This window comes from Triticum aestivum, chromosome 5A (assembly GCF_018294505.1).
Source record: "Triticum aestivum cultivar Chinese Spring chromosome 5A, IWGSC CS RefSeq v2.1, whole genome shotgun sequence".
Taxonomy (NCBI): domain Eukaryota; kingdom Viridiplantae; phylum Streptophyta; class Magnoliopsida; order Poales; family Poaceae; genus Triticum; species Triticum aestivum.
The window spans coordinates 595,125,891-595,197,034 of NC_057806.1; the positions used below are offsets into that span (position 1 = coordinate 595,125,891).

General features: G+C 45.9%; 3 protein-coding genes and 2 long non-coding RNA genes across 12 annotated transcripts; 3 read left to right on the top strand and 2 right to left on the bottom strand.

Moving 5' to 3' along the window:
• Positions 1-28,673: 28,673 nt before the first annotated feature.
• LOC123105119 (alpha-N-acetylglucosaminidase) lies at positions 28,674-38,775 on the top strand. 4 transcript variants are annotated; one of them, XR_006450707.1, is made up of 20 exons: positions 28,674-29,069; positions 29,171-29,247; positions 29,626-29,837; positions 30,317-30,438; positions 31,174-31,259; positions 31,755-31,849; positions 32,109-32,190; positions 33,033-33,139; positions 33,330-33,360; positions 33,717-33,834; positions 34,519-34,569; positions 35,331-35,440; positions 35,567-35,693; positions 35,793-35,891; positions 36,449-36,559; positions 36,646-36,878; positions 37,288-37,323; positions 37,397-37,736; positions 37,825-38,062; positions 38,152-38,229. XR_006450707.1 is itself a non-coding variant. In XM_044527114.1 (19 exons), the coding sequence occupies exons 1-19, from the start codon at positions 28,755-28,757 to the stop codon at positions 38,562-38,564; spliced, it is 2,529 nt and encodes an 842-aa protein (XP_044383049.1). In that variant the 5' UTR covers positions 28,680-28,754; the 3' UTR covers positions 38,565-38,775. The 4 variants fall into 4 exon arrangements, 2 of the variants coding, with proteins under 2 accessions (XP_044383049.1, XP_044383050.1); XM_044527114.1 differs by lacking the exons at positions 37,288-37,323; positions 37,397-37,736 and adding an exon at positions 38,329-38,775 and having other exon boundaries at positions 28,680-29,069; positions 38,152-38,230; XM_044527115.1 differs by lacking the exons at positions 37,288-37,323; positions 37,397-37,736 and adding an exon at positions 38,329-38,775 and having other exon boundaries at positions 28,682-29,069; positions 35,567-35,669; positions 38,152-38,230.
• A 5,522-nt stretch (positions 38,776-44,297) lies between these two features.
• Positions 44,298-45,766, top strand: LOC123107872 (peroxidase 50). Its single transcript, XM_044529773.1, has 4 exons — positions 44,298-44,527; positions 44,613-44,807; positions 44,885-45,050; positions 45,137-45,766. The coding sequence occupies exons 1-4, from the start codon at positions 44,321-44,323 to the stop codon at positions 45,529-45,531; spliced, it is 963 nt and encodes a 320-aa protein (XP_044385708.1). The 5' UTR covers positions 44,298-44,320; the 3' UTR covers positions 45,532-45,766.
• Positions 45,767-46,787: 1,021 nt separating this feature from the next.
• LOC123105120 (uncharacterized) lies at positions 46,788-52,825 on the bottom strand. 5 transcript variants are annotated; one of them, XR_006450710.1, is made up of 7 exons: positions 52,227-52,825; positions 51,311-51,556; positions 50,145-51,113; positions 49,209-49,519; positions 47,951-48,241; positions 47,579-47,861; positions 46,788-47,279 (listed from the first exon to the last, which is right to left on the bottom strand). It is a non-coding gene; the product is annotated as an uncharacterized lncRNA (long non-coding RNA). The 5 variants fall into 5 exon arrangements; XR_006450711.1 differs by having other exon boundaries at positions 46,788-47,861; positions 50,145-50,568; positions 52,227-52,824; XR_006450709.1 differs by having other exon boundaries at positions 46,788-47,861; positions 52,227-52,824.
• A 2,726-nt stretch (positions 52,826-55,551) lies between these two features.
• On the top strand, positions 55,552-58,053 carry LOC123105121 (peroxidase 35). Its single transcript, XM_044527117.1, has 4 exons — positions 55,552-56,040; positions 56,165-56,365; positions 56,504-56,669; positions 57,334-58,053. The coding sequence occupies exons 1-4, from the start codon at positions 55,831-55,833 to the stop codon at positions 57,732-57,734; spliced, it is 978 nt and encodes a 325-aa protein (XP_044383052.1). The 5' UTR covers positions 55,552-55,830; the 3' UTR covers positions 57,735-58,053.
• A 323-nt stretch (positions 58,054-58,376) lies between these two features.
• On the bottom strand, positions 58,377-60,325 carry LOC123107873 (uncharacterized). Its single transcript, XR_006451780.1, has 3 exons — positions 60,000-60,325; positions 59,568-59,744; positions 58,377-59,477 (listed from the first exon to the last, which is right to left on the bottom strand). It is a non-coding gene; the product is annotated as an uncharacterized lncRNA (long non-coding RNA).
• Positions 60,326-71,144: the final 10,819 nt, after the last annotated feature.

Consider the following 71,144-nt stretch of genomic DNA (forward strand, 5'->3'; position numbering starts at 1 on the left):
GTCTGAAGTAAACTACTCACACATCATCGGAGGGTCCATGGAGTTGATGTAGAGGCCCTCCGTGATCGATGCCTCCTCCGGCGGAGCTCCGGAAAAGGCCCCAAGATGGGATCTCTTGGGTACAGAAGGTTGTGGCGGTGGAAATAGGGTTTCTTGGTGCTCGTGGATGTTTTCGGGGTATGTGAACATATATAGGAGGAAGAAGTAGGTCGGTTGAGCCACGAGGGGCCCATGAGGGGGGAGGGCGTGCCCAGGGGGTAGGCACGCCCCTGCCTCGTGGACACCTCGTTCATTTCTTGACGTCCACTCCAAGTCCTCTGGATCACGTTTGTTCCAAAAATCACGCTCCCGAAGGTTTCATTCCATTTGGACTCCGTTTGATATTCCTTTTCTGCGAAACACTGAAATAGGCAAAAAACAACAATTTGCACTGGGCCTTGGGTTAATAGGTTACTCCCAAAAACAATATAAAAGTGTAAAATAAAGCCCATTAACATCCAAAACAGATAATATAATAGCATTGAACAATCAAAAATTATAGATATGTTGGAGATATATCAGGCCCCGAGGCCGGCTCAATTGAGTACGGGTACCGGGTCCCCTTCGGCAGAATCCACATCTTCATCAGCAAGATCAGCGAACCGGGCCTTGAGCCGGACATCTGCACCGACATCGTCGAGATGGCTTAGCATGCGAGACCCGCCCAGGTTTGGCCTGCCATGAATCGTGCCTTCATGGGATTTATCCATGGAGTGGAATCTGAGGACAAACCAACATCTGGTGATGAGACCGTAGTTTACTCTGATGGCGAGTCATCCATCGATGAGACAAAATCATTGTATCAACTGCCAGACGCCCGGCTTGGGGGCTGTTCCGATGGCGACCGTATTCTGGACCCCTGTGAGCCGCCAAATCGGGTTGCAATCTCCATGGCCGGTACATAGCCCGTGCAGCATTCATCAACGACATCAGAATTGATTTCTGGGTCAGCAACAGCAGCGGCTGCCGGGGCAGGAGGCCCTGAGCGCCCGCCGGCTCAAGCTTTAACTGATTTGCTGGAGAAACTGACAGCATTGTTAACAGCAGTGGTTAACCGGCGGATCAAGATCAGCATAATGCGGCAATCACAAAGTTGCGTGATGAGATAGCGCAGGCCAAGGAGGAGCTAAACGCAGAAAACACCGGGATGGTTGAGGAGCGGACCGCTTTGGATGCTCATGCTCAGCGGATCTAGTCACAACCTTTCCGGCTCATGTTAGATCAGAACGCTTCCAATGAAGTCATGAGGAGGAGGCATCAGACTCGTCTGCCTTCGGTTTATGAGGCAAGAAATCTTTTTAACACGCCAGGTGCAGGAACTAGTAACCCGGCAGTCATAAACCAGTTCGAAACGCATGGGGCGGGTATGCCGGTTAAGCCGCGCGCAATGGAGCCGCCTCATCAGAACACCAACCCGCCGCAGCACGTACCGACACCACCGGGTCATTATTCTAACCCTTTGGATAACATTATCATTGTGGCGTCATGACTGGCGGCTCTTCCGGTTGATGGTGAGTCGCCAACAGTGGTCGAGATACGGAGAGCTAGAGAGCTTCTTCAAACAGCACTGACCCAACAGCAGGCTTATTCTTACAGTCATGATAGGATTCACTGCACCTCTCGCCCAAGCCAAAGTTACAGTAGACATCTTGATGAGTCGGCGATGTCAAGCAGTGGACGTAGCCATAACCCGCCGCGCGGGCATAACCCGGCGGGCGGTGGTGCTGATGCTCAGAATGTGGTGGATCAAGGAAGAGCTTGTCGAGAGGCCGAGTTAGCGGCGCAATATGCGGCCCGTCAACCCACTCCGGTTCGTCCAACCACCTCTGTGGAGCCAGGTGTAACCTTTAGAAATTTGGGCGTGCCATGCTTAGTGCCGGATCTGCGTAATGAGCGCCTGCCCAAGGATTTCAAAGGTCCTGGCAAGGTGCCTAACTATACAGCCGATTTAAGTCCTGAGGCATGGATTGAGAGTTATGAGATGGCCATGGAGTTGCTGGATGTTAGCGAGGCTGCATGTGCAAAATACTTCCCCTTGATGTTAGAAGGGACGACCCGCACTTGGTTGAAGGGGCTCCCTGCTAATTCTATCCGGTCATGGGCCGAGTTAAAGGCCCGGTTCATCCAGAACTTCAAGGATACATGTAAACAGCCCATGTCAATTGTGGATCTGGCCTCCTGTGTTCAAGAAGAAGGTGAGTCAACAACCCATTGGGTGCGCCAGGTCTCAACAATCTTGCACTCGTCGGATCACATCATTGCCAATTCAGCGGTGTTGATGTTGGAGAACAACTGTCGTTTCATGCCCTTAAAGCAAAAGCTAGGGCGGCGCAAACGTCATTGCAATGACATGGGGACGCTCATGGCGGCTCTCGTTAAGTATGCTGACTCTGATAGTACAAAGGACCCCGAGTCTGATGATGAAAAGCCGGGGAAGGGAAGGAAGAGCAGCAACACCAAGGGGCAGCAGTATAACCCGGGAGGCAATGGTAAGCGCAAGGCTAATAATAGTTTTGACTTTGTGGCTAACACCAATGCACAGAATAATGGTCAGCATCATAAGGGTAAACCGCCCCCGCGGGCCGGAGGATCCGGGATAAATCTTGAGCATATGTTGAATCAGCCCTGCCCAAAACATGGTACGAAAGAAAGACCGTCTGGGCACCTATGGAAGGATTGTCACATTATGAAGGAGTACAAGAATTCGAATCTTTTTCATGACGGCCATGGGCCAGGTGGCGGTTCTGGGCCTGGCTCTCATGGTCCGGGTTATGGCGGTGTGATACGTCTCCGTCGTATCTATAATTTTTGATTGTTCCATGCCAATATTCTACAACTTTCATATACTTTTCGCAACTTTTTATATTATTTTTGGGACTAACATATTGATCCAGTGCCAAGTGCCAGTTCCTGTTTGTTGCATGTTTTATGTTTCGCAGAATATCCATATCAAATGGAATCCAAACGGGATAAAAACGGACGGAGCTTATTTTTGGAATATTTGGAAAATCTGGGAGAAAGATCAACGTGAAACGGTGTTTGGGTGGGCACGAGGTAGGGGGCGCGCCCCACCCCCCTGGGCGCGCCCCTGACCCTCGTGGTCCACCCATAAGGCGGTTGGTGCCCTTCTTCGGCCGCAAGAAAGCTATTTTTTGGTAAAAAAAAATCACGACGAAGGTTTCGGTCCAATTGGAGTTATGGATCTCCGGGAATATAAGAAACGGTGAAAGGGCAGAATCTGAGAACGCAGAAATAGAGAGAGACAGAGAGACAGGTCCAATCTCGGAGGGGCTCTCGCCCCTCCCATGCCATGGAGGCCAAGGACCCGAGGGGAAACCCTTCTCCCATCTAGGGAGGAGGTCAAGGAAGAAGAAGACGAAGGGCCCCCCTCTCCCCTTCTCTTCCGGTGGCGCCGGAACGCTGCCGTGTCCATCATCATCATCACCGCGATCTACACCAACACCTCCGCCATCTTCACCAACATCTCCATCACCTTCCCCCTTCTATCTACAGCGGTCCACTCTCCCGCAACCCACTGTACCCTCTACTTGAACATGGTGCTTTATGCTTCATATTATTATCCAATGATGTGTTGCCATCCTATGATGCCTGAGTAGATTTTTGTTGTCCTATCGGTGGTTGATGAATTGCTATGATTGATTTAATTTTCTTGTGGTTATGTTGCTGTCCTTTGGTGCCCATCATATGAGCGCGCGCGTGGATCACACCATAGGGTTAGTTGTATGTTCATAGGACTATGTATTGGAGGGCAAGGGTGACAGAAGTTTCAACCTAGCATAGAAATTGATGCATACGAGATTGAAGGGGGGCCAATATATCTTAATGCTATGGTTGGGTTTTACCTTAATGAACGTTAGTAGTTGCGGATGCTTGCTAATAGTTCCAATCATAAGTGCATAGAATTCCAAGTCAGGGATGACATGCTAGCAGTGGCCTCTCCCACATAATACTTGCTATCGGTCTAGTAAAGTAGTCAATTGCTTAGGGGCAATTTCACAACTCCTACCACCACTTTTCCACACTCGCTATATTTAATTTATTGCTTCTTTACTTACAACAGCCCCTACCTTTTATTTACTTGCTCTTTATTATCTTGCAAACCTATCCAACAACACCTACAAAGTACTTCTAGTTTCATACTTGTTCTAGGTAAAGTGAACATCAAGCATGCGTAGAGTTGTATCGGTGGTTGATAGAACTTAAGGGAATATTTGTTCTGCCTTTAGCTCCTCGTTGGGTTCGACACTCTTACTTATCGAAAACTGTTGTGATCCCCTATACTCGTGGGTTATCACGGTGGCGGTTCTAACTCTGGATTCCAAGGAAACCAAGGTAATTACAACAACCAGGGTGGTTACAACCAGCAGAGTAATCAGGGGGGTCAGCAGCAGCAACAGTCTAATTATCAGAGCAACCCGAAGCAGTTGAATAGTGGGCAATACCATGTGTTCACCACTAGCTTGCGTAAGCGTGACCAGAAGCTTCATAAGAGATCAGTCAATGCCGTTGAGCCGACAGTTCCTCGTTATCTACGTTGGTCTGAGCAGCCCATCATGTGGAGTCGGGAAGACCACCCGCCTCGGGTTTATAATCCGGGTCATTTGGCTTTGGTGGTCGCACCTCAGGTCGGAGGATATAAGTTTACCAAAGTGCTCATGGACGGAGGGAGCAGCATCAATATCCTTTATATGAAACTTTCCATCGCATGGGGTTAACTGATAAAAATCTTAAGCCGTCAAACACTATTTTCCATGGCGTGGTGCCTGGCAAGTCAGCATATCCAGTTGGTAAGATAGCTTTGGAAGTTGTTTTTGGAGATGATCATGACTCTAGGTCAGAGACGTTGACCTTTGAAGTAGTCAAGATCCACAACCCCTATCATGCCCTATTTGGACGGCCGGTGAGGGAGTCCTGGACTAAGGGGTCCTCGGGCGTCCAGCCTGTTATCCTTTGGGCCGGACTGATGGGCTGTGAAGACATGAAGGCCGAAGACTGCACCATGTCCGGATTGGACTCTACTTGGCATGGAGGCAAGCTTGGCGACCGAAGATTCCTTCTTATGTAAGCGACTCCATGTAAACCCTAGATTCCATGTAAACCGACTCCATATAAACCGGAGGGTTTAGTCCGTAGGACAACAGACAATCATACCATAGGCTAGCTTCTAGGGTTTAGCCTCTACGATCTCGTGGTAGATCAACTCTTGTAATACTCATATTCATCAAGATCAATCAAGCAGGAAGTAGGGTATTACCTCCATAGAGAGGGCCCGAACCTGGGTAAACATCGTGTCCCCCATCTCCTGTTACCATCGATCCTAGACGCACAGTTCGGGACCCCCTACCCGAGATCCGCCAGTTTTGACACCAACATTGGTGCTTTCATTGAGAGTTCCATTGTGCCATCAACAAAAGGTTCGATGGCCCCTTCAATTGTTAATAATGATGCTGTCCAAAGAGGAACCTTCCTCCCCGGACAGATCTTCATATTCGGCGGCTTCGTACTGCGGGCCAACTCGCTTGGCCATCTGGAGCAGATCGACAGCTACGCCCCTGGCCGTCAGGTCAGATTCGGAAGCTTGAATTACGTCGCAGACATCCGTGGAGATTTGATCTTCGACAGATTCGAGACCGCGACAACCGCTTCCCATTGCCTCGATGAACATGGCTTAAACCTGTCATCGGGCCGCATCCAGGAGATAGCTCTTGTAGCAGGCCTGGCCTTAAACCCAGAGCAGATCAAGTCGCCCGAAGATGGGAAGCTCGACCCCATCACAGGGGCTACCGATTCCGCGGCGCTGGAGCCACACGCAGATTCCACTTCATACGGTATCTGCATCAACGGTACCTCAAACTCGCCTCCGATGTCGAACTCCGAACCCTGCGAGCCCACGTATACCAAACTCGATCGGTTATCGATCTTCAAGTTCGGCGTGGCGGATGTCTTCCAACACTCGCCCATGGGTGACATACTAAACTCGCTAAAAAACCTATCCCTGCCAGACGACCCGTCGCTGAACTATGTTCGGTTCGAACTTTCGATGGACGATGGAGAATTTTGTTTCCCCCCTGCCACCCACTTTGTAGCCACTGTTGAAGACCTAACCAACACGCCCGAACCCCACTCCGAAGACATCGACGGTGTGGACGATGATGAGGAGCAAGGCCAGAGCTTACTACCCGCTCAACACGGGATGACCATTTCCTGGTATGACATGTGTATGATAGACACACCTTTCGGCGCTCGCAACAATGACAAGGAGGATCTGGTCGAGAATAAACCGCCTGGTACATAGCCTGGACACCGGCACCCTAGGTCACATCGCCCAAGAGAAAACACTGCCAGCACCAGAGAAGACGATACTCCAGACAACAAAAACCCTGTTAAGGTAGAATCCAAGCAGGAGGAACAGGAAGGCGTGCAAGACAACTCTGATGAGCAGACCACATATGGGGACTCGGAGGACAGCAATTATCTCCCACTCTCCAAGGAAGAGGAGATCCTCGGCAACGAGGATTTTATCATGCCCAAGGAACCTCTCGAGCAAGAGCGCTTTAAATGCCGGCTTATAGCCACTGCAAGGAGCCTAAGAAAGAAGCAGCTGCAGCTTCAAGCAAGCCAAGATTTGCTCAATGATAGATGGACCGAGGTCTTGGACGTCGAGGAATACGGCCTCAGCAGCCCAGTAAAAAGCCACCCCAAGAATAGGTGGCTCCCTCAATACGATGGCAGGGCGATGGAACCCATACCACCATCAAACAATGCGGCGGGCTGACCACAGTTCAGTCCAGGCAAAGCAGCAACCCAAGCAGAGCACCATAGCAACCCATCCGGCCGTCAAGACAAAATAGCTCGGGGGAATACCCGCGATATCAACCAAGACACGGAGGGTAGAACAGGACACACAAGATCGATGTACAGATCACGAAGATATACCCCGATCAACGATGATGGTCGCCTATTCGGACGCTATAAAGCCAACCATGCCCGGTCCAAACACCGTAAACGGAGCCCGCCGGAGGTGCTTCATAGTGTGGCCCAACATAGAGGAGCCGCACACCCTCTCTGCTTCACTAACGAAGTAATGGAGCACAAATTTCCAAATGGGTTTAAACCCATTAACATCGAAACATACGATGGAACAACAGATCCCACGGTATGGATCGAGGATTACCTCCTCCATATTCACATGGCCTGCGGAGACGACCTCCATGCCATTAAATACCTACCTCTCAAACTTAAAGGGCCAGCTCGGTACTGGCTAAACAGTTTGTCAGAAAATTCCATTGGCAACTGGGAAGATTTGGAAGATGCCTTTCGAGACAACTTCCCAGGAACATATGTCCGACCATGATACGCTGATGACTTAAGTCACATTGTCCTGGAGCCCGGCGAGTCAGCCAGGGAGCTCTAGACCAGGTTCTTAGTAAAAAAGAACCAAATTGTCGATTGTCCGGACACGGAAGCCCTTGTGGCCTTCAAACATAGTGTCCGGGATGAATGTCTAGCGCGTCACCTCGGCCAGGAAGGACCCAAATCCATGTCAGCCCTTACCGCTCTAATGACCTGCTTCTGCGCGGGAGAAGACAACTGGCTTGCTCGTAAAAGCAACAACGCCAACGGCCCGGGCACTTTCAAAATCCAAGATGGCAACGGCAAACCACAACGAACCGAACACAACAGTAACAGTAATATACGCGACACAACGGTGAACGCCGGAATTCAAAATCCGAAGCCCGGTCAACGGAAGAAGCCACTAAAGGCAAACCAGGACGGACCATCCACCCTTGAAAGGATATTGGACCGACCTTGTTAGATTCACGGTCACCCTGATATGCCAGCTAATCATATCAACCGAAACTGTTGGGTCTTCAAGCAGGCAGGCAAGCTCAACGCTGATCACAAGGGGAGGAGGCCACCAGGCGATAAAGACAACGGATCGGCTCGCCAGCAGAACGCCAGGGGCCAGAAACAGTTTCCCTTTGACGTTCGATCACTCCCGGAACATGAATAGCAGTTTGTCTTCCGCCACCCACATACTGTACTGGCAAAATTTGCACCACGCGCGCATCACTACGCACTCAAGATACCATGGGCATCGGCGGAAGCACAATACGGACAACCCTGCAAGCATTCCCGTAACGTTTTTTATCTGTTCACCTTATTTTTCTATATCATCCCTAAAGAACAGGTGACCAGCTGGACAACATCTACAACGGACTCTATCGGAGTTCGGATCCGTATGCTCAGCTAAGGGGCTACTGCCGTTAAGGATTCCCCTCCCCCAGGACGGGCGACGCAGACGTCCGACAGGAGGTCCAAAATAACTTTTTGTGGACCACACTCTCTATTCCGAGCCTGTACTATACCCTCTTTCCTCTGATCCCGACCCCAAGCATGTCAAATAGCCGGGTTCGCGGTTTCTTTATATATATATATACATAAATTTATCAATGGCACATCGCTTTGTTCTCAGTAAGTCTCATCCGAACCGATCTTTCATACTCTTTCAAACAATAAGTACGGCCTTAACGGCTGCTCTGCAGATACACCTCGGCATACCCTGCCAGGGGCTCGGCATGGGAACGAATGAGCTGCGAGTAAAAGTATGAACAGCTCTACAGCGTACTTCGGCGTCGCAGGTTTGGCCTTATATACATCAGCTCTGAATCATTATCTTGGGTTAATAGTTGGGTTGCCCGGCTCCTGTGTTTGCTACCCTACGTTCTGTTCTATCGGCTAGGGTAGTAAAGGGAGAACTACTGCGATTGTGCCCTGGCCTAGACCAGATGAGCACCTCAGTAGAGAAAGCCAAAAACTGATTGTCATGATGCAGCGAGAGCTGGTCAACCACTTGACGACTTATTGGAATCTTTAGCGATTCTCCATGTAACACGAGGGATCTTTTTCAGATCAGATATGTAAGGCCCCACACGCTGCATACACACCAGGGGCTATGTCGTAGCCCCACCATAAAACTCCTATGGTTAAGTGAAAGTGTTAACGCCTTATAGTCTGATTGCCTGGTTCGCCACATTATCACCTCCTTCATGGACCAAGATGTTGGATAAAGAGTGATTAAATGCTTTTCCAAACACCCCCGTACTTCCCACAAGGGGGCTGAAGCCGACGACTGGAAAACTTTCAGATTATATCAAAACGACCGCATAGGAGGAATTCAAGCTTTTCGAGCAAAACATAAATAGATTAACTATAAAGTTTCTTTTACAATCATCATACACCTCACTCGAACATTATGTTTTTTGAGCATTGACCCTCTATCAAGCGGGCGGTGCTACCTCTTTTAGCACTGCGTTGGTTTTCCCCGAAGAGGAAGGGAGGATGCAGCAAAGTAGCGTAAGTATTTCCCTCGGTTTTTGAGAACCAAGGTATCAATCCAGTAGGAGGCTACGCGCGAGTCCCTCGCACCTGCAAAAAACAAATAAATCCTCGCAAACAACGCAAATAGGGGTTGTCAATCCCTATAAGGCCACTTACGAGAGCGAGATCTGATAGATATGATAAGATAATATTTTTGGTATTTTTATGATAAAGATGCAAAGTAAATAGCAAAGTAAATAACTAAGTAGTAGGAGATCAATATGATAAAGATAGACCCGGGGGCCATAGGTTTCACTAGTGGCTTCTCTCGAGAGCATAAGTATTCTACGGTGGGTGAACAAATCACTGTTGAGCAATTGACAGAATTGAGCATAGTTATGAGAATATCTAGGTATGATCATGTATATAGGCATCACGTCCGAGACAAGTAGACCGACTCCTGCCCGCATCTACTACTATTACTCCACTCATCGACCGCTATCCAGCATGCATCTAGAGTATTAAGTAAAAACAGAGTAACGCCTTAAGCAAGATGACATGATGTAGAGGGATAGACTCATGCAATATGAAGAAAACCCCATCTTGTTATCCTCGATGGCAACAATACAATACGTGCCTTGCTGCCCTTACTGTCACCGAGAAAGGACACCGCAAGATTGAACCCAAAGCTAAGCACTTCTCCCATTGCAAGAAAGATCAATCTAGTAGGCCAAACCAAACTGATAATTCGAAGAGACTTGCAAAGATAACCAATCATACATAAAAGAATACAGAAGATTACATCGAATAGATCAACACGAGAGAGGGGGAGAACATTGTATTGAGATCCAAAAAGAGAGAAGAAGCCATCTAGCTACTAACTATGGACTCGTAGGTCTGAGGTAAACTACTCACACTTCATCGGAGAGGCTATGGTGTTGATGTAGAAGCCCTTCGTGATCGATGCCTCCTCCGACGGAGCTCCGGAACAGGCCCCAAGATGGGATCTCGTGGATATAGAAAGTTGCGGCGGTGGAATTAGGGTTTTGGCTCTGTATCTGATCGTTTGGGGGTACGTGGGTATATATAGGAGGAAGAAGCACGTCGGTGGAGCAACAGGGGGCCCAAGAGGGTGGGGGGCGCCCCCCTACCTTGTGGCCTCCTGTTACGTGCCTTGGCGTAGGGTCCAAGTCTCCTGAGTTGTATTCGATGAGAAAATCACGTTCCCGAAGGTTTCATTCTGTTTGGACTCCGTTTGATATTCCCTTTCTTCGAAACCCCAAAAAACAACAATTCTGGGTTGGGCCTCCGATTAATAGGTTAGTCCCAAAAAATATATAAAAGTGGATAATAAAGCCCAATAATGTCCAAAACAGTAGATAATATAGCATGGAGCAATAAAAAATTATAGATATGTTGGAGACGTATCAAGCATCCCCAAGCTTAATTCCTGCTCGTCCTCGAGTAGGTAAATGATAAAAACAGAATTTTTGATGCAGAGTACTACTTGGCATAATTTTAATGTAATTCTTCTTAATTGTGGTATGAATATTCAGATCCGAAAAATTCAAGACAAAAGTTCATATTTACATAAAAATGATAATACTTCAAGCATACTAACAAAGCAATTATGTCTTCTCAAAATAACATGGCTAAAGAAAGTTATCCCTACAAAATCATATAGTCTGGCTATGCTCTATCTTCACCACACAAAATATTTAAATCATGCACAACCCCGATGACAATCCAAGCAATTGTTTCATACTTTTGACATTCTCAAAACTTTTTCAATTTTCACGCAATACATGAGCGTGAGCCATGGATATAGCACTATAGGTGGAATAGAGTGGTGGTTGTGGAGAAGACAAAAAGGGAGAAGATAGTCTCACATCAACTAGGCGTATCAACGGGCTATGGAGATGCCCATTAATAGATATCAATGTGAGTGAGTAGGGATTGCCATGCAATGGATGCATTAGAGCTATAAGTATATGAAAGCTCAAAAAAAGAAACTAAGTGGGTGTGCATCCAACTTGCTTGCTCATGAAGACCTAGGGCATTTTGAGGAAGCCCATCATTGGAATATACAAGCCAAGTTCTATAATGAAAAATTCCCACTGGTATATGAAAGTGATAACATGAGAGACTCTCTACTATGAAGATCATGGTGCTACTTTGAAGCACAAGTGTGGTAAAAGGATAGTAACATTGTCCCTTCTCTCTTTTTCTCTCATTTTTTATTTGGGCCTTTTCTCTTCTTTTTTATGGCCTCTTTTCTTTCTCCTTTTTTTATTTGGGCTTCTTTGGCCTCTTTTATTTATTTTTTGTCTGGAGTCTCATCCCGACTTGTGGGGGAATCATAGTCTCCATCATCCTTTCCTCACTGGGACAATGCTCTAATAATGATGATCATCACACTTTTATTTTTCTTACAACTAAACAGTTACAACTCGATACTTAGAACAAAATATGACTCTATGTGAATGCCTCCGGCGGTGTACCGGGATATGCAATATGACAATGATGGAGTGTGTCATAATAAACAGAACGGTGGAAAGTTGCATGGCAATATATCTCGGAATGGCTATGGAAATGATATAATAGGTAGGTATGGTGGCTGTTTTGAGGAAGGTATATGGTGGGTGTATGATACCGGCGAAAGGTGCGCGGTATTAGAGAGGCTAGCAAAGGTGGAAGGGTGAGAGTGCGTATAATCCATGGACTCAACATTAGTCATAAAGAACTCATATACTTATTGCAAAAATTTACAAGTTATCAAAGCAAAGTATTACGCGCATGCTCCTAGGGGGATAGATTGGTAGGAAAAGACCATCGCTCGTCCCCGGCCGACACTCATAAGGAAGGCAATCAAAAAAATAAATCATGCTCCGACTTCATCACATAACGGTTCACCATACATGCATGCTACGGGAATCACAAGCTTCAACACAAGTATTTCTCAAATTCACAACTACTCAACTAGCACAACTTTAATATCACCATCTTTATATCTCAAAACAATTATCAAGTATCAAACTTCTCATAGTATTCAACACACTCATAAGAGAGTTTTATTATTAATCTTGCATACCAAGCATATTAGGATTTTAAGCAAATTACCTTGCTATTAAGACTCTCAAAATAATCTAAGTGAAGCATGAGAGATCACTAGTTTCTATAAAACAAATCGACCACCGTGCTCTAAAAGATATAAGTGAAGCACTAGAGCAAAATTATATAACTCAAAAGATATAAGCGAAGCACGTAGAGTATTCTAACAAATTCCAAATCATGTATGGCTCTCACAAAAGGTGTGTACAGCTAGGATGATTTTGGTAAACTAACAACCAAAGACTCAAATCATACAAGACGCTCCAAGCAAAATACATATCATGTGGTAAATAAATATATAGCTCCAAGTAAAGTTACCGATAGAAGTAGACGAAAGAGGGGATGCCTTCCGGGGCATCCCCAAGCTTAGGCTTTTGGTTGTCCTTGGATTTTACCTTTGGGTGCCTTGGGCATCCCCAAGGTTAGGATTTTGCCACTCCTTGTTCCATAATCCATCAAATCTTTACCCAAAACTTGAAAACGTCACAACACAAAACTTAAAGTAGAAAATCTCGTGAGCTCCGTTAGCGAAAGAAAACAAAAGACCACTTCAAGGTACTGTAATGAACTCATTATTTATTTATATGGGTGTTATACCTACTTTATTCCAACTTATCTATGGTTTATAAACTATTTTACTAGCCATAGATTCATCAAAATAAGCAAACAACACACGAAAAACAGAATCTGTTAAAAACAGAACAGTCTGTAGTAATATGTATATAGAGAAAGATCTGGAACCCCAAAAATTCTAAAATAAATTGCTGGACGTGAGGAATTTATCTATTAATCATATGCAAAAAGAATTAACTAAGTATCACTTTCCAAATAAAAACGATAGCATTTCTCGTGAGTGCTAAAGATTCTGTTTTTACAGCAAGTTCAACAAGACTTTCCCCAAGTCTTCCCAACGGTTCTACTTGGCACAAACATGAATTAAACACAAAAAACACAACCAAAACAGAGGCTAGATAATTTATTTATTACTAAACAGGAGCAAAAAGCAAGGAATAAAAATAAAATTGGGTTGCCTCCCATCAAGTGCTATCGTTTAACGCCCCTAGCTAGGCATAACAAGCAAGAATAGATCTAGGTGTTGCCATAATAGTAAGATAGATTATTAAAACTCATTTCATATTCTCTACATTCAGCAGCAATTTTTCTTTGAGGCAAGCAAAAGTAATCAAAAGGGCTAAATTTATTGGGACAAAAGTCTCCAAGATCAACCTTGGGAGGTATAGGTTCCTCCTTCGGTCCTTCATATTGCACAACCAATTCATCATTATAAGCATTCTTTTGACAGAACTTTGTGAGCCTATATTCAAGAGAATATCCCAATTCATTAATTCGAATAGTCAAATCATCATTAAGTTCAGAAATTCTATCAACTAAAACATTGGTAGGCACCCTTTTTCTAAGATTTTCATTGAAAGCAACATAGTCTAGAGATTGAAAACACATTATTTCTTCTTGATCAAAGAGGATGGCCTCTATGGGAGGACAGCAAGCGTCCACCCTATAATGCGCAAAGATTTCTTTGGCCTCTTTTATTATGAATCGAAACTCATGAGCCAAAAAGATAGTAACAGCACGCTTAACAGAAGAATGCTCAATATTAGAAAATTCTAGGGAAATCCTTTGTATGGAAGGATGCATGTGCATGAATTGCCTTTCAAGTTCAACTATAAGCATGGCAATAGCGTCCGCAAGACTACTAGTTCTATGAAGGATAGAATTATCCATAGAGGGTAAAGCACCAGCACAAGTAAAGAAATCTTGAATAACTCCTTTTCCAATAATATTACCACTACTAACACGGAATCTTTTTATATGTGAGATAGTGGGTTCTTTAGTAGGAGCATCAAAATTATTATCGATAATAGTATCCCCAATTTCATACATAGAGGCGGAAGGTAAAGAACTAGCCATAATGACAAGCAAACAAACTAACACACAAGCAAACAAAAAGAAAGCGGGCAAAAAGAGGCAAATAGAGAGGGAGGATAGAGAGAGAGAGAGAGAGGGCGAATAAAACGGCAAGGGTGAAGTGGGGGGAGAGTAAAACGAGAGGCAAATGGCAAATAATGTAATGCAGGAGAAAAGGGTATGTGATGGGTACTTGGTATGTTGACTTTTGCATAGACCTCCCCGGCAATGGCGCCAGAAATCCTTCTTGCTACCTCTTTTAGCACTACGTTGGTTTTCCTTGAAGAGGAAGGGATGATGCAGCAAAGTAGTGTAAAGTATTTCCCTCAGTTTTTGAGAACCAAGATATCAATCCAGTAGGAGGCTACACGCGAGTCCCTCGCACCTGTACAAAACAAATAAATCCTCGCAACCAACGCAAATAGGGGTTGTCAATCCCTATAGGGCCACTTACGAGAGTGAGATCTGATAGATATGATAAGATAATATTTTTGGTATTTTTATGATAAAGATGCAAAGTAAAATAAAGACAAAGTAAATAGCAAAGTAAATAACTAAGTAGTAGGAGATCAATATGATAAAGATAGACCCGGGGGCCATAGGTTTCACTAGTGGCTTCTCTCGAGAGCATAAGTATTCTACGGTGGGTGAACAAATTACTGTGGAGCAATTGACAGAATTGAGCATAGTTATGAGAATATCTAGGTATGATCATGTATATAGGCATCACGTCCGAGACAAGTAGACCGACTCCTGCCCGCATCTACTACTATTACTCCACTCATCGACCACTATCCAGCATGCATCTAGAGTATTAAGTAAAAACAGAGTAACGCCTTTAAGCAAGATGACATGATGTAGAGGGATAGACTCATGCAATATGATGAAAACCCCATCTTGTTATCCTCGATGGCAACAATACTATATGTGCCTTGCTGCCCTTACTATCACCGGGAAAGGTCACCACAAGATTGAACCCAAAGCTAAGAACTTCTCCCATTGCAAGAAAGATCAATCTAGTAGGCCAAACCAAACTGATAATTCGAAGAGACTTGCAAAGATAACCAATCATACATAAAAGAATTCAGAGAAGATTCAAATATTATTCATAGATAGACTTGATCATAAACCCACAATTCATCGATCTCAACAAACACACCGCAAAAGGAAGATTACATCGAATAGATCTCCACAAGAGAGGGGGAGAACATTGTATTGATATCCAAAAAGAGAGAAGAAGCCATCTAGCTACTAACTATGGACCCGTAGGTCTGAGGTAAACTACTCACACTTCATCAGAGAGGCTATGGTGTTGATGTAGAAGCCCTCCGTGATCGATGCCTCCTCCGGCGGAGCACCGGAACAGGCCCCAAGATGGGATCTCGTGGATATAGAAAGTAGCGGCGGTGGAATTAGGGTTTTGGCTCCATATCTGATCGTTTGGGGTACATGGGTATATATAGGAGGAAGAAGTACATCGGTGGAGCAACAGGGGGCCCACGAGGGTGGGGGGCGCGCCCCCTACCTCGTGGCCTCCTTTTACGTGCCTTGGCGTAGGGTCCAAGTCTCATGAGTTGTATTCGATGAGAAAATCACGTCCCCGAAGGTTTCATTCCGTTTGGACTCCATTTCATATTCCTTTTCTTCAAAACCCTAAAACAAGCAAAAAACAGCAAGTCTGGACTGGGCCTCCGGTTAATAGGTTAGTCCCAAAAATAATATAAAAGTGGATAATAAAGCCCAATAATGTCCAAAACACTAGATAATATAGCATGGAGCAATCAAAAATTATAGATACGTTGGAGACGTATCAGGCGGCCTCCAGGACGTCTTCAAAATAACTCTCTGGTTCTGGATGGCCCCTGCCTTCAGGCGGACCCTTCGTGGCGACGTCGATGGCCTTCATCTTTCCCCAGAATGTCTTGACTCGGGCAAGGGCCATCCGTGCACCTTCAATGCACACCGATCACTTCGCAGCATCGATTCGCGGCACCACGTCGACAAGCTTCTGCACCAAACCGAAATAGCTACTCGGTGCAGGCTCGGTTGGCCACAGTCGGATTATAACATCCTTCATGGCAGCGCCATATACCCTATGAAGTTTGGCCCATTGGGACATCTATTCATTGAGCAACAGCGGGCGCTCTGACGCACCGAACTGTGACCAAAAAAGCTTCTCCGTTGCATATCCAGCTCGCGCTTGGTAATACCGCGCTGCATCGGAAGAACTCTTCAGCAAGTCCAAATACTCGTCTAGAGAACTCCACACTTGGTTCAGCTGAGCATAGTCCGGGTCGCCGAACTTAGTCTGCAGCAGAAAAGGCTTTCCAACCACTATCTCTTTCGCCTGCCGAACCTCCTCACGGAGTGCTCTGAACTCTATTCGTGCTTCTCTTGCCTCATGTCGGGCCTTGTCCAGTTCAGCCACTAAGGATTTATTCTCCTTCTCAAGAAATTCGCAGCGGCCAGTAGCATTCTCCAAAGCGAGTGTCATCATAGATACCTTCTCCTCGCCCTGGCATCGCGCAGCTTGTTCGGACTTCAGTTCAACCGATGCCCCTTCAGCAGCAGCATCACTAAGCCGGGCCCGCTCCTTGGCCCAGACTAGCTCCGCCCAGAGAGCCTCCACGGCGGCAGCACCATCTGCATTTCATGCGCATTTCATATAAAGCACTTTCTCGTGTCAAGCACACTGGTGTAAAGAATGCTCGAAATACATACCATGCGAGTCGTCAAGATGCCTGTTGATCAATGCCATGTCATCCTCCGCAAATCCAGCTTTCGCTGCAGTTCGGCCACTTTCGTATTCCGGGCAGCCATAGGAGGGGAAGCAACCTGTATTTCAAATCAAACCAAGGTTAATACCTGAGCATATCTCTTTGATCCTCCGTCCGCTTCCTTCGGAAGAGAATCTGAGTCTCAGGGGTTACTGCATATATAACAGGTGCATTCTATCAATAAAATTCAATTGATAAAAACTACATCACAAACCTCAAAACCTCTTAGAAGGCTCGTGAAGGCCTCGTTCAATCCAATCTTCGTGGATAGAACCCTTTTGACCACCGTAGCCATCAAGGTACGGTGCTCTTTTGAAATGGATGCTCGTCGTAGCAAGCCCGTCAGCATGTCCGGCGCTTCGGGGTCTTCGGAAACCGCCGCCGGAGTATGGAATTCCTGTGAAGGAACCCGCTTGCTTGCCTCCAGAATCATCTCCGGCTGTAAACCGGACGGTTCGGGGACGCCAATCTTGATCCCGGAACCCCGAGTGACAAAGGCACCGCCTTCGGGTAACACCTTCTTCACTTCATGTACTACTTGGTGTTCAGGAGGAGCCCTTCGGGACGATACCTCATTATCATCTCCCCTATTGGGCGATGTGACCGGAGAAGGTGTGTCACTCTCCATCATCTCCGGAAGAAGATCTCCCGAGGAGGAGGACGATTAAGAAGCACCAGGCGTTAACCTGTGTGGACGAACATATATCGGATGATTACTTCACTAATAAGAAAAGAATGAGGTGCGTCTAAAGTACCCCACCTTTGCTTACGGTCTGCCTCGAGGTTCGTCCTCGTCATCAAACTCTACGGCAGCCTCGCTCGCCCGGTCCAAGCCGCTCGACAACGGTGTTTTTCCTCTCTTCGAAGGTTTCCCCTCCTGATCTTCGGAGGCGACCCTCTTCTTCCCCTGGAGGGCTCCCTCTACACTCTTGCCCTTGGGCAAAAGGATTTCGGTTTCCCCAAATGCAGCCACCTGGTACGGTGTCAAAATCAGCATTCTCGTCAGCAGGTCGGTTGCAGGGCCTTCGGGAAGAGGCACCGGACACCAGATTAACACCGCTTTCTTTATCCAGTCCTATACAGGGACAGATTGTTCAGTATCTTGTTAAGAGATGCCTAAATGGAAGGTGCTTGGATATCGAGTACTTACCGAAGTGTCCGGTTGATTGCAGTCAAGGCCAACGTCTTCGGTGGTGTCCGGCCATTGCTCTCGTTCCCCGAAACATAATTTCCACATTCCTTCATGCGTAGTGCCGAAGAAGTGATGTAGAGTCCCCCGACCTTCCGGTTTAAACTCCCACATACGAAGAAGCCACCACTGACATGGCAAGATCCGACGAACTAGCATTACCTGACCGACATTCACAAGATCGATGCCCTTCTCGGTAAGGCTTCAGATGCGACTTTGCAGAGTCTGCACTTCATTGACGGATCCCCAGTCCAATCCCTTATTGACCCATGAAGCGAGCTGAATTGGAGGGCCGAGTCGGAACGCAGGTGTGGCCCCCACTTGGGGCCTCGCGGCTCATTGATATAAAACCACCCCTGCTGCCATAGGTCGGAAGATTTGGCGAAAGATCCTTCGGGCCAAACCGTGCCGACCAGCTTCCCTATTATGACGTTGTCGCTCTCTGCCTGCTCCTCCTCTGCCACCTGCGACCTCACATCAAAGGTCTTGAGCCAGAAACCATAGTGCAGATGAGTCCGGAGTAAGGCCTCACATGTGATGATAAATGTCGAGATGAGGAGAATAGAGTCCGGGGCCAGATCATGAAATCTAGTCCATAGTAGAACATGAGCCCCCGGACGAAGGGGTTAAGCGCGAACCCTAGCCCGTGAAGAAAGTGGGATACAAATACTACCCTCTCGCCAGATCTTGGGGTCGGTATGACTTGCCCTTGTGCCGGAAGCCGATGAAATATTTCCGAGGTCAGATACCTCGCTATGCGGAGCTTCGCAATATCCTCCTCTGTGATAGAAGAAGCCACCCACCGGCCCTGATGGTTGGATCCGGACATGACTAGGGCTGGTGGCGATTGGAACCTGAGGGTTGGAACTTGGGGTGGCTGGGGTTGAGGAAGAAGCAAGCGCAAGGGAAGAAAATGAGACCGGGTCTCTATATAAAGGCCCCGAATATTAGGCGTCTCCCCCGGGTCTCTAAACTTACCTATCACCATGGAGTTGTACCCAGGGGACGGTTGGGTTACCCACACCTGCATTAATGAAAATCCCGTAAATAAAGGGACATGAGCTCTGCCTTGACGAGACGTGCCCGTAAAACTGCACCCCGAGACGTGGGGCGGCTCGCTAGCCGACGGTTGGAAATAGTAACCGGGCAGGCATGATATGATATCATGAACAATTATCAACAAGTTGGGCTCGTGGGGTATTATATTCTCTGCTATTATATACACAGGTCCGGATATACTTACTTCGTCCGAAGACTATTCAAGAGTTCGGAAGGAGGGCACCCGCCTTGCAATGCCGAAGACAAATCTGCGCGCCAGACTCCTCGTCATTGAATCCAGCTTCAGGGGCTACTGAGGGAGTCCTGGACTAAGGGGTCCTCGGGCGTCTGGCCTGTTATCCTTTGGTCCAGACTGATGGGCTGTGAAGACATGAAGGCCAAAGACTGCACCGTGTCCGGATTGGACTCTACTTGGCGTGGAAGGTAAGCTTGGCGACCAAAGATTCCTTCTTATGTAACCGACTCCATGTAAACCCTAGATCCCCTTGGTGTCTATATAAACAGAAGGGGATAGTCCGGAAAGGACACGACATATACTCATTACCATATTCATAGGCTAGACTTCTAGGGTTTAGCCATTACGATCTCGTGGTAGATCAACTCTTGTAATACTCATATTCATCAAGATCAATCAAGTAGGAAGTAGGGTATTACCTCCATAGAGAGGGCCCGAACCTGGGTAAACATCATGTCCCCCGTCTCCTGTCACCATCGATCCTAGAAGCATAGTTTGGGACACCCTACCCGAGATCCGCCGGTTTTGACACCGATAGCCGGCTTATGCCAAATTCATGGCACGACCTTGTTATGTGTATCTGCAGCTCAAGATTCCGGGTCACAAGGGAACCATCATGATGCATGGGATCCATAGGATAGCCCTGGAATGTGAAGAAGGGGATGCGGCTTATGCTGAGTCGGTTTGTGCAACAGAGGAGTTAAAATTTTACAAAGACAATGTTGACCCGACAGATATGACGTCTTTGAAAAAGCCAACCACAGAGCATGATTTGGTTCTCAAGTTTAAGTCAGCAAACGATACCAAGATGGTTGATTTTGTTCCTGGCAACTCATCCAAGCAGTTCAGCATCAGTGCTAATCTGGACCCGAAATAGGAAAGTGCGCTCATCGAGTTCATCCGTGAGAACCGGGACATCTTCTCATGGAAGCCTTCAGACATGCCGGGTGTACCGAGAGAACTCGTTGATCACACTCTTAATATTGATCCAAAGTTTAAGCCGGTCAAGCAGTTTCTTCGCTGTTTTAATGAGGAAAGACGGAAGGCCATCGGAGAAGAAGTAGCCCGGCTCTTGGCAGCTGGGTTTATCATTGAAGTTTTCCATCCTGAGTGGTTGGCTAACCCGGTGCTGGTACTTAAGAAGAACGACACTTGGCATATGTGTGTGGACTACACGGATTTAAACAAGGCTTGTCCAGCTGATCCTTTTGCTCTCCCTCGTATTGAACAGATTATTGATGCTACGGTGGGTTGTGAGCGTTTGAGTTTTTTGGATGCTTATTCTGGTTATCATCAGATCAAGATGGCAGTTAAGGACCAGGAGAAGACAACTTTCATAACTCCCTTTGGAGCCTTCTGCTATGTGTCTATGCCTTTTGGGCTTAAGAGTGCCCAGGCGACTTATCAGAGATGTGTGCAAAATTGCCTTCATAACCAAATTGGGCATAATGTTCATGCTTATGTGGATGATATTGTGGTGAAATCCAGAGAGAAAGAGACATTGATAGATGATTTGAAGGAAACCTTTGATAATCTTCGGGTTTACAAGATGATGCTTAACTCGGCCAAATGTGTCTTTGGTGTGCCGGCAGGTAAGCTTTTAGGTTTTTTGGTATCCAACAGAGGCATTGAAGCTAATCCGGAGAAGATCAAAGCCATTACTTCTCTGGCTAAGCCAGCGTGTGTCAATGATGTGCAACGTCTGGTGGGTCATATTGCGGCATTAAGTCGGTTCATAAGTCGGATGGGAGAAAAGGCCATCCCTCTATATCAGATGATGAAAAAGATAGATAATTTTGTCTGGAGTGATGCTGCAGATGCGGCGTTTGAGGTTTTAAAGAAGCAGCTGGTTGAGCCGCCCGTGCTTACTGCCCCTATTGATAAGGAGCCTTTGTTGTTATATGTGGCTGCTAATAGCCGGGCTGTCAGTGTTGCCATTGTTGTATAAAGAAAGGAGGCAGGCAAGGAATACCCGGTTCAAAGGCCGGTTTACTATATCAGTGAGGTGCTTACTGAGTCCAAGTGGAGATATCCGCACTGGTAGAAGCTTGTATATGGGGTGTTCTTGGCTAGCCAACACTATTTTCTGGGTCATCCCATCACTGTGGTTAGCTCTGCTCCTTTGGGAGATATCATTCAAAACAGGGAGGCAACTGGCCGGGTTGCTAAGTGGGCTATTGAGCTTGGACCTCACGGGTTAAAATATGTGCCTCGCACGGCCATCAAGTCTCAAGCACTGGTGGATTTCATCAATGATTGGACAGAGCTGCAGATGCCTGAGGAAAATCCAGATAACACGTATTGGACTATTCACTTTGATGGGTCCAGGTAATTGGAGGGCTCGGGGCTGGAGTTATTCTTGCTTCCCCTCGAGGTGATAAATTTTGTTATGTTCTCCATTTGATGTTTCCTTGTACTAACAATGCAGCTGAGTATGAGGCCTTGCTCCATGGTCTTCGGATGGCTAAGGAGATGAATTTAAGCCGAGTTAGATGCTTTGGCGACTCAGACTTGGTGGCTCAGCAAGTATCTGGTACTTGGGATTCTAAGGATCCACTCATGGCGGCTTATCGACGAGAGGTGGATGTTATTGCTGGTCATTTTAAAGGCTATCAAGTTGAGCACGTCGATCGGAGGAAAAATGAAGCGGCGAACACTTTAAGCCGGTTGGGTTCTCAACGTAAACCGGTGCCGCCTAATGTCTTTCTTGATGTTTTGCATAACCCGTTGGTCAAGTTACCTACGGAGGAGGATTTGGCTATTCCTGACCCGGAAGCTCAGTTGGTGGCGGCTCTTCATGTAATCCCGGATTGGACAGTTCCTTATTTGGCTTATATGACCCGGGGCGAGTTACCTGAGGATGAAACCTTAGCTAGGCAGATAACCCGGCGGTCTAAGACAATGACAATTGTTAATGGAGAGTTACATCATCGCAGTGTCACAGGGGCGTTTCAACGTTGTGTCTCTCTAGAAGAGGGTTGTGAGATCTTGCGATAGATTCACGAAGGAGATTGTGGTCATCATGCCGGTTCAAAATCCCTTGTGGCTAAAGCTTTCCGTCATGGGTTTTATTGGTTAACATCCCATGCTGATGTAGAAGACCTCGTCGGCAGGTGTGATGGATGTCAGAAATTTGCACGACGAGCCCATGTGCCGGCTCAAGAATTGAGGATGATTCCAATTACTTGGTCGTTTGCAGTTTGGGGGCTTGATACGGTTGGACCTTTCAAAATATCCAAGGACAAGAAGACCCACCTTTTGGTGGCGGTTGATAAGTTCACTAAGTGGGTAGAGGCAGAGCCGGTCAGTAAGTGTGATGCGGCAACGGCGGTTCAATTCATGAAAAAGGTGATCTTCCATTTTGGCTTTCCACACAGCATCATAACAGACAATGGCACGAATCTATCTAAAAGTGCTATGGAAGAATTTTGTCAACGTGAGCACATCCGACTTGACGTGTCGTCAGTGGCTCACCCTCAATCTAATGGTGAGGCGGAGAGAGCCAATCAAGAGATCTTGAAAGGCATCAAGCCCCGGCTTATGGTTCCCCTGTAGAGAACGCCGGGTTGTTGGGTAGAGGAGCTTCCTTCTGTGTTATGGAGCATCAATACCACCCCAAACAGATCTACGGGATATGCACCTTTCTTCATGGTTTATGGAGCAGAGGCAGTTCTCCCTAGTGACATCCGTGATAATAGTTACAGTGGAAAAGCAGAGGTGCCCTAGAGGAGATCTGTTGCGGTGGATATATATATATATATATATATATATATATATATATTGTAGTATTAAAACAAGTGCTAAAACTACTACCGCGCAAGTTTCCTACGGTTTTTGGATCTAAACTATGGATCTAAATAAAGAGAAGGAGGTACAGCGATGAGCACTGATGAACACCGATGAACACCGACAAACCCTAATGACGGATCCATGGCGAGGGACAGAAGGCTTATTGATGTTGTTAGACTAGCGGAGTGGCGCCACAGTTTTCTAGTCTACTAAGGCGATGCAGCGGCCAGAGTTGAGGTCAAGAACGGAGGTCGACGGCGGCGAGTTTTGTACGGGACGACGCGTTGCAAGGAAGAATAAAGGAGAAGGAGAAGAGTGGAAGATGGCTCTACGGTCCTATTTATAAGGAGACAGGGAAACAGGCAGGTGCGAAAGACGAGGAGGCCAAATGATGGTTATCCAGCTAATTGGACGCCTCGATTTTTGAGAAGACATTAAGATAAAGATCCGTTAAAGATGACGTCGTGGCAGGTTTCCGAAATTCCCGAAGATGATGTCATGGCGGGTCACAAGGTTTTCACAGCAGATGTGGAAGAATTTTTCTAAGTCTTGAAGATTGACATGAACAAGTTTAAATCAACCTGGGGCCTAATGTTGGGGATATAACTATTAGGTATAACCCGCCCAGGAGGGGCTGGGCCATCCCAATGACGATTCATCACAATGAAGCCCAAGATCATATGGCGGTTCATAGAGAGGCTTAGTAGAGGGGCCAGACCCGAAGGCAGCTTAAGGCCCATGGCGGTAAACCGCCATGTATGTAAACTTGTATTGTAAGGCATATGAGAAAAGTCACCGAGCCAGATACATTAGATAAACTGGCCGAGACTCTTTGGGCCATAGGGCGTCAACCCGTGTATATAAGGGGATGACTTAGCGGCGGCTTAGGACAAGAAACAATAGATCGAGAGCCGGGTCAAGCGTATTCGCTCCGTGCTCATCGAAACCCTAGCAATACCAACTACAAACTGGACTAGGCTTTTACCTTCATCGTAAGGGGCCGAACTAGTATAAACTCCCCGTGCCCTTTGTCCTGATTAACCCCTTTGAGCTAACCTCATCGCGATGGCTCCATGACTAAGTCCTCACACTAGGACATCTGCCGTGACAATTCCACGATAGTGTATATCCTTTGAGTAGTTTATTATTTACTTTTGAGCGTCACTTATATTTCTTGGAGTAAATTTACATCATGCACTTGAAATTAAATATATGTGTTGAGAAATAAATATGCATCCTTGAAGGAAATATGCCCTAGAGGCAATAATAAAGTTGTTATTTATATTTCCTTATATCATGATAAATGTTTATTATTCATGCTAGAATTGTATTAACCGGAAACTTAGTACATATGTGTGAATACATAGACAAAACAAAGTGTCCCTAGTATGCCTCTACTTGACTAGCTCATTCATCAAAGATGGTTAAGTTTCCTGACCATGGACATGCATTGTCATTTGATGAACGGGATCACATCATTAAGAGAATGATGTGATGGACAAGACCCATCCGTTAGCTTAGCATAATGATCGTTAAGTTTTATTGCTATTGCTTTCTTCATGACTTATACATATTCCTCTGACTATGAGATTATGCAACTCCCGAATACCGGAGGAACACCTTGTGTGCTATCAAACGTCACAACATAACTGGGTGATTATAAAGATGCTCTACAGGTGTCTCCTAAGGTGTTTGTTGGGTTGGCATAGATCAAGATTAGGATTTGTTACTCAGTGTATCGGAGAGGTATCTCTGGGCCCTCTCGGTAATGCACATCACTATAAGCCTTGCAAGCAATGTGATTAATGAGTTAGTTACGGGATGATGCATTATGGAATGAGTAAAGAGACTTGCCGGTAACGAGATTGAACTAGGTATGAGGATACCAACGATCGAATCTCGGGCAAGTAACATACCGATGACAAAGGGAATAACATATGTTGTCATAAGATTCGTCCGATAAAGATCTTCGTAGGATATGTAGGAACCAATATGGGCATCCAGGTTCCGCTATTGGTTATTGACGAGAGAGATGTCTCGATCGGTCATGTCTACATAGTTCTCGAACCCATAGGGTCCGCATGCTTAACGTTCGTTTACGATATAGTATTATATGAGTTATATATATCGGTGACCGAATGTTGTTCGGTGTCCCAGATGAGATCACAGACATGACAAGGAGCTCCGAAATGGTTCGGAGGTAAAGATTGATATATAGGATGATATGGTTCGACCAAGGGGTGAAGCCCACGAGGCTTTAGGTCGGTGCAAAAGGAGTTTTACTGGGGTCGGGGGGCCAAACGCCGGAGACCCTGGCGTCTGACCCTGGGCCAGACGCCGAGGCCCATGGCATCTGGGCCAGACGCCAAGGATTGTGGCGTTTGGTCCTGGAGTCCGTGTGGGACTATTGCCTTTCGGGCAAAACCGACTTTGAGGAGGCTTTTGCTCCAAGTTTCGACCTCAGGGCTCAACATATAAATAGAGGGGCAGAGCTAGCACCAAAGACACATCAAGAAACACCAAGCCGTGTGCCAGCAACCCCGTCCCCTCTAGTTTATCCTCCGTCATAGTTTTCGTAGTGCTTAGGCGAAGCCCCGCGGAGATTGTTCTTCACCAACACCGTCACCACACCGTCGTGCTGCCGGAACTCATCTGCTACTTCGCCCCTCTTGCTGGATCAAGAAGGCGAGGACGTCATCGAGCTGAACGTGTGCTGAATGCGGAGGTGCCGTACGTTCGGTACTTGATCGGGACAGATCATGAAGGTGTACGATTACATCAACCGCATTGATAAACGCTTCTGCTTTCGGTCTACGAGGGTACGTAGACACACTCCCCCCTCTCGTTGCTATGCATCTCCTAGATAGATCTTGCGTGAACGTAGGAAAATTTTGAAATACTGCGTTACCCAACAATCCTCACCTTAATTTATCAATATAAGTGACACTTTGATAGGTCATATCTTCAATTAAGCAGGGAGTTATATAACAATGGCTAGAAGCAGAAGTTGCATAATTAAATTAAGCAAATCATATTGTGGTGGCAAGTATATCCTAATGACGGACGGATGAGTGTCTTGGCACATGTTCACACATGTTTGATAAATTCCAATTCAGCCTTGATGGTATTTAGGTTTGTAGATTATCATCATGATTATATTTTCTCAATGAAGTTACTATTTAAGAATTATAATTGTGGTTTCCATGCTCAATCTTATGTTGAATACTATTTAAAGAAACAAAGAAAAATCAAATTGTTGGACTGGACTCAATATGAGTGTTTCGAAGCTCTCTGCAAACTGGAGTACAACCTCATTAGAAATTTTGTCGCCACATATTGATGTAAACATGAAAACAACCTCCCCAAGTTTAGGCTTTTGCAAGCCCAATGAGAGCTCATTGTGGAAACGATGATACCTTGGAGCCCAAGAGTGGCTCTACGTGGTGAAGTGGACGTTAGTTCTCAGTAGTGGCTTAGAGAGGGTTGGCGAGGTCGCTCATGTTGTTAAGCTGCTCATGTTGTTAAGCTCAGAGGCGTTTGTATATGTAGCATACGACCAAACTCCATCATCATCTTCAGGTTGCACCTCATGTTCATGTGCGAGTTTTTCTTCATCCCACTCTTCAGGCATGGCCACATTAGGGTCCTCCTCTTCTTCTTCTTCACCTTGCGCATCGTAATGCAAAATACCTTCCTCAATCGAGAACCGTTTATGCATGGGAGTCAGAAGCAAATGACCAACTCCAAGGATACAAATAAGGATTATATCATTCCTAATGACAACCATACCACCGCTATGGAGAACTGAAAAGAGAAACAAAACAGTTACCATCTAATGGACGTAACGTGCCCAAAGTCGAGACCGAGTGCGTTGTTCAAAATGGTGATAACTCCTCCGCAAGTGATGTCTCCTCGCGTTTGGTTGGCCCGGCGGCTAAGATGAAATAAGAGAATGGCGCCCAAGTTTGGCCTCATGTTGAAGATTGATCGCGGAGCTTTTCCAAGTATAAGCATATTTTTTTCATTCACTTTTGAAACTTCTCTACATGCCTGCAACATGTTAGCAATAACATAGTAGAAATTAAAAAAAAATAGGAATTTCAATGCAAATGGCCATAGAAACTAGGCAATGGACACTCATGCTATAATAGTAATGTTGCAGATGGGATTGCAGCATATCTGAGCAAACCGAGTATGGTCGTTGTTGTCTGAAACCGAAATGAGTGCACCACTCGATGAGATACACATCAAAGTTCCGGACCATGATGCGGAAATGGATCCTGTCTTCTCGCTCTCGTGGGAAGTTCACATAGTGTGTGTCAAGGTGCTAAAAAATTCAAGCATCAGCCAGCGATAAGTAGGAATGTTCTAAAAGAAAATTTTCCACAAGACCGCACTAGCATATAACAAACTAAACTCATTACTTATATTGAATATTTCATTGTTTATGTTCTGATGCACGACTCGGTTCAATCAGGAAAACTCTCCGTATTCAGCATGCTAACTTTCAAACCTGTCTATGTAAAATGCTCCTACGTTAATAACACCTTTATATGAAAAAAAAACTGGAACATCCACTGCTCAAATGCGTTCGGCGGAAGGTCCAAATTGCCGTCCCACTGCATTATAAAAAAACAAAATTAGCATTCAATAGTGCCGAAATGGCATCATTCATTTTTTATAGGTCGCATTCCTGCAATTTCTTTGAACTTGTAATTTCATATGCCAATAGAACGTCATCTTCTTAAACATTGAATATTTTCGGGTTTATTTTCAAACTTTGACACATGGTTTTCACAACGTTTTCTTTGTAATTTGGTTTTCATGTGATATATTTTCTCCGCGGTGAAATGCTTTTAAATTACTCCCTTCGATCCATATTACTTATCGCTTATTTAGTACTACTAAATATAATAGCGCTTCACTGTAATTTTAGAAGAATGACAGTTTGGAGCTACTAAATATATGTGTGTAAAATTTTAGAATGAAATACCTTGAGATGAGGTATGTGCAAAAAGAACAAATTCATGGACTTTTGGGATGAATAGTATTCCGGATCTTGTGCCTCCTCGTATGTCTGTATATTTTTTGAAATGTAAAATATGAATTCTGTTGAATTTTGAATTTTTAAAAAACGGCCTCCATGTAGGCCGAGCTCCAAAAGCAGTTTCTTTTAGGGACTAACAAAACATGCTAAAGAAAATGCAAACCTCCACTGCTGTTGGGCAGAAGGTCCAGATTGCCGCCCCACTCCATTATCAAAACTTAATAATTCGTCGTCGCGTTGATGCAATCGTCGTCATCGGAGATGCCTCACGCCTGCAGCTGCGAAGACCAAAGAACCGAGCCGGAGCCACTGGCCGGATTCGCCATGAGACCGCCGCCGTCTCCCCCTTTGCTCCCCTTACTCCTGCTTCTCCTTCTCCTCCCGTCGCCGCCGGCTGCGGCGGCAGCGGCAGGCCCCGCCTCGTTGGAGGCGCTCCGCGCGGCGGCCGGCCGCAGGGCCGCGTCGCCGGCCACGCAAGAGAGGGCTGCCGCCGGGGTGCTCCGCCGGCTCCTCCCCTCCCACGCGCTCAGCTTCCGGTTCCAGATCGACCCCAAGGTTGGAGCACGTCAACTCCGGATATTTCACCTCACTGTGACACTGCCACTAGCAGTATTGCTTGGACAGAATCAGTGATTGTTTTGCTTTCATTGCTCCAGGGCGGCGTCTGTGGCGACTCGAGCTGCTTCAGGATAAGCAATGTTGATGGCTCGAGCAAGGGCCGTGCAGAGATTCTGTATGCTTCTCTCCCTTATTTTGTGTGCACAGAACCATTGCCTGCTCTGTGGTCTAACTTTAGAGAAAAGTGTAGCTAGTTACTAGTACTAATTAGTTGCTGTGATTGTCTAGCATTGTGTTCAAGTGATCTCCACCTTATATATGCTGATGAGTTTGGAAATAGCAATTATATGCCTGATCAAGCAGTGTTAAAAATTGAAGGCGTTTCCCTCGAAAAGCAAATCATTGTGTTCGACTCCCGGTTCTTCAGTTGAGCATGGAGAGATGAACAGAGTGAAAATTCGCTAGCATGCAAGTTACCAAAAGTACAAATTTCTGATGTTTCCATTGCAAATAAAAATAAAGGCAAATGCACTCACCTCTTCATGATGTGCAGGATCCAGGGTAACACTGCTGTTGAGCTTGCATCTGGACTCCATTGGTACCTCAAATACTGGTGTGGGGTGCACATTTCTTGGGATAAGACTGGTGGTGCACAACTGGCGTCAGTCCCTTCGCCTGGGTCTCTGCCACGAGTGAAGGAAACGGCTGTCAAGGTTGAGCGCCCTGTTCCGTGGAATTACTATCAGAATGTCGTCACTTCCAGCTGTGAGTTTTTTCGTGGTTTAGTTTTTTTCCAGCTCTCGTTGTCTTTGTTTCACTCATAGTTACTAATGTCTTGAACTCCTGGTTCAAGTCCTTCATTGTAAATACACCTCTCATGTTGATTTGCTAATATCTCTCATCACCTATTGCGCTCCAAAAAATGATTCCCTTGGTGCCATATGGATTCCTTGATCATTTAGGAGTACTAGAAAGTAAATGCACCGTTCAGTTTTTACTATCATGGCTGTTTGTTTTGACGCGAAAGCAATATAAATCTATCTGCTGATGTAAACACACATGAGGAATTGTTTGGTCTTGTACAATTATGTCCTAATAAGTTTTAGTTCGTTAACTCTTCCCATTTTATAGATGTACATTTTGCCCTGTACACACATTCTTTTAATTTAGAAATATTCCTGAAATCTTGCCGTTCTATTCTTTGCATGGATTCCAATGTTCTTTTCCTGATAAAATTCCTGTAGACTCCTTTGTGTGGTGGGATTGGAGAAGATGGGAGAAAGAAATTGACTGGATGGCACTTCAAGGAATTAACTTGCCTTTAGCGTTTACTGGACAGGAAGCTGTTTGGCAAAAGGTTTTTAAGGTAGAGCGATGAACATCTTTAACTCTGAAATGTTTTGTCAAAAATTGGAGCGTAGTTTTGCAACATGATTCAACTAGTCCTCTGGCTGAGAACTCTTAGAATAATTTTGCTGAAGCAACATATGATTAAAAGTGAGCCAAAGCTGGACCAATTTAAAGCCCATCTTCATTCTGGCTTCCTTACTGGGCCCAGTTCTCACCCGATTTAGTCAGTAAATTGATCAGTTTGGGCTGGCTCAGTCCAATAGACAGGACCTGTCTTTTTTTGCATGTGAACAGCAGTTCTACAATACAGAATTACAAATGCAATTTACACTGTGGAAGATTAGAGTTGAATGCTCCTGCAGTAGAATAATAGACTGGATAATCATTTACCTTGACTTAGTGTCTGCACTCTATTTGGGAATGGGCATAGTAGCGTGATGATTGCCCACATTCTTATCTTTCATTTACATTTTTGCATAAACTTTTGTGGAAACAATAGAACAATATATATATATATATATATATATATATATATATATATATATTGTAATTACTCAACACAACTTGTACGGTTGCTGACCAGTTTGAAATCTTCAAACATGACAAACCCAAAAGTTATATTTTGTTAGATGTTCCACTGTTCTTAGTTTTCCCTCCATGTCATAGTGGAATTACTTATGATGTGATTTGTATTTTACTTTTGAACTTTTTTGTTGATTGATCACTTCTTAATTATTGAATTCCATTCCAGAGCTTTAACGTCACCGACAGAGATTTAGATGATTTTTTTGGTGGACCAGCTTTCCTTGCTTGGGCTAGAATGGGGAACTTGCATGCGTAAGTTAAAATTAAATTTATTGAAGACGACTTAATTGGCAAATAGTTGCTAGATAAATATCACAGCATTACAAATAAATAAGGATACATTGCCTCTGTTTTAGCATTTTGGTGATTAGCTCATACCGGAGTTATTTGCCTGGTGTATTTTCTTCGGGCAACCGGCTTGGCGTCATCATTCTGGAATCAATATCGTATTGGTCATTGTTTAGATCTTTAGTTCCTCTTCATGTTATTAAATTAGATAATCCTGAATGAATACTAGAAAAAGATTTTCTTTGTACTGGAATATTTTCCTTTTGTGTAAATATTTCCAGATGACAAACAATTGCTGTATATTTTGCCTTCAAAAGCATTTTGACTATATTGTAGGTTTACACAGTTGCCTCGAACACTATGTTGGTATTCTTGCAGTAACACCTGAAATGCTAAATGTGATTATTTGTACACGGGAATCATTCGACAATATAATCATATGTTTAAAAAAAATTGTAGATGGGGTGGGCCACTTTCACAAAATTGGTTAGATCAACAATTGGCACTGCAGAAGAAAATATTGTCTCGTATGATTGAGCTTGGAATGGTCCCAGGTATGTTCTTTTACAGTCCAGAAATCAAAATTTCTGTTTTTTTCTCTATTAAATTTCTGCTAGTTAAACCTGACATATGCCATCAGAGCCTGGTTTTCCTTCTATCATTAAAGTTTTCTCATTTGTTAATATTATTGCCATCTACTTCTAATTTTAAAGTCATGTGTTCTTGAGTATATTATACTATTGGTAAATTGTTAATATAACTCCCTAAATATTTGATTCAGGTTGTATACTTACAGTGTATTCCATTTTTCAGTTCTGCCATCATTCTCAGGAAATGTACCAGTCGCGTTTAAAAAATTGTTTCCATCTGCCAGCATAACCAGACTCGGTGAATGGTAATATACTGTCATGTGCCATTTCTGCTGATATTTTCGGGAATTTTGTGCTCAGTATAAGACTGAAGACTGAAGTTACTAGAATTTCATCTTTATGGCTAACCTTTGTATCGCTCAAAAAATATCTATTGTTACGTTGGAGCCAGAAGCCCAGCTTTGGTGCCCATGCATTCATGATGTCTCTTGCAAAGTATTCGAGTGTTAAGTACTCCCTGTGATCCGAAAAAAGTATCGTGGCTTTAGTTCAAATAGTTCAAATTTGAACTAAAGCCAGGACACTTCTTTTGGATTGGAGGGAGTATTATTGGAACATCCGAGACAGATAAAGAAGTTTCAGACCTTCAGGTTTTTTAACTTGTAATACTTATCAACTTGCCATTTTACTTAGTTACCATATGGGGCTACAAACATAGTTGCCCATGAGATAGTTATTTAAGGGCCAACTTTGCTTAATGGATAGCTTGGGATTATATGGCCAATATCCTTATTGGTGCAATAGAAGGGCAAAATCAGATTCAACTTCTTCACAACTCCCGAAACAAAGAACTTCTTCAAACTAGTTTTCCTTTTGCAGGTTTCTTCGCGCTAGCCTAAAGGTCTAGAAGACTAGAACTATCAAATCAACATGAGCTGGCAGTATTTGTGTCTAACATTTTATGGGTTTCAACTCTAGCCTACCCCAACTTGTTTGGGACTGAAAGGCTCTGTTGTTGTTAGGAATAAAAATAAAATATCAGTTGACTACCATTTCAGTAAACAAACTTATTTGACATGGATTGTCGGAATGAAGATTTTTCTACTTCAACCCTTGGATGCTGATATTTACATATTCTTTGCTTCAGGAACACAGTTGATGGTAATCCTAGGTGGTGCTGCACTTATATTCTTGATCCTTCAGATGCATTGTTTATTGATGTGGGACAGGCTTTTATCAAGCAACAAATGAAAGGTCTGCATTTCTATTGGTGGATAGAAACTGGACTTGATTTGGTCCAATTTCATGCAACTGTCCCCCCCCCCCCCCCCCGAATAGCTTCATAAACTTGCTGAATAACTAATCAAACCGATTTTTTTTATGTATGTTTTCATAACCTATACCTGGTTCTAATTTGTCTTTCATCTTTTTTGGATACATGCAGAATATGGTGACATCACCAGCATCTATAATTGGTAACTCATACTAATCTGGTCCTCAACAATATTGCATCAGTGTGTTGCATTAATGCTCTGTGTTATTACTTGTTGGATTACACAGTTTGAATACAATATACTACTCCCTCCATTTACTTTTCAGGGCATAACATTTAGAGATTAAAACTTGCAGCATTTTACCATCAGTTAGTCCAAGAACATAATCATTACTGGTGCATTATGTCTGACATTTGTTAACATGTCCACTTGTTTGGCATTCTGTTTATTTATGGCATCGATGTTCATTGCTCGCTGCACTGCTTTGGCTTTGTAGTTTATAGAGCAACTGAGCAAGTCCATTTTGCATGCTTTACAGTCAAAGTTATTTCTTTCAGTGACACATTCAATGAGAATACACCACCGACAAATGAACCGGCATATATTTCATCACTTGGTTCTGCTATCTATCAAGCAATGTCGAGAGGTAACAAGGATGCAGTGTGGTTAATGCAGGTATGCTGCTTTACTCTTCTTTGACACCCAAAAGTATAAAAGATTATGTATTTTGTATAACAACAACAAGTCCATAATATAGTATTCCCTCAGATCCGAATTAATTGACGCAGCCTCTATACAGTGTCCTCTACACATTGTACAGAGGCTGCGTCAATTAATTTGGATCGGAGGGAGTACTAGTATTTTGTGTCAATTGGGTGTTACTGACGCCTTTTGGGGCCAGTCCTATTCAAATTTTAAATAAAGCCACGACACTTATTTTGGGACGGAGGGAGTAGTATTTTGTGTCAATTGGGTGTTACTGACGCCTTTTGGGCCAGTCGTACAGACGCTCCACACCGCAAGATTGGGAAGCAACCAATTAGCCTCATCTTCCTTTCTCTTTCCATGCTTACCTTAGCATATATTTTTGTTATTGCTTTCCCTTATTACTTAGCTAAGTTTGTTATCCACACCATAGGGTGGAGATAAGTATAGGAATTACTCATACTCATACGGTCTCCTGACCTTGTTTGTAAAAAAATAAGAAAAGATAACGTGAAATTCTGCCCTGTGATTGATCAGTGAAAAGCCACTTACTCCAAGCCACGGTTTATATTTTACAACAGACATGATTTTCATGAGCACGGTTGGCAAATTTAAAGAGTAATATAATCTCTAAAGCTCCTTTCCTTCATTCAGGGTTGGCTATTTTACTCGGACGCAGCTTTCTGGAAGGAGTCTCAGATGAAAGTGAGTTCTTATTTTTGCTTCTTTTTTTTTTGTATCTTGAGCACCAACAGAAATGAGGTTACTTGTAAAGTAAAGGTTAATGCAACCTTAGTTTTAACTTGTAGCAGAAAAGTCATACATTTAAGTTCAAATAAAAGCAAAGTACAAGAATCATGTAAATAGTAATAGAGTAAAATAAACCAGCGGTCCTAAAAGTATTCGAAGTGTGCCATCTAGGTCCAAAAGTTTGAAAACGAACACCCAGGTCTTAAAAGTCGTTGAGTCGTGCACTGCGGCTCCTACACACATCTGACTAGGCAACATGGTCCTTTGACTGATGCCACGTACACTGAATTGCCACATGGGGCAAACTGACCGAGCTATGAATATATCAAAACAGAGTTACAGTATTCAGGGTCTTTGATATATTCATAGCTCGGTCGTTTTCCCCATGTAGCAATTCAGTGTACGTGGCAATTTTGATATATTCATAGCTCGGTCAGTTTGCCCCATGTGGCAATTCAGTGTACGTGGCATCAGTCAATGGGCCATGTGGCCTGGTCAGATGTGTTTAGGAGCCTCAGTGCACGACTCAACGACTTTTAGGACCTAGATGGCACACTTGGAATACTTTTAGGACCACTGGTGTATTTTACTCATAATAATAGGGACATATATATCACATGGGAAAATACACCAGCATGTGAGCTTCTATAAGACTATAAGTAAAGCTGCTGCGTATCATTTAGATGCGGGTAAATCTTGCTTCTTTTGCCTTGCAGGCACTACTTCATTCTGTTCCAATTGGTAAGATGATGGTCCTTGATTTATTTGCTGATGTCAAGCCCATATGGCAAACGTCCTCCCAGTTCTATGGTGTACCATACATCTGGTATGTCCTCTCTCTCTAGTTCTCAAACTTTTTATGTTCTTACATACACTATTAGTATTAAAAATACTAGTTATCCATTGTGCCAACGAAGTTAAGTAGTTAACTAATGATCATTTCTTAAATTAGGTGCATGCTACACAATTTTGGTGGTAATATTGAAATGTATGGAGTACTAGATTCAATTTCATCTGGCCCTATTGATGCACGTAGAAGCTACAATTCAACAATGGTTCATTTTACTTTCATTCCTTATGTAAATTTACTAACAGCAAGGGTCTCCTTTGCCTTTCCCTACAGAAGCAGTTAAAAAGATCTAATGGGGTACTTGCATTTAATCCTTCCTCTTATTTAGGTTGGTGTTGGCATGTGCATGGAGGGAATAGAGCATAATCCAGTTGTTTATGAGCTTATGTCTGAAATGGCATTCCGTAGTCAAAAGGTCGAAGTTGAGGTACACATTACAAATGCATCTGGTCTCTGGTGTGTAACGGATTATGGTTTACTCCTATGCCATCAAACTAGAAGAAGTTTTTAACTTCATAGAGGGTTAATGTGAGCCTGTGCTTTAATTCATAAGGTTTCTAACTCAAAAGATTAAATTTTAACTAATCTGGTCTAAAGGTTGCTTCTGATATGGCTTTCTTTATGTTGTCCTGCATTTTCAGTAAGACCTTTGGATTAACTGATATTTTCTTATCGACAAGATCAATGTTGACAATTGGTGTGATAAAAGAAGTTTAAAGAGTATCAACTTATAATTTTAATTGATAGTTATTCTTTGGTAGAAATCGTTTATTTGGTCGTGTTAACTTCAGGCTGAATGAGGTACAAACTTTTGTACAGATCAGTGTGGCAGTGTCTATGTTTTTTTTTATTTTACAATCTTGCTATGGCTTTGCTCGGGTTGCTGCTTTGATTCTGTCTATATTTTCCATTTGCTGAAGTTCTTGACCACCGCATTTGTTTTGATAGGTTGATTACCATCTAATCTATGTCTTTATCTTCCAGGATTGGTTAAAATCATACTCCTATAGGCGATATGGCCAATCAAATGTCGAAATACAGAAAGCTTGGGCAATTCTGTACCATACGATATACAATTGCACAGATGGAATTGCGGTTTGATTTCATACAGATGCAACTTTATTGCAGTCGTGCAATGCTTGCTGACATATTCATGTATCCTTTTCATATGTTCGTTGCAGGATCATAATAAAGACTACATAGTTGAATTTCCAGACATCAGTCCAAGTTCTTTCAGTTCCCAGTATTCCAAACGAAAAATTATCTCACATGTGAGGAAACATCCGAGGTTCTTAGGCGAGGTCTCTGCAAGCCTACCACAACCGCATCTATGGTATTCTACGGAGGAGGCCGTCAAATCCCTTGAACTATTTCTTAAAGCAGGAAATGGTCTTTCAGAAAGTCTCACATATAGGTATGTCTCGTCGTAAGCATTGGTTCTTCAAGCATTTGGATGTCATGCATCCTCTTTCTTGTGGCATGCATCCTTTAAACTTCTTGTGTCAGCTTATAAAATTTTGAGCCATTGTCGGTTCTATTCCCGAAAAATGAACTGGTGGTTTCTAAAATACCGACTCTTTTGAGAATTAGATGTTGTGGTGTTTCACCCGTTCATTCTGATTTATGTAAATCACACCAACTATATGCATGAAAGAAACATAGGTTTTTCTTTAGCTGGAAATAGGGGTACAATTTAGTTAGTTCCTAGGAGGGTCACTGGCAAGTGGACAAAGAAGGTTTTCCTGCCTATTTGATCTCCTACATGTTTTTCACAGCTGCTTACGTCCACACGTTAGTTAATTTCAATCATGTCAAATGATCAGGGCACAAGTGAAGTCAGTAGTTCTGGTTAAAAAAAAGTAAGTGGTCAGCTCACATATGCCAAGTTTGGAATAGAAGGGAAAATGGCTGAAAAGTGGGACTCGCTTGTAGGTGGCATGCTTGCTGCCATAGTTATGCAGTGGCGGAGCCAGAAAGATGAGATCAGGGGGAGCCAAGTGATGTTAAAACAGGTTGGGGAGGGCCAAACCTTGAGCAGCAACCAACCACCAATTATACACTGTTCATAAGCAAACTAGCAGCAAATACCTGATGTTAGAGAGGGCAGGGGGTGGGGGCCCTGCTGGTCCCTCCTGTCTCCGCCACTGTAGGTATGTATGTGGAGTACTCCTGACGAAGAGGCAAAAAAAGGGGGGCAGATAGGCAGGGTGCTATCATTGTACAGCTTAGTCAAAGTGAAGCTTCGACAAAAATAGGGTGACCACACACAAAAGTATGAATATACTCTTAAATACCCCCAAAAAATGTTACACTTCTGGTTATGATTCTCTACTGCTTATTAATGGTAACGCTCATCGCAGGTACGACCTCGTTGATTTGACAAGGCAGTCACTGTCAAAATTAGCAAATAAAGTATACCTTGATGCTATGGATTCTTACCAAAAGAGGGATTCAAGTGGTTTAAACTTCCACACAAAGAAATTCCTCGAACTCATCATGGATATCGAGACGCTACTAGCTTCTGATGACAATTTCCTGCTGGGCCCTTGGTTGGAAACTGCAAAAAACCTTGCTATGACCGAAGACGAAAGGAAGCAGGTGGGTCTCTTTCGCACACTTCATGTAGCAGCTGGATCCTGGATCAATCTTTTTCTCTTATCGTGCACTGAATCAAACTATTTTATCAGTACGAGTGGAATGCTAGAACACAGGTGACAATGTGGTACGACGACACAAAGACCGAGCAGAGCAAACTCCATGACTACGGTAATACTGAGTAGATCATAGTACTATACTTTGGAAGTCCACCCCTGCATTGCTAACTATACAGACCTTTTTGTTTTTCAAAATATCCTCGTCGCCAGCCAATAAATTCTGGAGTGGGCTTCTGAAGAGCTACTACCATCCAAGGGCATCTAAATACTTCACCCGGTTATCGAGAAGCCTCCAAGAGAACCGGAGTTTTCAACTGGAGGAATGGAGGCGAGATTGGATCTCGTACTCTAACGAATGGCAGTCCGGGAAGGAGCTGTACCCTGTGAAAGCCACGGGTGATGCCTTGGCGATCTCCAGATATCTCTTTGCAAAGTACTTCAGGTAGATGTGGGCTCCGGCCACAAAACTACGAGGAATGTTTGTTATAAGTAAAGCAAAATAATGTACGCATGAGACGTTGTGGAGTGAACGGCGTACATCTGCTCTTGATTCCGCAACTAGTCTCATCTCATGTAAAAGGTTCAGCCGTCAATACTTTTCCCAGTGGGTACATCGAATAACGAAATTGAAACCTTTGATGTGATGTTTCAAGCTCAGCCAAATTTGTCCGCCTTATCATTTACAAGTGCACTGAAGTAGAGTTCGATCCAGGCTCAGGATGAACGCCGGCGGCATGCTTAACACATGAAAGTCGATTGGTTAGTGGTGTTTCCATAGGCGCATGAGTGAGTAACGCATAAGAACTTGCCCTTAGGATGGAACAACAATTGGAAACGGTTGCTCCATACCCCATGGACCGAGGAGCATAAGAAGAAATCAGCCCAGGCAAGGATCACATTAATTAGCTAGTTGGTGAAGCAATAACTTACTTAGACAATGATTAGTAGCTGGTCCAAGAGGATGATCAACCACACTGGAATTGACGGAACTAGATCCTCTTAACATAGAGGAGAAATGTTAGAGAAGCTAAAATATCCTAACTTGCCTTCTTTCAATCCATATGATTAAGGCTAAAATGACTTAAATTAATTTGCATATTACTGATCTACTGTGGACATTCATAGTAATTACATACAAACAAATTGATGGTGAAATAATACTAATTTTAGATAAATATATCTACAGTAAACAACCTGCTAATAGTCCATAACTTTCCTTCTTCATATTACACTAGGCTAGCATTGTAGCACTGTGACTTTCCTTCTAAGTTAGAGGATCCGGTTCCGGAATTGACACACGACCCAGACTCCTATGGGACATGGGACTCGAATACCCATATTTCAGTTTCTGCAACTTGATTCCCGAACGGAATGTTTTCTTATCTTATACCTATAGAGTAAACAAAATTCTTACATAAAGAGTAAAATTCATCTATGACCATTGAACTTGTTTTGTGGGCGCAAAATCATCACTGAACTCAAGAATTGCCATGTTCGAGTAAATAAAGTAGTTCTAGCTAAACCTGATCATCCTTCTGGTCGGGCTTGACAAAGCCCAAAGTGAAAATCCCAAGCCCAAGCCTGGCCCGAAGCATGTGAACAGTGCACTTCTCATTTAAAATAATTATATTCAAGGTATTCAAATACATAATAATACCTATTTTTAATTTAAACAATTATTTAAACCTCATTTAGGCTTTATTTGGGCTTTCAGGCCAGGCTTCACGCTGAAAAGCTGAGCCCGAGCCCAACCCAGATGTTGAGCTTTCGAGCTTGAGCACCGAGACGAGAAGCCGATGCACATATCTAGTTCCAGTCATGCAAATAAGCTCACTAGAGACGTTTTTCGATGTATTTTGCCTAATGTTACCGCCAGTCATGCAAACAAGATCACTAGAGATCTTTCCGGATGTATTTTGCCTACATGTTACCGTACAACTCGACGTATTAGGACCATGTGCATGAGTCTCGGGTTTTTTCGCAATTATTCAGGGTCGTTGGGTCATAACTACGGGCAGGTCGCATTTTCTAGGATCCATTTGTCAAAATACCGCACGTTCTCAATTGAATTTTGCACTTTACTCCATGTGCCTGTTGGGGAACGTGTTAAGATACTCTAGCGCAAAACAAAAAAATCTACCACGCGAACATGTTGTGGAGATAGATTATGGGAATGACTTTTACCACTAGACGCGCAGTCATGACAACGGAATAAGAGTTGGTGAATTGTGTTCCCGTCTCCTCCTCGGGGATCCCTCGAACAACTCCTTAAGGTTCTCTTGAACGGTTTGTCAGAGCATGCAGGTGCAACGCTTCCAAGGTACATATGTGTGCAAGGAGGACTGTCGGGCGACAAACATGGGAATGGCGACGCCTATGGGTCGACGACGATGAAGACAAGGGGCGCTATCAAGCTACGGACATGTGCTAGTTGGTTTGGGCGCAAGGTTGACCGGCATAGGCATTCTGAGCTCCTCTCTGCCACTTGAACTGACGGTTGCACCGATGAGGAGGAAACTATCAATGCCGGACAGCATGAGGCGGAACCGCTGCGACACATGTCGGATCTGGCTATGATCTATGACAACATCAATGTGGAGCCTCTGGCCGCGGAACTTATCACCCAGTAGTGGTTGGGCTTCAAGTGAGACTTCATGTCCTTGCTATCCGCGACGGTGCGGCATGGTCAGTTCCGACATTGACATGTGTCATGGCATGGCTAGTCGGCATGGCGACACCATGGCACACCACCCTAGCCAATCTAGGCAACCTAGTAATTTTGAGGTGGTGGTGTGAATCTCTCGTGCTAGATCTAGGTTTGGGTGACTGCTGGCAGCGCCATCAGTAGTGTTCGTTGTTAGTCGGTTAACTATGAGGTGGAATGGGAGAGGACATATTAGCACCTCATCATGGGCGGCCTCTCGATGACCATGGCAATGGCTTCGGGTGGGAAGACATCTCACCTATCCGCTAGTGCCACTCTGGCCTGGCATGGAGCACTGCTGGCCGAGACAGCTAGTGGAAGTTCCGTTTCCATGATGGCAACTGAACTATTGAAGCATTGCTTCTTGTCCGGGGATGAAAACTCTTGTTTCGCCCTTCATTTGTTAGACTCGGCAGCAAAAAACTTGTGTCATTATCTTATTGAAGGCGTTATCTATTTGCTGGTGTGCAGATCTTCATTGGTTGGTCTCGGTAATTAGGATGGAAATTATTGTCCTTGTCATATACGGTTGGACGTGGCAACGACGGCGTGAGGGTGGGTATTCCTTGTTGAAGGCGTTGTTGCTGAAGAAATCGATTTAGTTGTACTAGGTGCTAATTGCCTATCTTATAATTTTTTTTCTCGAATGCGCACAAGCATGCACATCATATATTAAAGATAGAAAGAGGATAAAGAGCCCCTCTACAACAGTATGGGTAACCTGCCATTGTTGTGTCGCTTTGTTTGTTGATGTCTTTAGCCTCGTTGTTTTGCATCAAATTTAATAAATATAGTTTTGTGTATCACAATTATACAGAGATTGGGGTTCTAACCTACTTTTTGAAAGAAAAAAAAACTTTACCATTGGCGGCATGACCTTTTTTTTTATTTTATTTCGTTCGTCGGTTCATGTTGGCTATGTTCATTTTAATCATGCAAATGCCAAATATACACTCATTATGCATTTTGCATTGTATGCTTTTAATGCTATTTTATGAATTAATAAAAACATCCTTTATAAATATGAAAATACTAACGCCCACATGTGTGGGGCGTTTGTATCTCGCCCACACGCATGGATCAACGTCTGTTTGTGTTTGCACAAATTTTGGCATATTTTGCCAGATTTTTTATGTCACGTAGGACTGGGCTGCTGTGTGGGCATTCATTCAATCGCCCACACGACCATTTCACCACGTGGAGGGGCTGGTGTGTGGGCGTTTAGCAGTTCGCCCACACGCCAGTTTTCACGCACGCAGAGGGGCTAGTGTGTTGGTGTTTATCAGTTCGCCCACACGCCCGTCTCCTCTCCCACACCCAAAGATGTCAGTTGTCATGTGTTTTTACAGTGTACATGGTAACTGCCCTAGCGTGTTTGTAAGCAAATGGCAACTCTCTTTTTTACCCGAGTTGCCATGTGTTTTGCAGGGTACATGGCAACTGCCCTAGCGTGCTTGTAAGCAGTTGGGAACTCTCTCTTTACCCGAACATGTTTTTTTGCCATGCCTTTTTTGTAGCAGGTGCCAATTTCTAAAGTTTTCAAATCATGACAACTGTAGTAGACCAGGCCATACATGGCAACAACTGCAGTTGTCCAAAAATGGCATCTGGCACTTGACCTGAGATGGCAACTGCAGTTGAACAACCATGCCAACTGCAGTTAAACAAATATGAAAGAGGGTTCGGACCATGGCAACTGCGGGAACACGTGATGACTGTCACGCGGAGCGTGCGGGACCGTGAGTACGGACGTGTAGGTGTTATCTATTTTGTCTACACGTAGACGTGTGGGAGAGACCGCGAGGTAAAAGACCGGGCGTGTGGGCATTATTTGCTTTGCCCACATGCAGATATGTGGACTGCTTCTTTAGATACCCCACGAAACGTGTGGCCAGACCTCTTAACACCCACATATGTGGGTGTTATCAGGACCCTATAAATAAGTGTATGGGAAAAGTTTCTCTATCTCTAGGATATCCTCAGGCGATGATGTATACCAGTTGCAAACAAAATTTTGAAGTATTCACAAGCCGCCCTGATATTCTTTTTGTCACAACCCGATCAAAGAGGACTGCTAATTGCCCAGGAAGATGTTTATATTAATGGAAGTGGTTAGTTTGTTTATTGTGCCACATGACCATTTTCAACGCTGGTTACGCGTGGCGTGTCGTCGATGTCGAGCAACTGGCAGTGGCTCCAAATTCCTAGTACATCTTGATCTGCAGAACGCATTAATTTGTTTGCTACTTGACTTATAGTAGTATTATGTTTAGGATGTAGTCATCAAACTATGCCCCCCTAATAATCTGAAGCCGGTGTAGATTGAGTGTCCAATTACTCCTCCTACAAGAACACGGTCCAACAATTGATCATCAATGAGAAATTGATGAAAAAAGATTAGGTCAAACAAATGGCAAAGATGACAGCATACATAGGTTTCCAACTTGATTCGTGATCAAACTAATGATCAGGGAAGCATATAGTTTGCTGAGTGCGATCGGGAAATGATCCACGTATGTAATCAAATTCGTGATTAAACGCAGCACAGGATGCATTCCATTCAAATCATCTAGATTTTTCTGCGGCGATATAATCATCCATCCAAATACCTCATCGTCAGAAAAGTCATCCCTTTTATATGAAATCCTTACTCTCGGAAGTTTGCCAGAAAGCACCTCCACGGCTCGACAGTGATACAACAATGGAGTAATCTCACTTGAACTAGTAATGCTGATCACAGTGACATGACATCATGCTAGCTGGCACATACTTCCTCCGTTCCAAATTACTTGTCGCAGAAATGGATGTATCTAAAACTAAAAAATGTCTAGATACATCCATTTCTACAACAAGTAATTCCGAACGGAGGGAGTACATGTAAAAATGATATATACACCTGCGTTGTAATTTCACTCGATGGAAACTTACTGATTAACTAGTCATATCAAGCATCGTGTCCATGCTGTCAACGAAGGTCACAGTAAAATTCAGAGTGTTCAATTACTTCTCTACTTGCCCTTTTGAACTGGAGCAGTGAGAGCGTCGCTATTCTCAATCTATTCCCGGGGGTGTGATGAGGAAGCCATTTAGCCAAGCCCGACACTAAAATTCCTTACATGGCAAGTAAGAACTCACGAGCTAGTGCTGAGTATTCCTTGTAGATGATGTAAGCGCCAAGAGTTCATTCAATTGAGACACCGTCACATCAAGGGAAAATGAAATTCCCCAAACATCCCACGCATGCACATCAAGAATCGGTCCTAAACTAGACCAAAACACACGTATCTCTCCATAGATCAAAGATTGTCAACCCTTCTCGATTTCTTCCACAGCGTGGCAAAATCTTGTGTATCACACACCTCGAGCGCCTGTCAAATTAACTACCCAGTACATGATCCTTGTGTGCAAGGCACCTCTTGCATATATATAGCCCATCCATTTCTGCACCACATATACTGATATACCAACGAGCTAAGTAGCTCGAGCAAAAAAAAAAAGATGGCCCGGTGGTCGTCGTGCATGGCCCTGCTCGTCCTCGCCGTCGCCGCGCAGCTCGTCGCGGCCGACCTGTCGCCGGGATACTACGGCAGCAGCTGCCCCAGCCTGGAGAGCGTCGTGCGCGGCGTGGTGACGCAGAAGATGGACGACACCATCCGCACCATCGGCTCCACCATCCGCCTCTTCTTCCACGACTGCTTCGTCGAGGTACGTCCGCCGCCTGCACTGATGCTTATGAGTCTTATGAGTTATGATCATCGAGTGATTGATCGACGTGTGTGCATGCGTGCAGGGTTGCGACGCGTCGGTGCTGATCCGGTCGACGCCGGGGAGCCCGACGGAGATGGACGCCGACGACAACAAGTCGCTGGCGTTCGAGGGCTACGAGACGGTGAGGATCGCCAAGGAGGCCGTGGAGGCCGCGTGCCCCGACCTGGTGTCCTGCGCCGACATACTCACCATCGCCACACGGGACGCCATCGCCCTGGTACGCACATGCATATACTGCACGCACACCCTGCATACTGTATTTTCCACTGAATGACATGTTTGATTTGTGTACAGAGCGGCGGGCCCTTCTACCCAGTGGAGCTGGGCAGGCTGGACGGCCTGAGCTCCACGGCCAGCAGCGTGGCCGGCAAGCTGCCGCAGCCCACCAGCACCCTCAACCAGATGGTCGCCATGTTCAGAGCGCACGGGCTCAACATGTCCGACATCGTCGCCCTCTCAGGTGAACCACGCACGCCGCCCAACTGCACCTACTCTTCAGAGCTCCGCGTGGATGTACTAACATAACAGTTCATGGTGGGCGTGCAGCGGCGCACACCGTGGGGCTGGCGCACTGCGGCAAGTTCAGGGAGCGGGTGTACGGCAGCCCGGCGGACGCGACGCTGAACCCCAAGTACGCGGCGTTCCTGAGGACCAAGTGCCCCGCCGACGGCTCGTCGGACCCGATGGTGCTCATGGACCAGGCCACGCCGGCGCTCTTCGACAACCAGTACTACCGGAACCTGCAGGACGGCGGGGGGCTGCTCGCCTCCGACCAGCTCCTCTACAACGACAACCGCACGCGGCCCCTCGTCAACGCGTGGGCCAACAGCACGGCCGCCTTCAGCCGGGGCTTCGTGGCCGCCATGGTCAAGCTCGGCCGCGTCGGGGTCAAGTCCGGCAGCGACGGCAACATACGCAAGCAGTGCGACGTCTTCAACTGATGGCGAGAGGGATCGATCGATCGATGCGTTGGTGTACACCGGGGTTACCACGCTGGCTGAATTAGTGTACGTGCATGCGTCAAAGGTGCATGTGTACACGAAATGTGTGTGTCCGTGACACAGAGTTTCGTTGGGTTTCACAGTTCCGTGTGGCTTGTACATGGTTGTATATGTGTTGTTTGATTCGTTGATTTCGAACGTGCGGGTTATATATGCAAATAAAATGAATAAAGCATTCTCCATAAGTACTAGTAGCATCACGTGGATGAAAACCGCATTGAAGTCGGCCGATGGTCCAAAGTACTCCCTCCGTCCGGGTGTATAAGTCATTCGCGTAGTTCTAGGTCATCGATTTAAGAAATTAAATATGTGTTATATGTCATGAAAAGTATACCACTAGATTTCCACACGGATGTAGTTTTTAAATATATATTTTTTGTCACATATAATGCATATTTAGATTGTTTCCGACTGTTTAAAGATTGTGAGGCTAAAAGCAAAACTTGTTGCAGAGTTCAAAATCTAAAATTAGGCTTTTTGTCAATGAACAAATCAAGCACTCACCAAAAGTAATGTGCCAGGTGTGCCATAGCACGCCCAGATTTAAAAAAAAACATTTTTTCATCATGTAAAAATTAACTGATTTTTAAGGCCCGTGGAAGCTAATTGAAATATACTTCAATTGTTTTAAAGTGTGCACACCCTTTATTTTATTTCCAAGTCCGCCGCTTATTGGCTAGTATTTATTCACAAAAAAAAAACTTATTGGCTAGTACTATGTCGTTTTGCTGTCTTATGAACGGAATTTACCTGCGAAAGTGCTATTATGCTCCCGAGCACAAATGCTCATGTTATCTGAGATGTTCGTTCCCTCTGAGATTCACACTGCCACTCGTATTTCTGCATGTATGTGGCAGAGTATATTAATAAGCACAGTTCGAGTGGCCCACGCCGATCAGATAATTATTGCAGCCCTGCCGTTACAGCTACATCCGGTCTAGAATCCTCTCACGTTCTGAGCCGGCTCCCATACAGTCATGGGCCGTCACATTAAGCGAGGCCAATCACGTTCTGAGCCAATGCTTTCTCCTACAAGCTACACGTTGCATGTTAAACAAAAACTCATCACTTAGGCCCCGTTTGACAACCCAGACAATTTTTACAATGGTTATGCTTTCTGCTAGTAATTTCCTTGGCCCAAATAGATACTGTTGTAAAATCATACACTGGTAAACATTTTACATTCCCTGTTTGGATACGAGGGGTAACTGCTGAACTTGCCGCTGGGAGAGGAAAACTGAATACAATTTGGCAGAAAAAGATTATAGGTAAACTGCAGAAGAAAATATCCAAAAAAAAGAACTGCAATATCCAAAATGTTGAATCGACCATTTCTTGGTCATAAACATGGTCATTTCTCTGTAGAAAAACTATGAGCTAAATAATTTTTTTAAACTAGCTAAATAAAACTATTTCGACCAGTTCCGCAATCACAAAAAGCTGAACTGACAGTGCATCTCTGAAATTTAGCAACAATCTATGTTCATGCCAACCGTATTAGCCAATTGAACTTATGAGGTAGTAATTAAGAACACCGATGAGTCATAAAATCACAAAATGAAAGCCTGAAATCATGAGCAGAGGAGAGCCTGATTCCGAGAAGTTCCAAAATACCAAAACGAAAGACTAAACACATCAGGTGAGAAGTGGCTCATTGCTTTTATTCTTGTCACCTTCCAACATGTTTCCTGCAATTTAAACATATAACAGAACTCAACAAACGAGGGGAGATTAAACAATGTGAGCTTACATCTACATAATCAAGAGCTACGATTAATAGTGAAAATCTGAATTAACAAGCATGAATGATAAGTGATAGTTAGAGCATGTTCTCAAAGGATTTCAGCGGCGTAATCATTAAGCCACAACATGTTTAGCCTCCGAAAACAGGGAATGCTTGAGCACAAAAGAAAATTACTTGGGTGATGAAAGAAAGAAGATAAAACAACAAAGACACTAGATGGCAAAGGAATTCAATGCAACGCACCCCCATGACATATCGAGCCGCCCAAATACCACGCTCACCTGTGCTCGTGACCAGAACAACCGCTTCCTACAAATCACCACCTATTAAGAAATCAATACAAAACATTACCAATCAACCTATGCATTACCTGGTGCTTTAGTCCTGGGTACCGTGCCACCCATCATATTATAAATCAGAAAACACCCACTCAAAGCTTTCAAACTATCTCACCACCAACGAAAACACCAGCGCGAGGGCACTCATACCAACAAGACCTCATGTTCAAACTGTCTCAACACGAACCCTGAAATGTGGTCATGTTGTTGTGATGAGATAAGCGTACTAAAAAATTAACCATTGAACAGTAAAAGATGTATATATAATCTGACTTACAGAACGTCCACACACAAATTCTGTACACATTTCATTCTCTCCACATTCAACCTCCTCTTCCCATATCTTATTTGCAGATCCTTTCTCCCAGGAATAGAGGTTGTAGAAAACATACGTCTCTCCTAGCGAGTCAAAACTTGTCCCAAGCATCGGTACAATAGCATTTTCAGAATGGTTCTCCGCAAAACCCATCGGCCCTTTCTCGAAGGCAGACACGTGGGAGGGGCAAGGTGCCAAGGTGTCCTGTTCGGTGCCGCTGCTCCAATCCTCACCTTGAAAATTTTTCAAATGCTGGCACAACACAAAATTTAGTTAAATTAACCTATCAAACCACATAGTTTACGCACACAGCGCAATACAGCATCCTTTACAAAAATAAGCCCTAATACATGCAAAATTATTTTAAGCCGGTTGGCAGTCCTAAAACCCAGAATCTCGTCAATCTAAACTACTAGTAGAAGATACGTGATTTGCACATATAGGACTATATGATCACGTCATGGCATTTAATTCATCAGTAAATTTCCAGATGAAACATAAATTTTGGAATCATGAATTCTAGAATGCATGAAGACAAAAATAGAAAGTATAAAATATAGATACCATGACTTTCTTAATTCAGAAGAATCAAGTGCATTTGAATTTGCAATGATGTGACTTCTACAACTGTTCGAGGGAGTGAATATGCATTCAATACACAAAAGACAATTTGTAAGATCTCTAAATTGTGTAGAAAAACTCCTGCAAAAAATCCTATGAAAATATTACATTCTAATCTAAGATGCCTTCGACATTAAAATCCACGGTGGTACTATAAACACAAAATGCGATTGCTTCATCACTGGTTCGATTAGCAATTCCTAGCGGAAGGAGTGGTTCCAATCCTTGTATTCTTATTGGATTTATTCCTAAAGCTAGCTGGATGTACTGATCGGAGGATCTCATCGATGTAAACAATAATATCTCAAAAATGACATAAGTAACATAGCGATGATTCCAGCACAAGAGGAGTACCATTGTAGTTTCTACAATAACTTTTGATGAAGAATACTAGGCCCACTTGTAAAACACGATATAGCGTTGCACTGCAGTTTATGCATCAGGGAATTTATTGTACTCATGGACGTCTGACAAATTATATAGGTTCAGTATCATCCATGTCTAAATTTACAGAGACTATCCCCCTAAGCAAACCCAGATGAATCATTACGACATTTCTTTGCAACAAATTCGGGGTTATTTGTTTTCAGCAACGCACCTCTTTGTCCACAAGTCCAGTCAGGTGCTTGCAGATTCATCTTGCTGGTGGACAGTTTGGAGACCTGGAGCGAGCCCTCCCGTCTCGCCGACCGGCCTATTTCTTCCTCACGGATCTGCGCGTCCCTGCTGAGGGCTGTTGCAGGCACGTGATCCACTGATCCGACCCATGAACTGAGCCCGGCGCCCCTTGCGCCGTCAGATCCGTCGGAGTTCTATGATGTACCAGCCACAGTCCTCTGATCTTGGCAACCGAATCAGAGCAGGGCCCTCCGAACGACACAAGCGTGTGTTCTCCACTCCCAGCTTGGCCTACAAATTATCAGTGCAAACAATTAAGCATTTTTTATGTACTGCACAGAAATTATGTTCTGCTTACATACAGTGAAATTAGAACAAGGCATAGCTGTACAAATTGCCCAACTACTTTTTTTCCAACGCTTCACCAAACCGTATTCCACACTTGTAAGTCGCTGATGTTCACCATTTCATAGCTGTATGCAAGTATTTGTACTCTTACGCCGATTGTCAGAGGCAGAAACTCATAACGTATTCTTCGGTTCAGACCGCCCCCCCCCCCCCTCCCCTCTTCCCCCCTCCCCCGGCACTCGTGGCTTCATCTCCAACACCTGCGGCCAGCACCCCTGTCTCTTCTTCACAGATCCGCGGGTCTTCGCTCAAGGGCCGTCGCTTCATCCACTTCCCACAGAGAGCCCGCCGTCCCGAAAGCCGGCAGATCCATCAGCGCCGCACTTTCATCCGCCTCCTCCGTCAAAATGGGTACAATCAGACAAAAATGAAGAAGGATCGAGGACCGACGAATATCAGATCAACAAATTTTTTTCCTACTGACCGGCTGCATTAGGAATTCCGATGGCAATGAAGCGCTGATCTAATCAGTGAATACGTCAACAAAATCGATAGGTTTGGCACATACCTTTTCTCTGGTTGCATCAGGAACTCCATGAGCCAGATCTCGGGATGCTCCTTTGCATGCCGGCAGGGATCCTTGGCACGGCGACCTCGCCTGTGGCGGGGGTGGGGAATGGATCGAATGCAGCCGAATAGCAGCCAATCCACGCGCTGCCCCGACGACAGACGGAAACTGTTTTTCCTGTTCCACGAATCAGGACGGCGGCGGGCGTCCCGAGCCACGGAACAACTTCTACGGGGTAACGGTGGCCGGCATTCCGCCGTTTCCTGGCCCACAGCTCAGCACCCTTGCGATACGTATCCTCTATTTCCCGTCATTAGAGCATGGTTAATAGCACAGCCTGCTGCTGGCTATAACCCCCCGCCACATCATCTATAAAGCCTTCACACACAGTAAGCTGGCTTATAGGTTGGCTCTAAGACTGACCCTAATAAAAACATGGACATTCAATATTTGCATGTGTATATCACCTGTTGTGATCCAATACAAACAACATCTTTGTGGCCATTTCAATCAGCATATATCTATCATTCATGCCAAGAGAATATACCAAAAGAAACTGATCAATATTCAAGCAGTTTCGATAATTATATATACATATATGCCATTCATGCCAATAGAACAGACCCAGAAAAACTGATTAATAAACAATCAACAAACAGGTGTGCATAGCAGATAGCACCATGACACCACAGTTGAACATTGCTTGAGTCTTCCCAAGGAAGCATTAACCAAACATAGAACTAAATAAGACGCCCGGCAAACAAGCCGTTAGTTTTAATCATAACGAACAAACTGATGGCACATAACACCATGGCATCGACACTTAAACATCACACCAGTCTTTTTAAGAGAACATTAAGCAAACAAGAGACAATGCAAACAAGCCATTAGTTTTGATCTTGACGATGATAAGTTGGAATTTCAATAGAAAAGAGCGACGAATCCATCTGCATCAATAATCTCCAGCCACTGTATGAAAAAATGGAAACATAGCGGATGGTAAACATTTCCACATGAATGCTAATGATGATGAGATGAAGATAGCATGCTCATGACTGTAAGACTCAGATGCATTAGACTTATATTTCAGCACATGAGAATTTCAGCAGTGATGGTTTGATAAAAAAAAGTCAAATTTAACTAAGGCAATGGACAATAGGAAATACCTTAGTCAGTTTTGCCAAATAGCTTCTCCCGGAAACACTTCAATGCCAACACGTGCTCACATCTCACATCTTCAGACATCCTAGTTGTGTCTTGCATCATCAACGAGCGGTATGTTTCTAGCATGACTGACTCCTTGTGATCTTTTGCTGCAAGGCATGGAAGCTTCCGAGCCTCAAGATTGTGAAAGGCTTGGCGTGTTGTTAAATAAACCAAGGAACCCACCACGTGGGTGAGAATCCACTCCCCTGCCAAGACAATACTAGTTGATCAAGCAATCGACTTCATATTACAACATGGTTTAATAAATAAAAAAGAAATCACATTTTAGCAAAGAACATTTCTGTAGATAGGAACTATCAGAACATACTGTAGTACAGATCATACAAACACACACAGACTAGTTATCACATTATAATAAGCTAAGTGCTACAATATTCTTACAAACGAATCCTGGAAATCATTATACATAACTGTACACGAAACGTTATTTCCCTTTGCATATTTTAAGATTCCCAGTTATATGAACATTATTTAATTCATTAGAGAAACTTCTGAATGTTCAGAGTTTCAGATAAGATGATACACTTATTTTCTGTTTCTGTCATATCCATTTTTAAATTACAACAGCTGAGCATCATATCAAATATGTATGGTTATCCGTAGGTACTAATACTTTATCGATTCATATCATAGAAAAACGCATGCTGCATATCATGTAAATATCTGACAGTTTGACACCAACAAAGACCATCTGAATGTTCAGAGTTCAGATAAGCAGGGAAAGAAATGTAAGCAGGAAAGCATTGCATGACAATACCAACTTACCAGAGATGCATAAACAGGTGAACAAATGTATCAAATAGAAGGCTAGCATGGCAAGACCGAACTAGTAAACAGGGGGGTGGGGGCACATACCATGCTTCTGGAGTCAAATTGTCAATATCCCTGTACCACAAGGGGCCTTGCGTCTGGGGGAGCCAGCATGGTGTAGAGGCCGCCGCTGCCTTTGGTGGGCTGGCGTGGTGGTGGGACAAGGTGAGGTGCCAGCGGCGGGACGAGGTGCAGCGCCGATGGCAGGATTAGCTGTGGCGCCGACGGCGGGACGAGATGATGCATCAACGGCGGAACGAACTGAGGTAGCGACGACGGGGCGAGTGCCGGTGCACCCGTCCTTTTGGACCGCTGAGTGCTGACCATCTCGTTGATGCGGCGCCGCCGGCTGTTCTAGGGTTCCGGAGCGATGGCGATTTCGGGGAAGCTGGAGGCGATTTGGCGCGCATCAAGCAATTTGGAGTGAGGCAAGGATTGATTTCGCGCGCAGAGCTGGAAGAACAAGCGCACGAGGCAAGGGAGACGCAGGGGATCGGAAGCGGCGGCGCTAGCGCTCGCATCAGGCTGCAAGCGGGCGGAAAGTTCTCGAGTTCTGTGTCTTAGCCCGGCGACTCACGAAGAGCCCGCTCCTTCTCTCTCCTTTCTCCAGCTCAGATTTTTGCTGACGTGGACTTCGTTACAGCCTGCTGAATAGGACTATTGTACTTGCTCTTATCTGGTCTCTCGTATATCGTTGTGCCATTAAATGCCTCGCATCTCAAGACGTGAACGAGACGCCCTGATAGCGAGCACATGTGCGCTCGTGTGCAGAAACACCGCGTCCATTTACCTGTACCTAGTTACCAAGGTCACAGGGATTTTTGGAGTTGAACTAGTAGTTTTCTTTCAAAAAGAACTAGTTTTGATTTGCTAAATATTGTTTTTGTGACGAAGGATATTATATTAATATCGACATAAACTATATGCTCTTGACTCACAACATTCCTCTCAGTAAACCTTGGGCAGCCCACGTGTTCTTGGTCGATGATTAGTTTTCCAAATGAAGCGTCAGGGCTTCGAATCCGTGTCAATTATTGGGCAAACACTTCTGGACACAAAACACGGCATCTCGTCACCGATATGTACAGCCCGACCTTGACAGGGGGTGAAAATCTCAAGCGAAATCAGCCACCTCCAGCAAGTTGGTCGACCAAAATGTTCGGAAAAGACAAGCATATACGCTGAGGCTGAGCACATTATTATAGTTTCGACGGTAACTTCCTCCCAGCTTACCTCCACAGGTTCACCTCTCCGTTTCGTGATCGTAACAAACCAAAGAATCTCCAAGCTTAGTCCATTACACACACACACACACACACGCCTTTTCCAAGCCCAGGAACCAGCCCTGGCGAGCTTGGCGCTCCGATGATGGACCAGGCGAGTGAGTCTCCGGAGACCCGAAGCCGCCCGTGCTAGGGACCCAACAACCGCCCCGGAAATGGACGTGCCAACCGAACCGATCCAAGTCGCCTCATTTCATTACATTATCTGTCGCCGGATAACTTCCCGGCGCGGGCCACCTCGCCTGAAACAAACGATCCAAGTCCATAATGTCTCCCTCAGCTGAATCAACTTGGGCTTGGTTTAATTGTCTGAAACTCCGACCGCACAGAACTGTCGCCTGTTTCCCTCTTCAGAAAACAGAACCGTTGCTTTTTTATTTGAAGGCAAAAAAGAACTCCTCTTTTTAGAACTGCTGCTTGTTTATTTTGTCAGGACTTGGGGAGCCATCAGCAGCCATGCTTGACGAGGGCCGTGTTTCAAACCATGGGCCGGGCAATCTATCGTGCTACAGCGGCGGGCGCTAGCTGCTGCAGTGAGCCGTTGGGGCCGCGGCCCCGCGGAAGAGCGGACACTAGATGGACTTTCACGTCAGGCCAGCCATAGTGGGGTAACTTAGGTAGTAACTTAACATATCCCAAAACAATTTTGCTTATGTTGCAAGTATTTAATAAGGAGAGAGGTGCTTGGAGTAATATAATATGTTATTGTAACATAGCGCTTCCGAAATAAAATGAGTCTATAAGGCAATAAATGAAACAAATCATGACACTACTGCTAAGATACTTTGCACTACGAGGATAGTAACTTAGACTAGTGTCATGCATATGACATGACACTCGTCTAAGTTACTCCCCACCATGACCAGCCTCACACTCGCACAACTCGTCAGAACTCAAAAGGCGCGTTTCATAAAAAAGACGAGGACAAATTAGGATCAAAAGGCGCGCCATTTCCCACTTGAAAAAGGCATGTCGGCTCATGTCAGTGTCCTTTCCACCGGCCTACGCTCTGGATCAAACACTCCACTGCAGTTTCTCAAAAAAAAAAAGTCCGCTGCATGCTCCGAGAGAAAATAAAAACTCCGCTCCATGCATGCCGTCAACATCGACGGATAAATGGACTGGACTACACGTAACGTGGTGTTGGAAACGGCGAGTGCAATTCAAGTCATTCCAACAAACATGGCGGCTCCCCTCAAAAAGAAAAACATGGCGGCCAGAGCTTTTTTTTTTAGAAGGAAACGTGGTGGCGAGTGGGGAGCGGCCAGCTGGTGAAAGGCCTTTCAGGTGGGCGGCATGGCTGTGAAAACGCGAAAGAGCACATGAATGCCGCCTGCTCCGGCGCTGGATCTCGTCTCCTACTGTAGACGTAGCTGGTGCTCGTCTCTATGCCGTCGTCTCGGACCATTAAACCTGCTCCGGGCTTGTCATGCCGTACCTCGGCTTTGTGTAACTCTACAAAACTCTATTCTCCTCTACAAACCTGCTCCGGGCCGGAGACAAACAACCCATCTTGGCCGCGTTCGCCTTTCCAGAGAGGCCGCCTGACCCAGAAGCCAACCCTGTCTGCTCTGTCCATTTCCGCACCGGCTATGCTGCGCACGGAACTGCAATGCCACGGCTGTTTCCTGGGTTCAGTTTGTGTTATCCAGCAAAAAGAAGCCCAACCCACAGAATCACACTGCATCATTAGTGGCCGATTTTGTGAGTCGCTAGCGTGCACTCGGAGCGAGCGTGGTCATTTGTGCCACCAAAAAAGGCTTTCACGTACTACAGAGCACACGCAGGCCGGAGCCCCCACCAACCGCGCCATGTGGAGGTTTCGAGTCCCACGCATGTTTGCAGCGCGAGCGGGCAGAGCCGGTGTGCGATGTCCGTGATGAGCCCGGACGTGGACAGACAGACGCACGCGTCCACGTGGGGACGCCCCCGGCTTCTCTCTGGATCGCGCTCGCCGCTGCATCCATCCATCCACCGCCGCGCCGCGCACGCATCTCGAGGCGAGCGCCGCCTCGCTCACCACTGTACCAGACTGGATACGTCCGTCCAGGAGCCATCACCACCTCTCCCCCACGCTCCGAGAGAAAGCTTGGCTTCTACTACTACTCCAGCACAATAACTAGGCCACCCACAAACACACCCGCACCCGCACACGGCCGCGGCGACAGAAACCCAACGCCATCGTCATCATCACCGCCACCGCCACCGCCACCGCCACCGCCACAGCTTCTTCTAGATAGCTCGTACTACTACCGTGCCGTCGTCATTAGCCGTGGGAGCAGAGCCTGGACGAGTCCCGGATCGGTCGGCACCGGGAGGCATTCAGGCGTGGGAGCTAGATACTAGGTAGAGCGCAGTGCGGCGGCATGGGCGCCGGGATTAGGATCTTGGCGGTGGCGCTGCTGGCGCTCGCGGCTGCCGGCGGCGCGGCGGCGCAGCTCCGGCAGGGCTACTACTCCGCCAGCTGCCCCAACGTGGAGGCCATCGTGCAGGCCGCGGTCGCCCTCAAGGTCCAGCAGACGCCCGTCGCCGTCGGCGCCACCGTCCGCCTCTTCTTCCACGACTGCTTCGTCCAGGTGCCGCTCGATGCCCCTGCATCTAATCTACCAGCATTTCATTTTCAATCCCCTGTCTGCCTTTGAGTGCCGCCCGGCCTGACGACCATGAGTGACGCCCGGCCTGACGACCATGCGTGTGCAGGGATGCGACGCGTCGGTCATCATCGTGTCGACGGCGAACAACACGGCGGAGAAGGACCACGTGAGCAACCTCTCCCTCGCCGGCGACGGCTTCGACACCGTCATCAAGGCCAAGGCGGCCGTGGACACGCAGTGCCCGAGCCCCAACCTGGTCTCCTGCGCAGACATCCTCACCATGGCCACCCGGGACGTCATCGGCCTGGTACGCGCACGCATCACGCACGCCGCCCTTTCTAGATCCACCAAAAGCGTCCGAGCTTTCGATGCCTGCATACATATATCATTATCAGCAATACAAACAACAATGCCTCTGAAAGCATCTTTGCCGTGACGCGCGCAGGCCGGCGGCCCGGCGTACCCCGTGGAGCTGGGGAGGCTGGACGGGCTGGTGTCGACGGCGAGCAACGTCGACGGGAACCTGCCGCCGCCGTCGTTCAACCTGGACCAGCTGACGGCGATGTTCGCCGCCAACAACCTGTCCCAGGCCGACATGATTGCGCTCTCCGGTAAGGCCAGGCAATTATTAAAGAGTTGTTTACTAACCGCCCCTGCCATTGCCAACCCCCGAATTACTTTAGCTGCCTCTGTACTAGGAGTAGTCAGGAAGTACCCCATGTGCTCTGTTTTCCTGTCTTGCAACCCACACAAAGCCGGGCGAAAAGGGCTGGATTCTGCGTGCTGATCGAGGGATTTTTGTTGGGACGACAGTAGAAATAATGTGGTTCATCGTTAGCACTGTCAGTAAGTACATATTTTTAGTTATCCCGTTAGACTGAGCTTGATGATAGTGGAGTGTGCGTGCACTGTAGCTGGCTGCTGGTCGGTAGTATAGATCTGAAAGGGGTCAAACTGTGGAGGACTAGCTGTACTGCCTTTGCTTGCACGTGAAAGAAAGGCCATCTGCATTATTGGCATATCCATCCTTTTGCCACGACCCAGAAGCGTCCAACAGCTTGATTTCGGCCCATCCGTTCGCATACCATGGGCCGGCAAGATGAGCTGTTAATACATGAAGAAAAAAACTGTAGGCTCAGACCCACTGTACAATCGTATATGGCATCTTGGCACGAAATCTGCAGAACCTGTACGCGATCATGTGTAATACTGTACGAATTTTGGCACCCGTGACCTGAAGAAAACAAATGCGGCGTTGTTGTTTGTTGTTTGCAGCGGCGCACACGGTGGGGTTCGCGCACTGCGGGACGTTCACGGGCCGGATCCAGACGGCGGCGGCGGACCCGACGATGGACCCGGGGTACGCGTCGCAGCTGCTGGCGGCGTGCCCGGCCGGGGTGGACCCCAACGTGGCGCTGGAGATCGACCCGGTGACGCCGCACGCCTTCGACAACCAGTACTTCATCAACCTGCAGAAGGGGATGGGCCTGCTCACCTCCGACCAGGTCCTCTACGCCGACGCCCGCTCGCGCCCCACCGTCGACGCCTGGGCGGCCAACAGCTCCGACTTCGAGGCCGCCTTCGTCGCCGCCATGACCAGCCTCGGCCGCGTCGGCGTCAAGACGGACCCCGCGCTCGGCAACATCCGCCGCGACTGCGCCGTGCTCAACAGCTGAAGCTGATTTGTGTTGGCTGAAGCGGGAGAACAAGATGCAGTGCAGGCTCGATCGATGCTTGGGGATATGATATGGATATATCCTGTCGTCAACTGTTCATATTTAGCTTGGCCGCTCGATGGGGTGGTGCTGAGATTATAATACAGGTAGCTTTCGAGACACAGGTCTAGTTCTAATCCATCAGAAGGTTAATGGTTGAGGAGTCTGTTCGAGTTGAGCATCATTTGTTGTTTTGATCTGCCATTGTTGCGTGTCGTTCGATTACTTAGAGCCGAATGTATTAATTGTGTGTTTAATATGGAAGCGAGATTCATTTGAATGTTTGCTTCGAATATACACGCTTGTTAAACCCCCGACCACTCCTTACATGTAAGGCCAACTCCAATGCTCGACCGCATTTGGTACGTCCGTTTCGTTTGGTTTCAAATGGACACAAAACACGTTGCGGTTTGGGCAGGGCCGGTCCTGAGAATTTGAGGGGTTTGGGCAGGGCCGGTCCTGAGAATTTGAGGGCCCGGGGCGAAACTAAAACTCGGGGCCCCTTATCTAATATAAACATTTTTTTTGCGAAGTAAAGGAGCTTTATTACTCAGAAGAAGTGTTACAATCCAGAGGCCATAGGTCCTCGATACATGGTGGAGCCGAGGTCAACCACACCGCAGTTGTGCTCTCGGTGCGGCTATAATTGGCCAAACGATCTGCAACACTGTTTTGGCCACGTTGAATTCTCTGAGGATAAAACTCCCTACTGACTAACAACTCTTTGATCTCTCTAACTATATGACCATAAGCAGAGCGCTCAAGACCCTGATTCCGTAAAGACGAGAGCGCCTCCGATGTGTCTGACTGTACAATAACCGGGAGCGAGGAATGTTGGATAGCCAATGCCGTCCCTTGCATGATCGCATGTAGTTCAGCTTCCAAAGGGTCATTGCAATAGAAGATCACGCGGTACGCCGAGAAGATAATATGACCATTGTTGATCATGTAATACCATACCTGCTGCCGCTGATCCGTCGGTACCACTAAAAGAACCATCAACCGAGAGTGCTACCCGGCCTTGTGGTGGTTTGGGCCATGGCGCTGCTACTAGCGCCGTCTTCACTGCCTTGCTTGGGAGAGCCGAAGATGACATCTTCCCCTTGAGAATTTCCTCTGTAGTATACCGGCCTGCCAGGCACACCGATCTGTAGTAGCTATCCAAAAATTCGACCGTCACATGAACTGGAGGGGTTTCCATGCCATGAGTGAGGTCGTTCCTTCGCTGCCAGATACGCCAGCATAACATAATAATCATGTCACGAACAGCATCAGAACAACTCGATAATAGATGTAGGATCCACTCCTTGCCATTATCCACCAGCAACTTGTCATCTGGGAGAGGCCATCTCTCCCTCATACTGGTCCACACCATTCTAGCATGAGAGCACGCCACCAGGGCATGGTATAAACCTTCCTCCTCTCGGCCACATACTGGGCATGTTGATCTGGTCGCCAGATGCCTGAGCATCTTGCAACTCTGTGTTGGAAGGGCTCCAGTAGCAGCTTTTCACATTGTAATCTTCATTTTTTGAGGGACCGAGGACTTCCAGACGCAATTCCACAAGCTACGTCGCCCACCCGGGATGCACTGCAAGCCCCGCCGCTAACACCAGCGACATGATCACATGTTGCGAGGGTGTAGGCACTTCTCATTGTAAAAATCCCGCTCTTTTCTCGTTCCCATGCGACAAAATCAGCATGCTGCCTTGGAGATGTGCGTATCCTCAAAATATGTTGTATAAACATTATAACAATGATAAAGAATATGGGATTTATAATTAGCTCACTTACGCTTGTATACCTGCTGCCGTAACATGATTTGTACCCTGGCGTGTAGGTGATCCTCTTGTGAAATCCACAAGTGTGCGATCAGGACGAGTCCTCATAATTCTGGCACTGCGTGCTCAACACGGTACTTCCATTGTCTGGTTTTATTAGTCGCCTACGAGTTTTGAGCATATTTTTTACCTATAATTTGACAAATAAACCATGTGTTATATCTCACGAAATCATAGAAAACATCCTTTTTATGAGTTAAATGTAACCAGCTTTAGGGTCAAAATTCAAGAGGATCTAATAAATCTGGACACAAATATAGAATGGTCTGAATAAACACGTAAATAAACCCTAAATCCATATTTATATGTTGAATCGTGCAAGTTAAGTGCCATGTATGCAGAAGTAAACTAGTTAGTTCAAGCGAGGAATGGTAACATGATGTACCTGGGATCGGTTGAATGGGCGTCGGTAATCGGACGACCAGCACTCGATGATGATACAATATGAATTGGCATCAGGCTTGGCGGAGGTGCTCGACTATGTGTATTGGATTCCGATGATCAGGGGCCCAGAATAGGGAATCACCTCGTCCTGAGAGCAACAAATCGATTCGGTGACAGCCGCTGGCAAGAGAAACAGGAAGAGCGATCTGAATTTTGAAGGGGAAAACGGGGTACACATCGATGGGGAAAGTCGCGATCGTAGGAAGGTTGCGTATCTGCGCGATCGAAGGAAGGGCTGCCTTCTAAGATCCCTACATCGCTCGCCTGCCTCGCTGAGCATGGCCCATGGGCTAAGTGCGTACACCTCGGGAGGGGGCCCCCTGATCTTGGGGGACCCGGGGCGACCGCCCCCCCTGCCCTCCTCAGGGCTGGCCCTGGGTTTGGGTTGAAACGGACACGAAACACGGTCCACCGCGCCGACGCAAGCGGTCCGTCCGCGACCCATTTCCGGTTCAAATGTGGGCTGCGTTTGCGTTGATGATGACTATGTGAGACGAAACTAAGATGATGACTATTTAAGCTATCGTTTACCAAACATTGCAAGGCCTAACGGCCCCACTCTTGGCTTGCAAGCCAAGATGGCACTCTCTTCCTTTTGATAGGACTGGTTGCTGGCTCATCTAGGTTTCTCGCCATCGAGCCTGGTGAAGAGCTGCTGACACCCCCTCGTTCTTGAGAATTGGCTTGTCCTCAAGCTGATGCACAATGAAACTTCAGCTTCACGGAATCTTCACCTTCCCAAGTGGATGCATGAGGTGTGAAATATGACCTTTCAATTAAGATTATGGGAATAGTGTGAGGCCCAATTTGACGCATTCTATGCTGAATAATTCTGATAGAACCTGACATTCAATCAAGGAAGAAGGCGGAAATTTCCGACCTTACATAGGAGGAGCTGCCACTTTCTTCAGCCGGGAAACATGAAAAACCGGATGAATTTGACTGGTAGCCAGCAAAGCAAGCTTGTGAACAACAACACCAATTTCAGCAAGAAATCTCATAAGGCCAAAATACTTGAAAGCCAGCTTGTCATCTGCACGATGAACAACTCAAGACTACACATATGGTTGAAGTTCAAAAAACACATTATCACCCACAATGAAACTCCATTTAGTTATGTGCTTAACAGCCCGAGATTTCTGGTGTTGGTGTGCTCTTAAAACATATTATCGAATGGGCTCATTAACAACTGCTCTGGTATCTAATTAGGACTTTAGATTCGAATGAGCCACAATATCTTCATAAGTAATACCAACATAACAAGGAGTGCGACCACACAAGATCTCAAAAGGTGTTTTTATAATCACCCAGTTACGTTGTGACGTTTAGCACACAAGGTGTTCCTCCGGTATTCGGGAGTTGCATAATCTCATAGTCTGAGGAACATGTATAAGTCATGAAGAAAGCAATAGTAGAAAAACTAAACGACCATTATGCTAAGCTAACGGATGGGTCTTGTTCATCACATCATTCTCTAATGATGTGATCCCGTTCATCAAATAACAACACATGTCTATGGCTAGGAAACTTAACCATCTTTGATTAACGAGCTAGTCAAGTATAGGCATACTAGGGACACTATGTTTGTCTATGTATTCACACATGTACTAAGTTTCCGGTTAATACAATTCTAGCATGAATAATAAACATCTATCATGATACAAGAAAATATAAATAACAACTTTATTATTGCCTCTAGGGCATATTTCCTTCAAAGATGATAAGTAATACTCATCTGCAATGAGGCTCCAATTTTTGTAACTAAGTTTTTCCAAAAGGTGTTTGTGAACAATGGACCCCAATCTAAAATAATGTATAGAGGCATGCCATGAAGCTTATAAACATTTTCCAAAAATATCTCAGCCACTTTTTGGGAATTCAAAGGATGTTTCAATGGTAAGAAATGTGCATATTTTAAAACTTGTCAATGAACACTAGTACACATTCATACCCACAAGAAGAAGGTAATCCAGAAATGAAATCCATTGTCATAATTTTCCCATGATTTGGAAGGAACTAGAAGAGGACAAAGCAAACCAGGTTAGTTTACTCGTTTAGACTTTGCTTATTGACAAACCACACAAGATTGCACCATTTGTTTAATAAATTGTTTCATTCATGTCTATCTGAATAAGGCATGATTTTGTTTATAAGTCTCTGGAAACCTAGGATACCCTCCTACTCCACTACTGTGTAAAGCTGCAAGAAGTTTGCACATGAATGATTGATCAATGGCGAGCTAAATACAACCTTTTTACTTCAAAAAACATTAACAAGCTGAAAATTTTGGATAAGCATCAGACTTGACAGCAAGTTATTGTATAATTTATGTCATTGAATGATCGTCGAGACCAGATCTTAGAGAGAACTCCTAGATTGTTCGGCCATGGTTAAAACACTCAAGTCACTTCACAAATGCAGAGACAATTTACCGAGGTTCAGGCCACCGTGAGGTGTAACTCCATACTCCTATTTTCATGTGTTCTTGCTTGTGTATAGCGGGCACGGAAAGCTCCAAATGATCTAGTGGCAATTCATCCCCTGGGGATGGCTTCGGGTGCCCCTTATATTGGGTGAGGATGGCTACCCCTCTCATTCGTGCACATTGATGGCACACCATATCAAGATGATACTGCTTGCACATCGTAGAAGCGACGGTCAGGTGACACCTTGGTAGAGGGGTTGTCCTTATAAGTGACCCCTTTCCGGCACAAGCTTATGTGTGCTTACCTACCAACCCCACCCCCGAGGCATCCCATCACGTGTCCTTTCGTATGAGCCAAGACAAGACAACACAGGGCTTGCGCCATCATGTGTCCTTACACTAACCTTGAGAAGATTATATATCACCTTCACTTCACGTGTGAGCTCATCCATCACCGCCTCGTCTCGACGCACCTTGAACCGCATACTATGCGAGGGGCACTCAAGCTCTAGGATCATTGTCTTTGATACCAATTTGTAAGGTCCTCTTACTTCATCTCTCGATCTAGGGCTAGGCAAACTGTGGAATGGCGAAATATATTTTCTGTTATGTAATTTCCTCCCATCCACCCACACAACGAGCTCAACACATTCAGCCAAAGTCAATCGGTTCCAAGCCAATCCGAGAAGATGGCGACTATTTAAGCTCTTGTTTACGGAACTTTACAAGGCCTAATGGGCCCACTATTGGCTTGCAAGCCAAGATTGTACTCTCTCCCCATTGATGGGCATGGTTGTTGGCCCATCTTGGTTTCCCACCGCATCACACTTCGGCAACGGGAGGAGGTGGGAACCTCAGATCTATGTTGTGATGTTGTAATAAGGTCTCTTAGGATTAGATTTTCATTCCACAATTGTGCTTCTATGGTCCCGCCGTTCGAATCAATAATAATTTATCAGCTCCAGATCTATCTTGTTGGTTGGGGGTAGGGGGTCGTCTAGTTGTTGTTCTTCAAAGTGGTGGGTCTAGTGGAGTCGTCTAGTTTGTTGCTCTTGGAAGTGGTGGGCCTAGTTGTGCCTTTGCGTTAATACATGTGGTCTTTGAATATTTCTTCCGGCAGAGTGGACGATGCTGCTTCGTGTCTTGTCCTTTGGCCACTTCTCCGACTGACAACGTTCAGTCAGCTTTGGCGCTATCAGTGAGCTTGTGAGGATCTATCTAGCCGGATCTGGAGTAGTCGTCTAGCCCTCTTCACCGCCTTCTTCTTTCGAAAGGAGATATGTTTTCCACATCGTTGGCATTGACCTCTTCTGTCTTCCATTGCGGGCTTCTGGGCCGTTGCCTTGACAATGTTTCCCTTGCTCCAATGGTGGTTCATCTGAATGCGGCATTGAGCTTCGCTCACAGTACGTCGCCAGCAAGAGCAGGAAAATGACAACGATTTTTCCAAAATCGGTGTATAGTTTTAAATTATGAGAAAATGACCTTTTCTAAGGGTTGATCAATTTTTTCCTTCTGAAAATGACTCGAATCTATTATAAATGTTCATCAGAATTACAAAGCACCCCGAATATAATAAAAAATACATCAATGTCACTGGACCACCGAACGACCACTGTCGATGCTAGAATGAGCTGCTGACGTGGTGTTGTCGCCGCTCCCCGGAGACGTACGGACTCTTTCGAGGACAATTGATAAGTCTTCATGCATGTATCCCTGAGGACCAATGCCCCAAAGCCACAATTGTTTGTTGAATCCTTGAACAGATCAGAAGCACCCAACACCGAATCTTTTTTCGTATACGTTGAGCGAGAAAGCCTAACCTGGTCGCCCCGAGCAGCCAGAAGGAATTTATGTGAAGCTCTATCGACTCTGTCTCGATGGACGAACTCGAGGAGGATCGAAGCTGGCGAAGTCATGGGCTCGTCGACGAAGATCGAAGGGAGGAAGGCCAGAAGGAATTTATGTGAAGCTCTATCGACTCTGTCTCGATGGACGAACTCGAGGAGGATCGAAGCTGGCGAAGTTATGGGCTCGTCGACGAAGATCGAAGGGAGGAAGGCCCTAGTCGCCTTCTGCGTGGAAAGAGGAAAAACAGTCGTCGCCTTTCGCCTTTATGAGAAAAATAAATGAATACACACCCGTGTTGTAGGTCAATGCAAACAAAAATGGGGTTATTGTGAACCAACCCTCTTGGTTCAGACTTGAGAGAGAGAGAGACAGGGGAGAAGGAGACAGAGCGAGACAACTGTGCACAGTTGCGCACGCCCTTGAGAGAATGGCTTCCGCGTGGGGAATAAACCAAAGCCGTGCTCAACCACAACAAGTGAACTCCAATGGGTCTTAGCTGGAACAACGTTCAAACAATCTTACTACGTACTACTAGCTGGAATGCGTGCGTTTTATAATCACAAAAGGGACCTCAACGACTCTAAGCACCACTAGCAGTAACATCAATCCTTCTGTCACTAGCAACGGCCCACGGATTTCCTATATTCTATGGTGACTTTGGCATCACATCCAGGTTATTTTACGCAAGGGATTAGGCCTGGATAACAGTGGGATGCTAGCGTCGCAATCATGAACGCAACGTGATGAACAAAAGGAGGCCCGAAATAAGAGCACAGCAGTAGAAAAATTGAGCGGTGATATGCTCCGTTAACGGCACAAACAGAGAGCGGCATTTTCTTCTCTCCAGCTTCATCGCCCACGGCAACTTGCGACAGTGGATAGTTAAGCAGGCCAATGAGGGCCATCGCCCGGCACGAAAAAGAATTCTATGAGACCAGGTCTCACCTGTTAACCGTTAGACCTGGTCTCATATAATTTGTTTCCATCCGGTACCAATGGAAGCCGTGCCTATCCTAATGATCCCGAATGTGTCTGGTTGGTGGACAAGCACCCACTTTCCTTCCACGACCACGAGTTGGATCGAAGTGGGAAGCCACTACGTACTAAACACGAGCGGTACGTCACATCCATTTGGAATTCAGTCGGGGATCCAGCTGCCCGAAACAGGAATGCAGTAAGTAAATCCACATGCATCGCAAGCGTGCCCGGCGGTTCAGATATCTCAGAATCTTCCATCACGATCCCAGGGCGGACAGACATACATACCCAGTGCTTATTATGGGGTGGTGGTAAATACAGCTAGCTGGCGCATACGCGTTCCGTGGCTGACCGGTGGACAGTCACTGACTCGGAAGCTCCTAGTATACACTGGCGCCCATTCATCAGTCAGAAGATGTTATCAACTTCTGGAACCAGAAAGACGACTGTTTCCAGTTGCACGGCATGTAGTGGCAGTACTCCCCTGCCCGGGTGAACGCACGACGCGGATGGATGGATGGAGTGCAGCCAGTGGGCACGGGGCGCACGGCAGTGGAGTATGACTGTTCACACACGCAGACACGCAGCGAAGTGATCCTCATCCTCGGGCAGGCACGGGCGCCAAAAGGCGGCGTGACGCCGACACGACCGGCCGTGGTGCGCCCCAGGGTTGGACTCGTCTGTGTTTTACTACTACCCTGCGCGTGATGCAACCCGGGAGATAGCATGCGAGTGACAGCCCGCGTCGCGGTGCATGCACGACGCCAGCAACAGCGCCATGTACATTTGTGTGTTCACATCGGCCGGCGACCGCGACGCCTGAGAGAGCGACCCACTCGAGACGAGCGGCGGCGCAGGCATGCAACTGGCCGCACTCTCGAGAGCGACCGACGAGGTGCACGGCACCGCGAAAAGCTTTGTGTTGTACGTAATCCGGCACTTGAGATCACTTGAAGCAAAATATTTCACGCACTGTCCCTCTCAGCTACTTGTTGTTACAGGAAAGGAAATGCGCATTAGCTATCCCAGTTTTCCAATTCGTCGGGCACCATTTTGCGGAAATCACCTCGTGCTATTGGCGTACAGCGAAGTGAGAGCGGGCCCACCTCCCCCGTCCTCCTCCTGTCCACACATCGCTGTTAGGCTAACTCCACCGCACGACCCTATCCTATCCGTCCCTGTCCGTTTGAAGTAAAACGGACAAACCAGACGGCCCAACGCGCCACCACAAACAGATATTTGTTCGCTTTGTGTCCGCTTTCGACCCATCCGCGGCTCAAGTTTGCGTCGGTTTTGGGGTGAAACGGACAGCGCGCGCTTGTCCTCCCTTGGCCCGTTTGTCGGTGGGAGAAACCAAAACCCCCCACGCCCATTTGGCGCCATTTTTCACAAACCCTCCCACGTCCCTCCCGCCCACCCCCCCCCCCCCCCCCCCCCCCCCCGTCCATCGTTGACGCCCCGCCGAATTTCGGCGGCCTAGCCGTCAACCCGCCCACAAAGGTGAAGAAGAAGGCGGCCAAGGCGCCAAGGAAGCCGCGGTCGGGGTGCAGCCGGAGGAGATCGCCAAGTTGGACGCGGAATCGGTAAAGAGGAGGGAGCGGAGGGAGCGGAGAGCGGTCATCAAGGTCAATGCCGCCGCGGCCAAGTTCTCCGCCCAGCACGATGCAATGGAGGCCGCACGACACAAGGCCACGGGCGATGAAAAGGAGGACCTCGTCAACAAAGCGCACGCCCTCCTCATGCTTGGCACGGACCGTCCGGCCGTGTTCCCTGCAGTGGTCGCCGGCCCCGCGAGCACATGCTCGTCGGTCGCCCGGCCTCCGCACTGCCAGTCGCGGACCGCGCCCATGTCGCCCGGTTTTCCTCCGCCAAGGCACGACGGCCAGACCCGTTTCTCGGGGTCGCCGGACGTTGGCTTGTTCGCGCCGTCCACACCGCGTCCCGCGGCCGTCATCGACCTCAACATCACGCCTGGGTCCAGCAACGGCGGCCGGGCGTCCATCGAGATGCAAAGAAAGCAAGCACGGGCACCGTTCACGGGCACCATGCCGGTGTTAGAAATATGCCCTAGAGGCAATAATAAATTGGTTATTATTATATTTCCTTGTTCATGATAATCGTTTATTATCCATGCTAGAATTGTATTGATAGGAAACTCAGATACATGTGTGGATACACAGACAACACCATGTCCCTAGTAAGCCTCTAGTTGACTAGCTCGTTGATCAATAGATGGTTACGGTTTTCTAACCATGGACATTGGATGTCGTTGATAACGGGATCACATCATTAGAAAAATGATGTGATGGACAAGACCCAATCCTAAGCCTAGCACAAAGATCGTGTAGTTCGTATGCTAAAGCTTTTCTAATGTCAAGTATCATTTCCTTAGACCATGAGATTGTGCAACTCCCGGATACCGTAGGCATGCTTTGGGTGTACCAAACGTCACAACGTAACTGGGTGGCTATAAAGGATCACTACAGGTATCTCCAAAAGTGTCTGTTGGGTTGACACGAATCGAGACTGGGATTTGTCACTCCGTGTAAACGGAGAGGTATCTCTGGGCCCACTCGGTAGGACATCATCATAATGTGCACAATGTGACCAAGGAGTTGATCACGGGATGATGTGTTACGGAACAAGTAAAGAGACTTGCCGGTAACGAGATTGAACAAGGTATCGGGATACCGACGATCGAATCTCGGGCAAGTATCGTACCGATGGACAAAGAGAATTGTATACGGGATTGGTTGAATCCTTGACATCGTGGTTCATCCAATGAGATCATCGTCGAGCATGTGGGAGCCAACATGGGTATCCAGATCCCGCTGTTGGTTATTGACCGGAGAGTTGTCTCGGCCATGTCTACATGACTCCCGAGCCCGTAGGGTCTACACACTTAAGGTTCGATGACGCTAGGGTTATAGGGAATAGATGTACGTGGTTACCGAATGATGTTTCGAGTCCCGGATGAGATCTCAGACGTCACGAGGAGTTCCGGAATGGTCCGGAGGTAAAGATTTATATATAGGAAGTCATCATACGGTCACCGGAATAATTCGGGGGTTACCAGTATTGTACCGGGACCACCGGAGGGGTTCCGGGGGTCCACCGGGAGGGTCCACCTGCCCCGGAGGGCCCTATGGGCTGTATGTGGAGAGGGACCAGCCCCTTAGTGAGCTGGGCGCCTCCCACCTAGGGCCCATGCGCCTAGGGTTTGGGGGAACCCTAAAAGGGGGGGGGGCGCCCCCCTTGCCTTGGGGGGCAAGGCAACCCCCCTTGGCCGCCGCCCCCTCCTCAGATTGGATCTGAGGGGGCCGGCCCCCCTCTCCCTTGCCCCTATATATATGTGGGGGTTGGGAGGTCAGCCGCACCCAAGTTCTGGCGCAGCCCTCCCCCTCTCCCAAGTCCTCCTCTTCTCCTACGGTGCTTGGCGAAGCCCTGCAGGATTACCACGCTCCTCCTTCACCACCATGCCGTCGTGCTGCTGCTGGATGGAGTCTTCCCCAACCTCTCCTTCTCCCCTTGCTGGATCAAGGCGTAGGAGACGTCACCGGGCTGTACGTGTGTTGAACGCGGAGGTGCCGTCCGTTCGGCACTAGGATCATCGGTGATTTGGATCACGACGAGTACGACTCCATCAACCCCGTTCACTTGAACGCTTCCGCTTAGCGATCTACAAGGGTATGTAGATGCACTCCCCTTCCCCTCGTTGCTAGATTACTCCATAGATTGATCTTGGTGATGCGTAGAAAATTTTAAATTTCTGCTACGATCCCCAACAGTGGCATCATGAGCTACGTCTATGCGTAGTTTCTATGCACGAGTAGAACACAAAGCAGTTGTGGGCGTTGATTTTATCAATTTACTTGCCGTTACTAGTCTTATCTTGATTCGGCGGCATCGTGGGATGAATCGGCCCAGACCGACCTTACACGTACTCTTACGTGAGACTGGTTCCACCGACTGACATGCACTAGTTGCATAAGGTGGCTAGCGGGTGTCTGTCTCTCCCACTTTAGTCGGATCGGATTCGATGAAAAGGGTCCTTATGAAGGGTAAATAGAAATTGGCATATCACGTTGTGGTTTTGGCGTAGGTAAGAAACGTTCTTGCTAGAAACCTATAGCAGCCACGTAAAAACTTGCAACAACAATTAGAGGACGTCTAACTTGTTTTTGCAGCATATGCCTTGTGATGTGATATGGCCAAAAGGATGTGATGAATGATATATGTGATGTATGAGATTGATCATGTTCTTGTAATAGGAATCACGACTTGCATGTCGATGAGTATGACAACCGGCAGGAGCCATAGGAGTTGTCTTAATTTATTTATGACATGCATGTCAAAATAAACGTCATGTAATTACTTTACTTCATTGCTAAAGTGTTAGCCATAGTAATAGAAGTAATAGATGACGAGACAACTTCAAGAAGACACGATGATGGAGATCATGGTGTCATGCCGGTGACAACGATGATCATGGAGCCCCGAAGATGGAGATCAAAAGGAGCAAAATGATATTGGCCATATCATGTCACTATTTGATTGCATGTGATGTTTATCATGCTTTACATCTTATTTGCTTAGAACGACGGTAGCTCAAATAAGATGATCCCTCACTAAAATTTCAAGAAAAGTGTTCCCCCTAACTGTGCACCATTGCGAAGGTTCATTGTTTCAAAGCACCACGTGATGATCGGGTGTGATAGATTCCAACGTTCGAATACAACGGGTGTTGACGAGCCTAGCATGTACAGACATGGCCTCGGGACACATGCGAAACACTTAGGTTGACTTGACGAGTCTAGCATGTACAGACATGGCCTCGGAACACGGAAGACCGAAAGGTCGAACATGAGTTGTATAGAAGATACGATCAACATGAGATGTTCACCGTTGATGACTAGTCCGTCTCACGTGATGATCGGACACGGCCTAGTCGATTCGGATCATGTTTCACTTAGATGACTAGAGGGATGTCTATCTGAGTGGGAGTTCATTAAATAATTTGATTAAGATGAACTCAATTATCATGAACATAGTCTAAATTGTCTTTGCAAATATGTTGTAGATAAATAGCTCATGTTGTAGCTCACTGTTTCAATACGTTCCTAGAGAAAGATTAAGTTGAAAGATATTGTAAGCAATGATGCGGACTAGGTCCGTAGTCCGAGGAGTGTCCTCACTGCTACACAGAAGGCTTACGTCTTTGATGCACCGCTCGATGTACAAACCCCTACAACATCGTCTGTGGATGTTGTGAACACCTGACAGACACATCCTGATGACTACTTGATAGTTTAGTGCACCATACTTTACGGCTTAGAATCGGGATTCCAATGACATTTTGAACGCCATAGAACATATGAGATGTTCCAAGAGCTGAAATTGGGATTTCAGGCTCATGCCCGTGTTGAGAGGTGTGAGACCTCTGACAAGTTCTTTTGCCAACAAGATGGAGGAGAATAGCTCAGCTAATGAGCATGTGCTCAGAATGTCTGGGTGCTACAATCACTTAAATCAAGTGGGAGTTAAACTTCCAGATAAGATAGTGATTGATAGAGTTCTCTAGCCACTATCACTAAGCTACTAGATCTTCGTGATGAACTATGACATGCAAGGGATGGAGTTGATCCCGGAGCTGTTCGCGGTGCTTAAGACCGCAAAAGGTAGAAATCAAAGAAGGAGCATCAAGTGTTGATGATTTAACAAGACCACTGGTTTCAAGAAGGGCAAGGGCTAGAAGTGAAACTTCATGGATGGAAAACCAGTTGCCGCTCCAGTGAAGGAACCCAAGGTTGAACCCAAACCCGAGACTAAGTG

Excerpts from the sequence above, each read along its gene's own strand:
- LOC123105119 (XM_044527114.1), top strand. The coding sequence starts at position 28,755 with ATGCAATCGTCGTCATCGGAGATGCCTCACGCCTGCAGCTGCGAAGAC. Across the intron at positions 30,439-31,173 it reads TTTGGCAAAAGGTTTTTAAG|AGCTTTAACGTCACCGACAG; the intron begins GTAGAGCGATGA and ends ATTCCATTCCAG. Across the intron at positions 32,191-33,032 it reads ATAACCAGACTCGGTGAATG|GAACACAGTTGATGGTAATC; the intron begins GTAATATACTGT and ends TCTTTGCTTCAG.
- LOC123107872 (XM_044529773.1), top strand. The coding sequence starts at position 44,321 with ATGGCCCGGTGGTCGTCGTGCATGGCCCTGCTCGTCCTCGCCGTCGCC. Across the intron at positions 44,808-44,884 it reads CACGGGACGCCATCGCCCTG|AGCGGCGGGCCCTTCTACCC; the intron begins GTACGCACATGC and ends ATTTGTGTACAG. Across the intron at positions 45,051-45,136 it reads CGACATCGTCGCCCTCTCAG|CGGCGCACACCGTGGGGCTG; the intron begins GTGAACCACGCA and ends GTGGGCGTGCAG.
- LOC123105121 (XM_044527117.1), top strand. The coding sequence starts at position 55,831 with ATGGGCGCCGGGATTAGGATCTTGGCGGTGGCGCTGCTGGCGCTCGCG. Across the intron at positions 56,366-56,503 it reads CCCGGGACGTCATCGGCCTG|GCCGGCGGCCCGGCGTACCC; the intron begins GTACGCGCACGC and ends TGACGCGCGCAG. Across the intron at positions 56,670-57,333 it reads CGACATGATTGCGCTCTCCG|CGGCGCACACGGTGGGGTTC; the intron begins GTAAGGCCAGGC and ends TGTTGTTTGCAG.